Source organism: Haliotis rufescens, unplaced genomic scaffold (genome assembly GCF_023055435.1).
Source record: "Haliotis rufescens isolate VD_foot unplaced genomic scaffold, xgHalRufe1.0.p SCAF_14, whole genome shotgun sequence".
In the NCBI taxonomy this organism is placed as follows: Eukaryota; Metazoa; Mollusca; class Gastropoda; order Lepetellida; family Haliotidae; genus Haliotis; species Haliotis rufescens.
Window position 1 is genome coordinate 15,339,839 of NW_025963824.1, and position 72,089 is coordinate 15,411,927.

General features: G+C 42.0%; 3 protein-coding genes and 1 long non-coding RNA gene across 6 annotated transcripts in view; 3 read left to right on the plus strand and 1 right to left on the minus strand.

Moving 5' to 3' along the window:
* Nucleotides 1-1,253: 1,253 nt before the first annotated feature.
* LOC124117926 (probable methyltransferase-like protein 24) lies at nucleotides 1,254-55,756 on the minus strand. Of its 3 annotated transcripts, XM_048395057.1 has the most exons (10): nucleotides 55,597-55,756; nucleotides 24,039-24,185; nucleotides 18,522-18,646; nucleotides 15,443-15,499; nucleotides 15,198-15,275; nucleotides 5,682-5,749; nucleotides 4,533-4,661; nucleotides 3,911-3,985; nucleotides 3,104-3,239; nucleotides 1,254-2,367 (listed from the first exon to the last, which is right to left on the minus strand). In XM_048395057.1, the coding sequence occupies exons 3-10, from the start codon at nucleotides 18,594-18,596 to the stop codon at nucleotides 2,071-2,073; spliced, it is 915 nt and encodes a 304-aa protein (XP_048251014.1). In that variant the 5' UTR covers nucleotides 18,597-18,646; nucleotides 24,039-24,185; nucleotides 55,597-55,756; the 3' UTR covers nucleotides 1,254-2,070. The 3 variants fall into 3 exon arrangements, with proteins under 3 accessions (XP_048251014.1, XP_048251015.1, XP_046335894.2); XM_048395058.1 differs by lacking the exon at nucleotides 24,039-24,185; XM_046479938.2 differs by lacking the exon at nucleotides 55,597-55,756 and having other exon boundaries at nucleotides 24,039-24,754.
* LOC125379130 lies at nucleotides 35,325-36,112 on the plus strand. Its single transcript, XR_007220593.1, has 3 exons — nucleotides 35,325-35,419; nucleotides 35,760-35,820; nucleotides 36,064-36,112. It is a non-coding gene; the product is annotated as an uncharacterized LOC125379130 (long non-coding RNA).
* Nucleotides 48,803-50,427, plus strand: LOC125379201 (basic salivary proline-rich protein 1-like). Its single transcript, XM_048395427.1, has 2 exons — nucleotides 48,803-48,875; nucleotides 50,060-50,427. The coding sequence occupies exons 1-2, from the start codon at nucleotides 48,803-48,805 to the stop codon at nucleotides 50,425-50,427; spliced, it is 441 nt and encodes a 146-aa protein (XP_048251384.1).
* A 10,071-nt stretch (nucleotides 55,757-65,827) lies between the features above and the next one.
* The window catches only part of LOC125379202 (basic proline-rich protein-like), a 13,370-nt gene continuing 7,108 nt past the window's right edge, over nucleotides 65,828-72,089 (plus strand). The window contains exons 1-2 of the mRNA XM_048395428.1: nucleotides 65,828-65,900; nucleotides 67,085-67,419. Coding sequence (XP_048251385.1) covers nucleotides 65,828-65,900; nucleotides 67,085-67,419 — 408 coding nt within the window. The remainder of the gene's footprint in view (nucleotides 65,901-67,084; nucleotides 67,420-72,089) is intronic.

The following is a 72,089-nucleotide window of genomic DNA, read 5'->3' on the forward strand; positions in this document are numbered from 1 at the left end:
CAATACCTTCGAATTTAGCCGACAACCTCTTGTGACACTTATTTATCTCTCTCGAGATATCAAAATTAATCTTGGACCGACAGGAGATAGCTTTGATGAGTTGAAGTATGCAATAATTGAACAGATAAAGGCATCGGAAGCTAGATTAACTATAAATATTGCACCTGTTAAAGCTGAAATACAGACAATCAAGAACAAAGAAGAACAGGCAATCTTAAGGCATGATATTGATGCTGTGTCTGAATAGATGATATTGATGGTTATGAGACGTTGTTAAAGACGTTGTTTGGAGGAAAGAGTTGAAAGTCAGGAACGACCTAGTAGAAGAAACAATTTTATTCTTTATGATGTTTCTGAAGGAGATAGTGAATGCATGCATGCAGTGATACATGCAGGGGAAAGGTGTTAGATATTATTAACAGGGCTAGAAATAAGGAAAGTCAACGTCCCCAGCTAGTGTCAAGAGATATTGAACTTGCACACAGACTGTCTATAAGGGCTGATAATCCACGCCAAACATTGTAAAAACAGATTACGCGCTGGAAATCATAATAAAAGGTTTTTCTTCAATGTAGGACTAATTGCCGAGGACATTAAACGTGACATATAGAGAAGAGATAGTCCTGCACACGCCCAGAAAAGTAATATCAGACCAAACCATGGTGGAACAAGGAAGAACGCTAATCGAAAGCACGGGGAAGAAAACAGAATTGACTATCAGCCGCGATCACTCTGCCCCAGCACGAGAGAGAAAACAAACACAAGATACGGGGATGGCCAGGGCAAAGTTGATAGTAGGGTGTTTCATGCAGGTTCACCTACAAATTCCACCTTGTTGACTGGGTCTGTAAACTTTATTTTCTGGAACGTGTCTGGACCAAAATCCATTTTGAACGATTATGAATTTATAAACTTCTTTGATACAGTCAGACTAGCTAAAACATGGTTTATGCAAAGATGTGAGTTGTCATCTTCTGTTACCTATCATCTTTATTCATAAGGAAGAGAATATATGGATGTCAACTTCTTTATTATGAGGAACACAACGTTTCGGAGTATCTGCTTGCGCCTTCATCAGGTGCAAATGATGAATGAGTAAGCATATACTTTTAAACGCTTTGTATTCTCTTCCTTATGTGTATCACTTCTAAACGCCTTTCAAAGACCTGAGCTTTATTCATGTGGTTATGTATGAACAGAACAGAACACGTATATACCAGATCATTTCATAGATGCTTTTAATCAAAACTGGCACTTTTTCTTATAAGTATCCATTAAATTATCAACTTATTTCCTCTTTAAAAATAGTTTCTTTGGAGGGCAATACTTATTAAATGTAACAAAAAATCATTTCGAATTGCATTTGCAGATGTAGTTCACATGAACTCTTTATCGAGATGGGAAGATATGTGGGGATCGTAAGGGCACACAGAATGTGTCAGTTTTGTGATTTAAACACTGTAGAAAGTGAATGCTATTTCTAACTACTCTGTCCCTTGTATGCTGAACTGAGAAACAGTTCATTGATAAATATATTGAGTAATATATCCGTTATCGAATTTTACCGAAATGTGTTTTGTTAAACACATAAACTGAACAGAGAAGTCATCTGTGATTATATGACCTACAGGTTGATAACCTTGCTTGAAGGCGTATGGGATTGAATACGACCGCCTTTTCCCGAACACCTGGTATGATGATTTGTTGATAGTGAGTCATAAACACATCCTCATGATATAGTCGGAATCATACAATCGAGTCCGCTTTTACAGAGATTTCTTGTGGTATGGAAAGGGTTTTGAGGTTTTTATTTTTTGACATAGTACTGAACACATAGTAAATGTAGTTTTACAGCGACAGACATACATGTAGATTAAGGATGTCATGTTATACTGATCTGAAGGTATCGTCTCAGAGCAATACATGGAACAAAAGACGAGAGGGTTTAAATTTTGATTTTGTTTGTTTGTTGGTTGTTCACGCTGAACACGGCTATATGACGGCAATCCGGAAATTTTGAAGTGGCGGCAGACTTTGAAATGTTGTTTTAAAAATGATCAAATATGGCATTTACTGTATGTTGATATTCACATAATGAATCTCATAGCAACCTGTCCTTATGACAGGAAATAAATTATTTTTAAATCCACAATGATGATTTTTGTGAACATAAAACTTCCTAAATCCTTTATCATAGATGTCTTTCAAAATGTTCAGATTGCTGATGCAATCATTTCTTGTGGTACAATGTCCGTGGTACTCCACGAGAAACTGCCGGACTTTAGACAGTTCCCCTGATGAGATCATGTTGGGCAGCGCTGGCCATTCTGACTGTTCAACGTCCATCTTGAGAACATCAATGAATCTCTGGAAAACAAAAGAAGGATCTTATTGTATCACAAATTATCCTTACACATTTACTAACATTTTTGGTTTGAAATTATGTGAAATAGAGTTGAATGTCGTGTTCAAGGTTATTTCACTTATAGCGACATGCATGCACGTGTATGTGTGGCTGACGTATGCCTGTTTTATTGTGCTAGCCCACTGGGATACCATGCCACAGTTTAATGTAGATATTCCACACACATTATACTGACTCCGAGCCGATCCATCAATGTTTTACCCCTTCATGCCGAGCGCCAAGAAGGGTAACAACACGTGTCAACTTGTAACGTCATTTTGAATGACACGGCCAGGGGAGAACTGCAAATATGCAAAGAGTCCCCAGAGAGTCCATTTTCTCTGTCTTATCTCTGCTCTTCAGAAATTACTTTGGGATAACACGTTCATGTTAATATGTTGTTCAATTGTGTTTACTCAAGATAATTTCTTTACATCAATAACGGATTATGGCACACATAATATAAAACTTGGGGCGACTAAATGGGTCGGGTTGTAAATGCTTATTAGTGGATTGTCTGGCAACAAACAAATGAATGATAAGAATCTTCATCTTCCATTGGGGGTCATTTAAGTTAAACGTCCCCATTTCGCCCAACATTGACAAGAGTAGAGACATTAATAACAAAAAGTTCTAAATTAGTTTGTGGAGGTTTGTTATTAATGATGTAAAATGTCATAATATTTCCGTATCACTGACCCCTGTGTGGTTCAACATTTTCTTGAAACTGGTCAATGAATGAAGATCCCAGGAACCCTTCTTGTAGTCCTTTCCATCAATACCTAAACTTAAAAACCGCACCCGTGGTGATCTCTGGTAACTTTTCTGTTTCATACTGAAATATGATGCACGTGCCATTAATATATTACATCAGTAATCAGAGACATGGACATCAAATTCAATGGCAAAACTGTCCGTAAATGATCTATTCAAAAAGATAAACATGTTATCCCACGTCAGGTATTTTAGTTACAATGAATGTTGCCAACCGACCTCAATGGGTATATCATAAGTTGCCGCACCAAACTCCCCAAGGGATCGGTTGACAACGAATGTATCTTACCGACATTCATTCATAAAGGTTCCAAATATATGTTCGCAGTTTAACTGCGTTAACAAAACACTTGTACTGAATGAACAAAAGAACATAACGAATCGAGTTACTTCCCTTTACCCAATGCGTTCGGACAAACTTGGTTTATTTCAGACAGTCCTGTTATGAGTTCTTACCCCGTGGGGATTCCTGGTTAGAATTGGTCCTCAGCAACATATGCTGTTCTAAAGAGCCGACTTCATGATTCGGGTGATCAGGCTCGGTCATTTGGTTGATTGCATGTCATCGTACCCCCACGGCGGGTGACGTTGCTCAATATCAATCATTGGTTTCTCAAGGCTCAATTAATAAAAAGCCGCCGACATTGCTTGAATATGGCGGAGTGTGGTGTTAAACAACAAACAAACTGGTGAATAACGTATAAGTAGGTTTGAACAAGCGCCTGTACAAACCTCGGATCAAAGGAAAAGACGTCACACTCATAGTTTTTGGCCGTTTCATCGTCAAAAGAAAAATCGTTGTTGATTCTGTAGTAAAACAACAACAATATTACTTCGCTGTGAAAAGTTTTAGAATAAGTGTGTCTTATCATGTAACCAGTTAGGTACAATACGGCGTGGGTATACATGCACGGCAGTGCACAACAGTAAAAGTAATAGCTTTAAAGACAGATCATTTATTCCGATACTATACATCAATCAAAATGAAGGATGCATGCGTTATTGACCCTTTAAAGTACATAAAACACAATAATTCATTGACATACAATTACATTAACAACTGTTTGTTTTCAGACATGATTCGTTCACACAATCGATAATTTAGATGCCTCGACGCTGATTGGCTGATTATCATGTTTTCCTGGTGCGGTAACAGATCTGAATTTTGTGAGATTATCTTTAAAAGGTCCGTGTTGTATAACTAAACATTTTTTTACATTTGAAAAGGACACCATAGTGCCCTACATTCCGATTCAAAGTGTTTCGTTGGCTTCATACGTTGGACATGCCATTGTAATCAGTGTTTGTATCTGTATCTAAGACAACTATATATTCCAGTCAGGTGACAACTCACCCAAAGGAGTACACAATGCAAGGCTTTACTGGTCGGTATTCTGCGTCATCACATATCTCCCAGCCTCCGTCTCCGAGTTTGCCCATGCGCAGCTTTCGCTTGCACAACATATCTACGTTGTCAAGGTAACTGAATAACAAGCAGAGTTACACATCTTTACACACTGTAAAGTTCCAAATGGAATAGGTGGTCAGGCTCTGTGATCCTGGTTGATTATGTGCAATCGGACCCCGACGGCGTGGATCGTTGCTTGCAATATCAAGCCCTGGATTGTCCGGTCCAGATTATTTACAGGCCGACACAATATAACTGGAATATTGCTGGGCAAAGAACTATTGTATCAATTAGTGCCCAAGAATTTCGCAACCTTGACTTTTATTGAGCCTGATTAACACAAATTGCACCCATGAGCGAGATATAGACAAAGGCGTTATCATGATATTTGTTGAAGCCCTTATAAAATGATTGGGGCGGTCGGGTAGCCTAGTGGTTAAAGCGTTCGCTCGTCACGCCGAAGACCCGGGTTCGATTCCCGACATGGGTACAATGTGTGAAGCCCATTTCTGGTGTCCCCCGCCGTGACATTGCTGGAACATTGCTAAAAGTGGCGTAAAACCATGCTCACTCACTCACTCACTTATAAAATTATTGTTCTTATCAGCATCAACGTCATGATTTGCACCAACAATATATGTTAGACCACCGTTTGCACATTGAAGGACACACCTCTGTAAATAATTGTGGTGTTGCATTACAGTTGCCGTAACACTATCTCACAGACACTGGCATGGTACTGAGAAGCCAAAGAGGATTATCAGTACGAATCTGGGATTCGAACCCACTATCAACGGTTCTCCCTGATTAGGTTTCTGGGTTTGTCATATCCCTGCTCGTGGGTTTCACGAAATCGGTAAAACGTCTAAGACCTGCATCATGTCGGGCTTTCCTCCCACATCAAGCTGGTACGCCGTGATGTAACCTAAATACTGTTCAAAGAGGCAATACACCAAACTCACTCACTAATTCACTTTCATTGCAAGAATATTGTACTGATTTCTGTCCACAGGTGTCAAGAATATTACACAATTGTGTACGTTAACTCATGACAATATGTCCATTTCTGTTACTATATCCACCTAATACACCTACCTGTGGTACGTTTTGAATGCTTCACTGATGGACATTTTCTCTATTACATCTTTCTCCGGTAGGCGAACCTAAATCATGGAAATATATGTAATAATGTATGATACCAAATAATAATAGTTAAGACTCACATTCCACAAAGCTACTGAGGCGTTACGCCTATTGTAGGTTCTTCTTTAGGGACTGTAAGACTTCATTCCGGGTCAGAATATAGGTCCCCAAGAGCCTATGCTTGTCTCCCTGTGTGGACTGCGGGTCAAAATATAGGTCCCCAAGAACCTATATATGCTTGTCTCCCTGTGGGGACTGCGGGTCAAAATATAGGTCCCCAAGAACCTATGCTTGTCTCCCTGTGGGGACTGCGGGTCAGAATAAAGGCCCCCAAGAACCTATGCTTGTCTCCCTGTGGGGACTGCGGGTTAGAATATAGGTCCCAAAAATCCTATGCTTGTCTCCCTGTGGGGACTGCGGGTCAGAATATAGGTCCGCGGCAGCGTATAATTCTCTCCCTTTTAGTGTTTCGGGTAAGAAAGATGTACACTTTAACGTATGCTTGTCTAAAGGGTCGACTTAATGAATCGAGTAGTCAAGCTCAGTAACTTGTTTGATTGCATGTCATCATATGTGACATCATATCTCGCAATTGTGTGAGATGTCAATCACTGGAATGTCTGGCCCAGACTAGAATATTTACAGGCCGCCGTCATATTAATAGCTGAAATATGAAGCTTAGTGCAGCGTTAAAAAACTAGCAAACAGTACTGGTCTCAGTTAATCCGGACACTCCTCGTTACGAACAGTACAGCAAATATGGACAGTACTGTAACATTACTCACGTTGGGTTAAGGCCCTTTTTGCGGAAAACTTAATGGTGATCACTATCGGTTTTAGATATGGTGTAATGGTTTCACGATCGGGAACTCAACAGTAAAACGACACAGATATTTGAGGATGAAGAATTGTTTGGAATTAAGCCGTTGACTTTATTGTCTCTTGAGGATGTTATGGACCTATAATTTCCTTTGGAGTAGCAATGCCATAAAATAGTTTCAAGTAGCGACACACGCATTGTTGAAGACTATGCAGGTATTAACTGAAATGAAAGAGCTGAATGATCTAAAGGACTATCCGATGTGCATTTGTAGAAGTGTCTCGGCCGAAGTTCCATGGATGGCCTCCTCGACCAAGATGAAGGTGGACGAAAAGTTGAAGGTGTGAGGCCCCTGATTTCGTCACAAAGCATAGGTCGTCAGTGACGAAACTCAAAATCGAGGGTTGTCAACAATTGTATCTACGGACATCTAAGATGAAGCCTTTACCAGAACAGGTCAAGTTGACGCAATCGGTATCTGCAAATGCTCATCTACTTACAAAGCTTATGGATTAAGGTGATGCAGAAATTACAGAAATTAAAGAGTATTTGGAATATACAGCAGAGATAAGGGATCTTTGCCAGATCTTCTTTCTGCCATCGGTGATGCTGCTTGACAACTCACATCATCATCAGCAAGCACAAAAACAGTGATTATTTGAACCAGAGCATTGAGACTATTGAGATATTGGGACTAATTTTAAATATTACCAATCTGCTTCTGATCATGAGAATGCACAATTGGTTGAAGTTCAAATCATCACTTCAGAAATGAAGCTTGGGGTTAGGTAGCGGTGTATTAGAACCCTAGCTGCCTTGGTGCTATTACAAAAGGTTCAGGAATTTGAGACTGATTCGTGATTGTTTTGATCAACGCAAAAATACCAACATCACGAAATCGATGCTGCTGTTAAATTGTTGCCAAAGAGTTTTATGGCAAGGATAGACATTACAGTGACTGAGTGACTGGGTATGATTTTACGCAGCTTTTAGGAATATGCTAGCAATATCATGGTGGTGGACAGTAGAAATGGGCTTCACACACTGTACCCATGTGGGGATCGAATCTGGGTCTTCTGAGTGACGACCCAACGCTTTAACTACTGGAGTACTCAACCCGCCCTAGATAGACATTAGAAACCAGTTAGGAAGCAAATGGATTGAAACCGTGTTTCAAGAACGCTAATATTCCAACCTATATGGTGGATACAAGGTTTCCTTTGGGGACATCTAACAGACCAGATATATTCCACAGACTTTCTTCTTCGGTCAGAATAATGATGGAACACAGAGGTTTCATAGTGGTTGTGTATCCTGATGACTTTCCAGTGATTGGTGACACAAAATCTCAGTAGTTCAATGCATCATTGCTGATAAGACAGTGCGGCCTTGTCAAAAGCTTGGTTTTCTTGGCATTGAAATTGACAGAACAAGTGGTACAGCCTAAATCCCAGGCTTTGCAGGAGGTTAAAGGACAACTTAATTGGGTTGCATGGATGGTTCATGGTGGACGAGCCTTCTTTTTCAGACTGATTAATTTAATAAACACCCACAAAAGGCGCAGTCGTCATGTAAGACTCAATAAGAGTGAGTAGGCAGACATCATGAAGTCCTTTTAATTTCAAAGAAAAAATGGACATCAGATGCATGTCAAGAGGGTGGCGCAGCACGTTATGGAACGGACAGGATCTATCGCAACCGAAATTTGGATTTTCCAGAAGTTAACTGATCACATATCAATGTTAAAGAAATCTTTATCGTCCATCTGTCAGCTAAACGGTGGTGCAAGTATTCCAGGATATCAGAAGGTACTGAGACTTTCACACCTCGAATTTGGATTGCAGAACCCCTTGGATAACTTAGAAGAGAAATCAATTTAGAGAGATTATCAAGGCTCTGCATGTCCAAGTCCTTGCACAAGTCTACTATGCTTCCTGAATCAGCCAGTGGCGTAAGTTCCAGAAAGAAGACCTATCTGTTTATGAAAGATGTTATTTTCCACAGCAGGGAAAGTGACTACGGTGACCGTTCTGCACACATCTACAAAAGCCTGACAGTTTGGACAACGTGTGCTTCGTTTACCTCTGGCAGCTGTTTCAAACACCAGACTGTCCTGTGTCAGCCTTACATAGACCAGTGTTCTGCTGCTATACAGAAGGCAGCAGTCCCCTTGTTCTCCGATATGAATGCTGGTGGTTGGGCCAAGTGCTTAACATACAATGGTTTTGATTGGACCTTGAATTGTTACCAGTTCTTGTGTGGTTACAAGTCAAGTGATGACAGTTGTCCCTCTTTTCGGAGTGGAGGTTGCGTATTTGCTTTCGAAGTAGGGGAGTCTAACACTCTTATTAAGCTCAGAGGTAACTGGCGCTCATCGTCCTATGAACGCTATGTGTGCATCAGTGACAATAACTTGGCAAGACAACTTAATGAAGCAATTACATTTTGACTCTAATAATAACAAGAATTTTACTTAAGTTAAAAACTTGTTCTTCCACTTGGTGGTATTTGGGGTTTTGTTTGGAATTTGTTCTGTATTACCCCCAAATGATATTTGTTATTCTTTACATGTTGTTCATGTTTTGTATAGGTGTTATACATCACACTTTCTCCTCGACGATGTCACAGAGAAAGTACCGTCTGATTAACAAAGTTTCACTGTGTAGGAAGTACGAAAGACAACGCTTTGATCCCACGTGCGTGGGATGGCAAATGTCTTTATCGTTATAATGAAATATAATGTTTTGTTAATTTTTGTTAATTGAAAAATCGTTAACTTGGAAACGCTAACTCTAACAAACGTGTGCATGTGTGCAGGATGATATCCGGGGAAATATTAATCAAGTCGCCTTGATTGGGTAATCTCCTGGATTAACAAGGGTTGACTTCAGTCATAATCTGAAGATGTAAGATTCATCATTAATTAACTAAAATGTCATTGGAATAAACATGTAACGACTCACAAATTTAGTTTATGCAACGTTGGTTATGTTTTAGATATTTTGTATGTAGGACGGGCCTAGCGAGGTTGTACCAAAGCTACTTTATTTGACATTATCTCATAGTATCTAGCACAGCACTTGTGGAGATTACTCGTGGCGATTCAGGGTAAGAATATAGATCCCCAGCAACAGGAGCGTGTCGTGAGAGACAACTAAATAGGTTGGGTGGTCAGGCTCAGTGACTTGGCTGACTGAATGTCGATACATTCCGTGGATCGGTGTTCATGATGTTTGTCACTGGGCTGTCAAGTCGAAATATTGCTGAGTGCGGCGTTACACAACTAACAAACAAACAAATCAAGAACATTTCCCACTGTCCATTTCATTGGTTTCCAATGATTTTGTTGTTGTTTTGAAATGTTTTTAATCGTGTATTCTGGGCTTCTAAGTGTGCTGCCCCTGTCTGAAAATAATACAACCCTCGATCACTCATCGATCTGTGAATTCGTAATGAATAAACCTGATGTTGACATGAAGATGGCGATTATATAGAGAATGTTTACATGAAGATGACCATGTCATAAATGGAATGTATACTTAAGAATTGACCTTCACTTTGTGTGAGTTTATTGGAGTATGAACCTTCATAGAGTGAGGGCCAAACTATACAACTATACAATGTTTGGCCCTCACTCTATGAAGGTTCATACTCCAGTGAACTCACACAATGTGAAAGTCAATTCTTATAATTTTCTATCACAATTTTTACCTCAAAGGATGTAGACCAAGATCGTAACACAATTTTATTTAGTACGGGTGACGTCATGTTTACACTAGCAGCCATACAACAACCAGCTATATCGCGGAGTAAAATAGTTCCTCAAAAAGAGAGGTGACATGGGCGTATTGATGCACAACTTGCTCTTCAGAAACATCTTACGCAGCACATGTGTTCAAATCATATCCTCATTAGATGAGAAAGGTCTGTAAAGAACTACCTCAGTAAGTCAGTCACAATGACAGCGCGTCGTAATACATTTACATCAAGTACAAGACGTCAAAATGGCCGACACAATAAACGTGACGGGAGATATTTCCGAAGTTGGTAATGAATCTGTGGCGGTTACATTTGTTAGTCATCACTGATCAACTGGCCGATCATTGAAGGGTGATTAAAGATGCGTCAAACAGACACAAAGGTAAATACATGGATTGCTGGAGACGGTCAATGTCAGCCTAGGCACGGATCGAGTCGATACTACGATAGTTTAGATGTGCATTTCTTCCTTTGTTCATTAGGATTGGCCGTAGCGAGGATATTCGTGAACAATCATGCAGTCACGCTCTCCGCATTTCTCAATGTATACTGAAACGCTGAGACCAGGAATAAAGGTTCTAAATGATCAGAAAGAACGCTTATGCATGTTTTCGTGCTAGGGAATTCCGAGGGGTTTCCCGAGGAATGTGTAAGTAGTCCGTCAGTGTTTACGTCATTTCAAGAACACGGTCTCGTGAAAAACTATGAACGTCAAATTGTGTCGTTCATACACTTATGAACGTCAATTTCGAGGTCATGTGACCGACCTCTCGTCCAATGGAAAAGCCGTATATCGTGTAAACTTCAAATTAATAAATTATATGTAGATAGCGATATTATCTATAGAATGTTGACATTTAGGTGATTATATTATAAATAGACGGAATGACGTGAATAGTACCAGGCCAGTCTAGATGTGAATGGTATCAGGCTACTCTAGATGTGAATGGTATCAGGCTACTCTAGATGTGAATAGTGTAAGGCCAACCAAGATGTGAATGGTATCAGGCCACTCTAGATGTGAAAGGTATCAGACCACTCTAGATGTGAATGGTACAAGGCCACTCCAGATGTGAATTGTATCAGGCCACTCTAGATGTGAATGGTATCAGGCCGCTCTAGATGTGAATGGTATCAGGCCACTCCAGATGTGAATGGTACCAGGCTACTCTAGATGTGAAAGGTATCAGGCCTCTCTAGATGTGAATGGTACCAGGCCACTCTAGATGTGAATTGTATCAGGCCACTCTAGATGTGAATGGTATCAGGCCTCTCCAGATGTGATTGGTATCAGGCCACTCCAGATCTGAATGGTATCAGGCCACTCTAGATGTGAATGGTATCAGGCTAATCTACATGTGAATGGTATAAGGCCACTCTAGATGTGAATGGTATCAGGCCTCTCCAGATGTGAATGGTATCAGGCCACTCCAGATCTGAATGGTATCAGGCCACTATAGATGTGAATGGTATCAGGCTAATCTACATGTGAATGGTATAAAGCCAGTCTACATGTGAATTGTATCAGCCCATTCTAGATGTGAATGGTATCAGGCCACTCTAGATGTGAATGTTTCAAGGCCACTCCACATGTGAATGGCATCAGGCCGCTCTAGATGTGAATGGTATCAGGCCACTCTAGATGTGAATGGTACCAGGCTACTCTAGATGTGAAAGATATCAGGCCTCTCTAGATGTGAATGGTACCAGGCCACTCTAGATGTGAATGGCATCAGGCCACTCCAGATATGAATGGTATCAGGCCACTCTAGATGTGAATGGTATCAGGCCACTCCAGATGTGAATTGTATCAGGCCACTCTAGATGTGAATGGTATCAGCCCGCTCTAGATGTGAATGGTATCAGGCCACTCTAGATGTGAATGGTACCAGGCTACTCTAGATGTGAAAGGTATCAGGCCTCTCTAGATGTCAATGGTACCAGGCCACTCTAGATGTGAATGATATCAGGCCACTCTAGATGTGAATGGTATCAGGCCACTCGAGATCTGAATGGTATCAGGCCACTCCAGATCTGAATGGTATCAGGCCACTCTAGATGTGAATTGTATCAGGGTAATCTAGATGTGAATGGTATCAGGCCACTCTAGATGTGAATGGTATCAGGCTACTCTAGATGTGAATGGCATCAGGCCACTCCAGATGTGAATGGTATCAGGCCACTCTAGATGTGAATGGTATCAGGCTAATCTAGATGTGAATGGTATAAGGCCAGTCTAGATGTGAATTGTATCAGCCCACTCTAGATGTGAAAGGTATCAGGCCACTCTAGATGTGAATGGTACAAGGCCACTCCAGATGTGAATGGTATCAGGCCGCTCTAGATGTGAATGGTATCAGGCCACTCTAGATGTGAATGGCACCAGGCTACTCTAGATGTGAAAGATATCAGGCCTCTCTAGATGTGAATGGCACCAGGCCACTCTAGATGTGAATGGTATCAGGCCACTCTAGATGTGAATGGTATCAGGCCACACCAGATGTGAATAGTATCAGGCCACTCCAGATGTGAATGGTATCAGGCCACTCTAGATGTGAATGGTATCAGGCTAATCTACATGTGAATGGTATAAGGCAACTCTAGATGTGAATGGTATCAGGCTACTCTAGATGTAAATGGTATCAGGCCACTCCAGATGTGAATTGTATCAGCCCACTCTAGATGTGAATGGTATCAGGGTACTCTAGATGTGAATGGTATCAGGCCACTCCAGATATGAACTTATCAGGCTATTCTAGATGAGAATGGTATCAGGCTGTTCTAGATGTGAATGGTATCAGGCCTCTCTAGATGTGAAAGGTATCAGGCCACTCTAGATGTGAATGGTATCAGGCCACTCTAGATGTGAATGGTATCAGGCCACTCCAGATGTGAATGGTATCAGGCTATTCTAGATGTGAATGGTATCAGGCTATTTTAGATGTGAATGGTATCAGGCCACTCTAGATGTGAATGGTATCAGGACGCTCTAGATGTGAATGGTATCAGGCCACTCTAGATGTGAATGACACAGGCCACTCTAGATGTGAATGATATCAGTCCATTCTAGATATGAATGATACCAGGCCAGTCTAGATGTGAATGGTATCAGGCTAATCTAGATGTGAATGGTATAAGGCCACTCTAGATGTGAATGGTACCAGGCTACTCTAGATGTGAATGGTATCAGGCCACTCCAGATGTGAATGGTATCAGGCCGCTCTAAATGTGAATGGTATCAGGCTACTCTAGATGTAAATGGTATCAGGCCACTCCAGATGTGAATGGTATCAGGCCACTCTAGATGTGAATGGTATCAGGCTAATCTAGATGTGAATGGTATCAGGCCACTCTAGATGTGAATTGTATCAGCCCACTCTAGATGTGAATGGTATGAGGCTACTCTTGATGTGAATGGTATCAGGCCACTCCAGATATGAACTGCATCAGGCTATTCTAGATGCGAATGGTATCAGGCTGTTCTAGATGTGAATGGTATCAGGCCTCTCTAGGTGCGAAAGGTATCAGGCCACGCTAGATGTGAAAGGTATCAGGCCACTCTTGATGTGAATGGTATCTGGCCACTCTAGATGTGAATGATATCAGGCTACTCTAGATGTGAATGGTATCAGGCCACTCCAGATGTGAATGGTATCAGGCTATTCTAGATGTGAATGGTATCAGGCTATTCTAGATGTGAATGGTATCAGGCCACTCTAGATGTGAATGGTATCAGGACGCTCTAGATGTGAATGGTATCAGGCCACTCTAGATGTGAATGACACAGGCCACACTAGATGTGAAGGATATCAGTCCATTCCAGATATGAATAGTATCAGGCTATTCTAGATGTGAATGGTATCAGGCTATTCTAGATGTGAATGGTATCAGGCTATTCTAGATGTGAATGGTATCAGGCCACTCTAGATGTGAATGGTATCAGGCCTCTCTAGGTGCGAAAGGTATCAGGCCACTCTAGATGTGAATGGTATCAGGCTAATTTAGATGTGAATGGTATCAGGCCAGTCTAGATGTGAATGATATCAGGCCAGTCTAAATATGAATGGTATCAGGGTACTCTAGATGTGAATGACACAGGCCACTCCAGATATGAATGGTATCAGGACACTTTAGATGTGAATATTGTCAGGCCACTCTAGATGTGAATGGTATCAGGCCACTCTAGATGTGAATGGTGCCAGGGAGTCTCGATGTGAATGGTATCAGTAAAAGTAAAAGTAGGTTATTCCAAACATAAAAATAGAAATGAAACATTTAGAATAAATAAATAAATACAATGTGGTTATACAAGAGAGAAGTGGGTACGGTTGAGAAAATGGTATATGGCAAAGCATCTTTCTGTGCCGAGTTGCGTCCCTGTGGCAGGATCCAGTTTTTGCGGGCACGTAATCCAGGTTTGCCCTGATTATGGTCCTCACTATTTCTCCCTGCGCTAACCTCACACGTCATCACATCACTCACATGCATGATGTTCCAAGTTGCCTTAAACTAGATTAAATGACATACAAGTAAGTTGGTGATTTTTGTTTAACGCAGCTTTCAACTGTATTTCAGTTATGCCACAGGATGTTCGCGTTGGTGAAACCCATGAGCAAACTGGGATTCGAACCGAGGATCATAGTTTTTACTGGGACGCATAACGGACGCAATTCCGCACAGCCCGAAGCGTTTACTACATGGAACTCATGAACATGGCCATGGTGCTGACAAACCTAGAAACATCACCAGGACTATGCAGGATCAGAACCCAAGATCACAGGTTTTCGGCACTTCTAAAGGGGGACAACTCTGCACACTAAATTTGGGAGCCTTAGATTACTGGGCCACATGTGTCGCCTCATAAGAGATAATGAAAGGTGGTGCTTTACCTGTCCTTGCTGGCGAAGGTCCTTGAGTGGTCCATCCATGTTTTCTTCGGAATGCAACGCCCAATTTGATTTTCGGTACTGAAGTAGAGATTTTTCAACATTCTTTGAACGAATAATTGTTTTTTTAAACTATACGACTGCTCAGGACTTACAAGTGATTAATTCGATTTCATCGTTTATACTTTGAAAGCTACTGTTCCTAAGGTTACTTTTGTCTCATTTATGTCATGTAGTTGCCTGGTCACCTTGAGTTGGGCCGTGGTACTAGCATCTAGATGGGCCTTCTGTTCTGTGACTCGATACTGGAAAAAGAAAAGGCTCCAACTTTCAATTTCATTTTATGTTTAAGAATAAAAACATCACCATTAAATTTTATAATAGCTCAGTTCAACTTTACACATTAAAGTAGTAAAACGCCTAATATAAGCTTTAACTGATGTCTTTAGCATGGTGTGAAGTGTATTCAATATTGCATACCAGGGACCGTGCCATTAATATCAGTCAATCCTTATAAATCAACTTAGTGACATTTTCACTTGAAAAGAGGAACATCGGAAACAAATATCACAATGTGCTTAAAATCCCAATTGGCGAATGAATACATGTAAGTGACAGTGTAAACACCATTTTCAACACTGTCAATAAAGAGTCAAACATACCTACGGGAGACACCCCTAATTAACTTCAACCAATCAGAAGCCCGTAAAACAACTGGTAGTGGGCAGGTAAACAGACGATGACCTTATTGACGTGAGATTGAGATTGTCGATTTCACAAAAAGATAAAAACAGCGATTGAGCAAAATCTTTTCTGTACTTTATCTAGAATACTTTGAAGTGTTCCTGTGTTCTTCGAGACAGAATAAACACATGTGCATGACGACACGGAATATAGTAATGACCGCCATTGTGGCACATCAATTTTTGGTAACATATATCGCGCCATGCGGCGCATCAATTACTGGTAACAAATATGTCTCCGCGTTGTGCATCAGTAAGTCCTTCTTCATCTGTCAGCGGCGTTTGAAACAATAAACCATGCATGGTTATTATTTCGTTTGGAAAATGACAATGGTCTGAGCAGCACTGTCCTGGCGTGGTTTTCCTCGTAACTGACAGGTAGGACACACTCAGTTCGGATAAACAAGACTGTCGAACAGCGAACGTCTCACATGTGGTGTGCCTCAAGGGTCTGTGCTGGGACTGATCTTGTTCACCATGGACATTCGGTAGGGCATTTGATATCAGAAGAGCATGTGGCTCATCGCTTTGATGCAGAGGATTCACAATTAGTTGATAGTTTCAGTCCCCTCCTCGACAATCAGATTTCATCTTTGAACAAGATGGAAAGTTGTCCAAACAATGTCAAATCCTGGATGACTGCCAACATGCTTAAGCTGAATGACGATAAAGCAGAAGCAATCGTAATCGCTCCGCCCGAGAGACAGCATAAATCTCATCAAACCAACCTGACAATTGGACAATCCTTGATTCCTTTTTCCTCACTTGTCAAAACCCTTGGTGTATTTATTGACTCCAATCAAATGACCAACTTCTCCTGTATGTTCCAAAATACAGACCAAAGTCCTTCGGTGCTCGATCCTTCTCTCATGCTGGTGGAACTCCCTTCCTTTCAGCCTCAAAAGTGCAACTAGTATCACTGTGTTTCAGTCTGGACTCAACACATACCTTTTTGAACGCTACAACTGAATGTGTATATTTTTACTATTCTATTGTCCCCTCTCTGTTGTACATATGTACATATACTGAATTTTGCGCATTGAGCATGTCCCTCACTGATGTGGATTTTGTCCTATATCATTAGAAACGGACTCGACAAGGAGAATCTGTTTTTTTAGTGTGGATCCTCCATTGGCAATAAGTTCAAAGTCATCCATGTAAAGGAGGTGAGTAAGGGGTCTTGAGGATATGTGCTGAGGAGCTCCAGGATGATAACCTTCCTCTTTGCTAAGCAAAATGCTTAAAGGATTTAATGACAAACAGAAAAGCAAAGGACTGAAAGAATCGTTGGCAATATTCCTCTTCTAATAGAAATGGGTTCCGAATCGTAATCACCACCTGCCCCTGCAAATACATCTCAAGTTGAGTTGACCAGCAATTCAATAAAGACTCTGAATAAAACAAGCAGTCGCTCGGTGAGGTCAATACATTCCAGTGCTTCAAAATCGATTCGTGAGGTACAGTATTATTATTATCATTATTATTTACATATTTGCCATGTTTTTCCTCAATCTTGTCAATCACATTAGTGTCAAAGGGGACAGAAAATTCAATGATATAAATGATTTCATTTGATTTATCAAAAAGGACAAGATCAGGTTTGTTGGCCTGGATAGGTCTGAGGCTGTAAATGGGCCTATTCCAAAGGATTTTGTATTTATCATTTTCCATGACGCCCTCTAATATTATCATTATTATCTGTAACATATCGCTCCAGACAAATGCAATATAAATTGCTGTCTAATGGAACTGCCACTTTGGCGAGATGTTATCATGAACATTTTATCCTTATTATGGATGAAGCTACGCACTGCTGATTTGTTGAAACGAATAAACACACACAAACACACACACCGTAATAGTGCAGAGTGAGTTGAAGTTACGGCGTCCCAGAGTGTTCAGAGCTATAGATATAATGATAAATCCCATCCCTTCTTAACTCTTTTTTCTGTTCCCACAACTGAAAGAAAACCTCACCAGCTCAATGACACAATATAAGCGGCGAACAGTTTGCCGTGCCTAAAAAGGCAGCTACAAAGATAAAACCATTTCCGTGTCACCGAAACTTGCATACTAAAAATTCGTAAATGGGATTTACAATTCGGATATGACCTTACCTGCAGAATTTTACCAACACAAAGACTATAATAACAATAGCCTCCTGTGAAAGCAGTAAAACTGCTGTTGCGTCGTGGATTCATAGCTATGTTTTCATCTTATTAATATTTGGGGGACGGGTGGCCCAGTCATCCACAGGGCCGCAATTCGCTGTGCAGAGTTCCGTACCGTAGGTCTCTCAGAAATCCATGGTCGTAGGTTTGAATGTCGTGTCTTGAAGCAGACTAACCCTATTGAAGTACACTTGTATGGGGAAGAATATCTAAATCATTTGCTCACATTCTGTTCTCATAACAAAAGTAGCATTGTTTGACTAATGTATGGGTTATACACACATATTGTTTCCCGAATTATGTGCAAACATTTTTGTATTTTATGTGCACCACCCTCACAACCGTTTTTTTATAAGACTGTGCACCCTTCTTCTTTTCAAACCAGTTATGAAATGGATTGGAGAGCAACTCACCTGAGTGATGATAAGAAAAAGGGCGCCACAGCCAAACCCAAACATGAATCCGATAGGTGCGATTTTCAACTTCATTCTCCCCTCACAACGAGACGTCTCTGTGCTGCCACCAGGCGATTATCCAACTGTGGTCAGGATATCAGAGTTTACAGAAATCGAAATGACGTCATATGTATAACAACATCACGACTTTGCATTGTATCCACCAGGAAGTAGACCACGTTAGCAGTACCACGTGCAAATGAATATACATTGTAGTCAAAACCCGATTCTACTAATTCGAAGTCGTTTGAGCCTACGAGTCCTGTTAATTCGAATCAAGCGAGCGATGATATTTGAAATGAAAAGTATATGTTTCAAATAGGAAATGGTCAATATAATATTGTGAATGTTGTGTGCTAGAAAGCACTCATATGTCGTTATCTATCAGACCAGCAAAACATACGTGTAGGAGTGTGTATACAGATCCGATATAGGAGTGTACAAACAGATCCGATATAGGAGTGTATATGAAGATCTGATATAGGATTGTGTATACAGATCCGATATAGGAGTGTATATGCAGATCTGATATTGGAGTGTATAGACAGATCCGATATAGGAGTGTACATTCAGATCCGATATTTGTGTGTATATACGGATCCGATATGGGATTTAAATCTTTATGTAAACAAATACAGAATCATTTTAAGCAGAGCATTACAAAGGCATTAGTTAATGCTGCGAATGATAGCAACTGTACAACAGATTTGAGACTTGTTTAACTTTATATTACCGCAAGCTCGCAGGACTCTAGCTTCGCACCCGCAACTTGGGTAGATTCTTTTAAGGAATTACTTAATCCAGTGTCAATAGGGGATGAGAATTTCTCTACTGAAGTCAGTGAGTTTCTTCAACATCGTAATGATAGCTTTTATTGATTTCGAAAAGCATTTGATATGGTTGATAGATTGCAAAATGGTATTCATGGCAAGTTTTAATGTATTATTCAGAGTATGGGTAATCATGTTAAAGCAACTGTAACATACGATTATGGCAAGAAAATTACTGAGTATTTTGATAGTTCATGTGTGGAAGTTCATGTGGGGTAAGATAATACGTTTTCTGTTTTCTGTAGTTAAAAGTATAAATATATTAACACTGTAAACGTATTCACTTGAAAGTCATATACCACCTTCGAACTTTGCGAGCGAGTTGAATAGTCTATGTCCATTGGAACGAAATATTGTACGAGTGTATACCTTTTTTATTTGGTGAAATACACGTACGTTAGGTAAATATGACTATAAAACGAATTCCTTTTTAATTCCTTTCATTCAAAATGTCTTTGGAAATGAAATCATGCTTGAAATATAGAGCAGACTTGATGGGAGATGCAACGGTAGCCAGCTGTGACTGTACATGTGGACACACACTGCACCGATTACAACACACATGTGGACACACACTGCACCGATTACAACATACATGTGGACACACACTGCACCGATTACAACATACATGTGGACACACACTGCACCGATTACAACATACATGTGGACACACACTGCACCGATTACAACATACATGTGGACACACACTGCACCGATTACAACACACATGTGGACACACACTGCACCGATTACAACATACATGTGGACACACACTGCACCGATTACAACATACATGTGGACACACACTGCACCGATTACAACATACATGTGGACACACACTGCACCGATTACAACATACATGTGGACACACACTGCACCGATTACAACATACATGTGGACACACACTGCACCGATTACAACACACATGTGGACACACACTGCACCGATTACAACACACATGTGGACACACACTGCACCGATTACAACACACATGTGGACACACACTGCACCGATTACAACATACATGTGAGATCTTTGTACAAGGAGATATATACAGGAAATAATAAGAAGCAATTCCCTGTGTAGCAAGTACATGTTTACAGTTCCGCTTTCTGAGACACACTGATGTAAGTATCTACTACAACTAACAATAAATCTATATAATGAAATTAAAATAATAACTCTCTGCTGAAATGTGTGGTCCAATCATTCGATTGGGTAAGAATCGTACAATGTATGACTGGACGACTCAAATATTCATAACCGATACAGAGAAAACAGCCAGATTTTAGTCACAGCGCTATCACATGACAATTGAAAATTTTAATTAGCAGATAAATTAGAGTAAGTGACTACATGTACGTGTTTCCTATTGTATGTGTACTGTTATATGTATCTATGTAAATATTGTTGGTGAGGCGAGACTCAAATAAACAATCTGTCTGTCTGTTTGTAAATTAGGCCGACTCCGTAATTAGATACGACTTTCTCTTAGGCGTGTGACATTGTGTATTCAAGAGTAAACTGACCTAATTATAACAAGAAGATGTTTAACTGAAGGTATTAGACAATCCGTATATACAGAGAGACAGTATCAATGAATTGCGATTTCTAACATCATGTACGCGTATTCGTGTCCACAATCATTAATTAAATTATTAAAAAAATATTTACAAGAGCAGGTATTGTAGACTCACCTGTGTGAAAAACTTGCATTGTCGTGTAAAGGCAAAGATGAACGAATGGTGTTTGAATATTACAAAGGATGTAAGCGTGAAAATTGTAGTTTTACGTGTGCAGGATATCTGCTTGAGAAAGAATGTGTCTGATTGGAATGAACTGTACATGTTATGTTAGCCTGGCGAAAGAACCGGTGGTAATAATTTATGGGTGTGGAAGTTTTGTAAGTACGTATATGCCTCGTTCTTACCGCTCTGCCTTCGCCAAATTTAGATCAGGTACTGCTCCTCAAAAGTTGAAAACAGGCAGATATCCGTGTATGAATGTGAATGAACGAGTGTGTTTTCAATGTAAGGAAAGTATTGAGGATGAATGTCATGTATTGCTGTATCGCTATCCCAACTTCCTAGAGTTATGTAATACTGATACACTATAGATATAAAAAAATATTTTTTTATTGCCAGTGATCGGTTCCATATTTTATATACCCCTTTTACATTAATATATTTTTCATGTATATATTGTGATATATTTTAAGTCTCTCGTAGCCCTTAACGTGTGGCTCGCTTATATGTACTGTTATATGTATCTATGTAAATATTTGTGTGAGGTGAGACTCAAATAAACACTGTCTGTCTGTCTGTCTGTCTGTAAATAAGGCCGACTCTGTAATTTGATACAACTTTCTGTTGTCTCTTGCGAGTGACATTGTGTATTCAAGAGTAAACTGACCTAGTTATAAGAAGAAGAGATCTTACTGAAGGTATTAGTCAGTCCGCATGTACAGAGAGACAGTACTAATGAATTGCGATTTCTAACATCATGTACGCGTATTCGAGTAAAAGATCGTTAACAAAATTAAAAATAACTATATTCAATATCTACTCTTAAGGATCATGTTTCTGTATGTTCTAACAGCTACAGGGCATATACGGATAAGACATTATACATCGCACTAGTGAGAAAATGGGAATTATCATAAGAAGGCTTTTCTGTTTTTCTGAACTGTTCCCAATTTCAAATCAAAAGTGACAATGCATCTACAAGCTGCATTCGTGTCCCAATTTTCACTCAATTCTTCATCAATCGGAGGAATATCATATCACCAATTTTCGAGCATCCCTGCAACCAAATATAATATTGTCGATATATGTGGTATACACCTTCAATGTAAAGTTCTACATGTGAAAACTCAAAACCCCAGTATACTTCTCGGAGTTTGTTATCACCTGTGTCTGTGACTCGGTTGCAAATGATAGTGTATAACTTCTCCAGCACAATGAACATGGATGGAAATCAAATGTTCATATAAGGAAGGTGATGACAACTGAATCACAAAACTACTCGGGATATAATAAATGGGGGGATTGCTAAATATTAGATCTTTCACTAGAGTGTAATAACCACATGTATACCTTGTTTACACAATATTTACACACACATTTAACTTTATCATAAATATTTTCTCTTGAGAGGTGAACACATTTTACACATAAATGTAAATCGTGTTGTCACACTGCCACATTTGCCACACTGAATTGATCATTCTGAACATAATATGGTTATACACCGGTTATCAAATAGTACATGTAATGCACTTCATATTGTTATCAAGGGTAGCTGTCTGGCCACACTAATCAGGACGCCCCTCCATACATGTACATTGTATGTGGTTTTTAACCAAGTACATGTACATTGTATGTGGTTTTTAACCAAGTACATGTACATTGTATGTGGTTTTTAACCAAGTACATGTACATTGTATGTGGTTTTTAACCAAGTACGTGTACATTGTATGTTGTTTTTAACCAAGTACGTGTACATTGTATGTTGTTTTTAACCAAGTACGTGTACATTGTATGTGGTTTTTAACCAAGTACGTGTACATTGTATGTGGTTTTTAACCAAGTACATGTACATTGTATGTGGTTTTTAACCAAGTACATGTACATTGTATGTGGTTTTTAACCAAGTACGTGTACATTGTATGTGGTTTTTAACCAAGTACGTGTACATTGTATGTGGTTTTTAACCAAGTACGTGTACATTGTATGTGGTTTTTAACCAACTACGTGTACATTGTATGTGGTTTTTAACCAAGTACGTGTACATTGTATGTGGCTTTTAACCAAGTACGTGTACATTGTATGTGTTTTTTAACCAAGTACATGTACATTGTATGTGGTTTTTAACCAAGTACATGTACATTGTATGTGGTTTTTAACCAAGTACATGTACATTGTATGTGGTTTTTAACCAAGTACATGTGCACAAGTGGATCATAAATCAAATATTCATGGCAATAAAAATATTTAATGACAGCATTATTATAGCAGGAATATTTTACAAACAGGTGTTTACATGCATTTATCAAACATTACATGTACCTCAATCCATTCACAGTATAGCATCACAGTATACATTGTATATGTATAGAGACTATTGTCATGCGTTGACGGCGTGAAGTCCCATATAACTCCTAATTAGTGCCATAAAGCAATAAAAACGGTTTCGCAGAAATCCGCGGTTTGCAAATCATTCACGAATTATTGGCAACTTATCCGCGGAATATTCGCGGATTATTCGCAATTTTGCTGGAGAACACTATAACTGACTTTTGCGACGTAGTGTTTGAGTGTACATACAGGCCTGATAAACAACACAAAAATTAATTATATCCGAGGTTTTACGAATAAGTGACACTCATAGAGGAAAATTGTTTTTGTTTAATTTCCTTTCCGTTTTGGTCATCTTTAAACACACACACACACACACACACACACACACACACACCTGTCCCTAGTTCACAAAACTGTTGTTCTCTTCTCAGTACGTATATTGATTTAATTATATTGTTCTGATATATGAAGCTGATTAAAATTAGTTTTGAGTATTCCTTTTAAACCACAATTTACGTGTTAAACAAACCAAAGTCCAAATTAATCAAGTACGATAGCGAACATACCTTCAGCGTGGAAGAAGACAGCTTAATTCCTTGTCGAAGTTATGTATCCAGGCCAGACCGGCAAAGCTACAGTGTGGCTCAGCGATTGCGTGGTCACCGAACATGCAAGATGAAAATCAATGTGCGGCGTTGCATTGGGCTTTCAAGCTATTGCCAAAAAAACAATTACAGGTGACATTGTTAACAGTTCATACTTCATAGTTACATAGTTCTTAACAATCAGTGGGCACATCGTGGTATTTGAAGATAAAAATGATAACTTCATACGTCATACTTATATTTGCACAGTAATTGAGTTTATGCTTTCATTGGCAGCTTCAAGATATTGAATGAGATATATTGTCTATGATTAATATCAATGAGAGAACAACAGGAACTACATAGTCGCCTTTTATGGCAAGCATGGGTTGCTGAAGACCTATTCTCCCCCGGATCTTCACAGGTTGTGGTCGATATGTGGAGGCACTGACATGTAGTGGTGATGGTTGTCTGTAGGTGGAGACACTGACATGGTGTGGTGATGATGGTCTGTAGGTGTAGACACTGACATGTAGTGGTGATGGTTGTCTGTAGGTTGAGACACTGACATAGTGTGGTCATGATGGTCTGTAGGTGTAGACACTGACATGGTGTGGTGATCGTGGTCTGTAGGTGTAGACACTGACAAGGTGTGGTGATGATGGTCTGTAGGTGTAGACACTGACATGTAGTGGTGATGGTTGTCTGTAGGTGGAGACACTGACATGGTGTGGTGATGATGGTCTGTAGGTGTAGACACTGACATGTAGTAGTAATGGTGGTCTGTAGGTGGAGACACTGACATGGTGTGGTGGTGGTGGTCTGTAGGTGGAGACACTGACATGTAGTAGTGATGGTGGTCTTTTAGTGGAGACACTGACTGTAGTAGTGATGGTGGTCTGTAGGTGGAGACACGACATGTAGTAGTGATGGTGGTCTTTTAGTGGAGACACTGACATGGTGTAGTGATGGTGGTCTCTAGGTGGAGACACGACATGTAGTAGTGATGGTGGTCTGTAGGTGGAGACACTGACATGGTGTGGTGATGATGCTCTGTAGGTGGAGACACTGACTGTAGTAGTGATAATGGTCTGTAGGTGGAGACACTGACATATAGTAGTGTTGGTGATCTGTAGGTGGAGACACTGACTGTAGTAGTGATGGTGCTCTGTAGGTGGAGACACTGACTGTAGTAGTGATGATGGTATGTAGGTGGAGACACTGACTGTAGTTGTGATGATGGTCTGTAGGTGGAGACGCTGCCATGTAGTAGTGATGGCGGTCTGTAGGTGGAGACACTGACATGTAGTAGTGATGGTGGTCTGTAGGTGGAGACACTGACATGTAGTAGTGATGGTGGTCTGTAGGTGGAGACACTGACAAATAGCAGTGATGGTGGTCTGTAGGTGGAAATACTGACATGAAGTAGTGATGATGACCTGTAGGTAAAGACACTGACATATAGTAGTGATGGTGGTCTGTAGGTGGAGACACTGACATGTAGTAGTGATGGTGATCTGTAGGTGGAGACACTGACATGTAGTAGTGATGGTGATCTGTACGTGGAGACACTGACATGTATTAGTGATGGTGGTCTGTAGATGGAGACACTGACATGTAATAGTGATTGCGGTCTGTAGGTGGAGACACACTGACATGTAGTAGTGATGGCGGTCTGTAGGTGGAGACACTGACATGTAGTAGTGATGGCGTTCTGTAGGTGGAGACACTGACATGTAATTGTGATGGAGGTCTGTAGGTGCAGACACTGACATAGTGTGGTGATTGTGGTCTGTAGGTGCAGACACTGAGAAAGTGTGGTGATGGTGGTCTGTAGGTGGAGACACTGACATAGTGTGGTGACGGTGGTCTGTAGGTGGAGACACTGATTGTAGTAGTGATGGTTGTCTGTAGCCGGAGACACTGACATGTAGTGGTGATGGTTGTCTGTAGGTGGATACACTCACATCTAGTAGTGATGGTGGTCTGAAGGTGCAGACACTAACATAGTGTGGTGACGGTGGTCTCTAGGTGCAGACACTAACATAGTGTGGTGATGGTGGTCTGTAGGTGGAGTCACTGACATGTAGTAGTGATGGCGGTCTGTAGGTGGAGACACTGACATGAAGTAGTGATGGCGGTCTGTAGGTCGAGACACTGACATGTAGTAGTGATGGCGTTCTGTAGGTGGAGACACTGACATGTAATTGTGATGGGGGTCTGTAGGTGCAGACACTGACATAGTGTGGTGATTGTGGTCTGTAGGTGCAGACACTGACAAAGTGTGGTGATGGTGGTCTGTAGGTGGAGACACTGACATAGTGTGGTGACGGTGGTCTGTAGGTGGAGACACTGAGTGTAGTAGTGATGGTTGTCTGTAGGTGGAGACACTGACATGTAGTGGTGATGGTTGTCTGTAGGTGGATACACTCACATCTAGTAGTGATGGTGGTCTGAAGGTGCAGACACTAACATAGTGTGGTGACGGTGGTCTCTAGGTGCAGACACTAACATAGTGTGGTGATGGTGGTCTGTAGGTGGAGTCACTGACATGTAGTAGTGATCGTGGTCTGTAGGTGGAGACATTGAGTGTAGTAGTGATGGTGGTCTGTAGGTGGTTTCACTGACATGTAGTAGTGATGGTTGTCTGTAGGTGGACACACTGAGTGTAGTAGTGATGGTGGTCTGTAGGTGGAGACGCTGCCATGTAGCAGTGATGGCGGTCTGTAGGTGGAGACACTGACATGTAGTAGTGATGGCGGTCTGTAGGTGGAGACACTGACATGTAGTAGTGATGGCGTTCTGTAGGTGGAGACACTGACATGTAATTGTGATGGTGGTCTGTAGGTGCAGACACTGACAAAGTGTGGTGATGGTGGTCTGTAGGTGGAGACACTGACATAGTGTGGTGACGGTGGTCTGTAGGTGGAGACACTGAGTGTAGTAGTGATGGTTGTCTGTAGGTGGAGATACTGACATGTAGTGGTGATGGCGTTCTGTAGGTGGAGACACTGACATGTAATAGTGATGGTGGTCTGTAGGTGCAGACACTGACATAGTGTGGTGATTGTGGTCTGTAGGTCCAGACACTGACAAAGTGTGGTGATGGTGGTCTGTAGGTGGAGACACTGACATAGTGTGGTGACGGTGGTCTGTCGGTGGAGACACTGAGTGTAGTAGTGATGGTTGTCTGTAGGTGGAGACACTGACATGTAGTGGTGATGGTTGTCAGTAAGTGGAGACACTGACATGTAGTAGTGATGGTTGTCTGTAGGTGGAGACACTGACATGTAGTAGTGATGGTAGTCTGTAGGTGGAGACACTGACATGTAGTAGTGATGGTTGTCTGTAGGTGGAGACACTGACATGTAGTGGTGATGGCGTTCTGTAGGTGCAGACACTGACTTAGTGTGGTGATTGTGGTCTGTAGGTGCAGACACTGACAAAGTGTGGTGACGGTGGTCTGTAGGTGGAGACACTGACAAAGTGTGGTGATGGTGGTCTGTAGGTGGAGACACTGACATAGTGTGGTGACGGTGGTCTGTAGGTCGAGACACTGAGTGTAGTAGTGATGGTTGTCTGTAGGTGGAGACACTGACATGTAGTGGTGATGGCGTTCTGTAGGTGGAGACACTGACATGTAATTGTGATGGTGGTCTGTAGGTGCAGACACTGACATAGTGTGGTGATTGTGGTCTGTAGGTGCAGACACTGACAAAGTGTGGTGATGGTGGTCTGTAGGTGGAGACACTGACATGTAGTGGTGATGGTTGTCTGTAGGTGGAGACACTGACATGTAGTGGTGATGGTTGTCTGTAGGTGGATACACTCAAATCTAGTAGTGATGGTGGTCTGTAGGTGCAGACACTAACATAGTGTGGTGACGGTGGTCTGTAGGTGCAGACACTGACAAAGTGTGGTGATGGTGGTCTGTAGGTGGAGACACTGACATAGTGTGGTGACGGTGGTCTGTAGGTCGAGACACTGAGTGTAGTAGTGATAGTTGTCTGTAGGTGGAGACACTGACATGTAGTGGTGATGGCGTTCTGTAGGTGGAGACACTGACATGTAATTGTGATGGTGGTCTGTAGGTGCAGACACTGACATAGTGTTGTGATTGTGGTCTGTAGGTGCAGACACTGACAAAGTGTGGTGATGCTGGTCTGTGGGTGCAGACACTGACAAAGTGTGGTGATGGTGGTCTGTAGGTGGAGACACTGACATAGTGTGGTGACGGTGCTCTGTAGGTGGAGACACTGAGTGTAGTAGTGATGGTTGTCTATAGGTGGAGACACTGACATGTAGTGGTGATGGCGTTCTGTAGGTGGAGACACTGACATGTAATTGTGATGGTGGTCTGTAGGTGCAGACACTGACATAGTGTGGTGACTGTGGTCTGTAGGTGCAGACACTGACAAAGTGTGGTGACGGTGGTCTGTAGGTGGAGACACTGACATAGTGTGGTGACGGTGGTCTGTAGGTGGAGACACTGAGTGTAGTAGTGATGGTTGTCTGTAGGTGGAGACACTGACATGTAGTGGTGATGGTTGTCAGTAGGTGGAGACACTAACATGTAGTAGTGATGGTTGTCTGTAGGTGGAGACACTGACATGTAGTAGTGATGGTAGTCTGTAGGTGGAGACACTGACATGTAGTAGTGATGGTTGTCTGTAGGTGGAGACACTGACATGTAGTGGTGATGGCGTTCTGTAGGTGCAGACACTGACTTAGTGTGGTGATTGTGGTCTGTAGGTGGAGACACTGACAAAGTGTGGTGACGGTGGTCTGTAGGTGGAGACACTGACAAAGTGTGGTGATGTTGGTCTGTAGGTGGAGACACTGACATAGTGTGGTGACGGTGGTCTGTAGGTCGAGACACTGAGTGTAGTAGTGATGGTTGTCTGTAGGTGGAGACACTGACATGTAGTGGTGATGGCGTTCTGTAGGTGGAGACACTGACATGTAATTGTGATGGTGGTCTGTAGGTGCAGACACTGACATAGTGTGGTGATTGTGGTCTGTAGGTGCAGACACTGACAAAGTGTGGTGATGGTGGTCTGTAGGTGGAGACACTGACATAGTGTGGTGACGGTGGTCTGTCGGTGGAGACACTGAGTGTAGTAGTGATGGTTGTCTGTAGGTGGAGACACTGACATGTAGTGGTGATGGTTGTCTGTAGGTGGATACACTCAAATCTAGTAGTGATGGTGGTCTGTAGGTGCAGACACAAACATAGTGTGGTGACGGTGGTCTGTAGGTGCAGACACTGACAAAGTGTGGTGATGGTGGTCTGTAGGTGGAGACACTGACATAGTGTGGTGACGGTGGTCTGTAGGTCGAGACACTGAGTGTAGTAGTGATAGTTGTCTGTAGGTGGAGACACTGACATGTAGTGGTGATGGCGTTCTGTAGGTGGAGACACTGACATGTAATTGTGATGGTGGTCTGTAGGTGCAGACACTGACATAGTGTTGTGATTGTGGTCTGTAGGTGCAGACACTGACAAAGTGTGGTGATGCTGGTCTGTGGGTGCAGACACTGACAAAGTGTGGTGATGGTGGTCTGTAGGTGGATACACTGACATAGTGTGGTGACGGTGGTCTGTAGGTGGAGACACTGAGTGTAGTAGTGATGGTTGTCTGTAGGTGGAGACACTGACATGTAGTGGTGATGGCGTTCTGTAGGTGGAGACACTGACATGTAGTGGTGATGGTTGTCAGTAGGTGGAGACACTAACATGTAGTAGTGATGGTTGTCTGTAGGTGGAGACACTGACATGTAGTAGTGATGGTAGTCTGTAGGTGGAGACACTGACATGTAGTAGTGATGGTTGTCTGTAGGTGGAGACACTGACATGTAGTGGTGATGGCGTTCTGTAGGTGCAGACACTGACTTAGTGTGGTGATTGTGGTCTGTAGGTGGAGACACTGACAAAGTGTGGTGATGGTGGTCTGTAGGTGGAGACACTGACATAGTGTGGTGATGGTGGTCTGTAGGTGGAGACACTGAGTGTAGTAGTGATGGTTGTCTGTAGGTGGAGACACTGACATGTAGTGGTGATGGTTGTCTGTAGGTGGATACACTCACATCTAGTAGTGATGGTGGTCTGTAGGTGCAGGCACTAACATAGTGTTGTGACGGTGGTCTCTAGGTGCAGACACTAACATAGTGTGGTGATGGTGGTCTGTAGGTGGAGTCACTGACATGTAGTAGTGATCGTGGTCTGTAGGTGGAGACATTGAGTGTAGTAGTGATGGTGGTCTGTAGGTGGTTTCACTGACATGTAGTAGTGATGGTTGTCTGTAGGTGGACACACTGAGTGTATTAGTGATGGTGGTCTGTAGGTGGAGACACTGACTGTACTAGTGATGATGGTCTGTAGGTGGAGACGCTGCCATGTAGTAGTGATGGCGGTCTGTAGGTGGAGACACTGACATGTAGTAGTGATGGCGGTCTGTAGGTGGAGACACTGACATGTAGTAGTGATGGCGTTCTGTAGGTGGAGACACTGACATGTAATTGTGATGGTGGTCTGTAGGTGCAGACACTGACATAGTGTGGTGATTGTGGTCTGTAGGTGCAGACACTGACAAAGTGTGGTGATGGTGGTCTGTAGGTGGAGACACTGACATAGTGTGGTGACGGTGGTCTGTAGGTGGAGACACTGAGTGTCGTAGTGATTGTTGTCTGTAGGTGGAGACACTGACATGTAGTGGTGATGGTTGTCTGTAGGTGGATACACTAACATAGTGTGGTGACGGTGGTCTCTAGGTGCAGAAACTAACATAGTGTGGTGATGGTGGTCTGTAGGTGGAGTCACTGACATGTAGTAGTGATCGTGGTCTGTAGGTGGAGACATTGAGTGTAGGAGTGATGGTGGTCTGTAGGTGGAGACACAGACATGTAGTAGTGATGATGGTCTGCAGGTGTAAACACAGACATGTAGTAGTGATGATGATCTGAAAGGTGGAGAAACTGACTTGTTGTGGAGATGGTGGTCTGTAGTCGGAAACACTGACATGTAGTAGTGATGGTGGTCTGCAGGTGGAGACACTCACATGGAGTATTGATGGTGGTCTGTAGTTGGACACCCTGCCTTGTAGTAGTGATGGCGGTCTGTAGGAGGAGTCACTGACATGTTGTAGTGATGGTGATCTGTAGGTGGAGACACTGATATGTTGTAGTGATTGTGATCTGTAGTTGGAGACACTGACATGTAGTAGTGATGGTAATCTGTAGGTGAAGACAATGACATGTTGTAGTGATTGTGGTCTGTAGGTGGAGACACAGACATGTTGAAGTGATGGTGATCTGTAGTTGGAGACACTGACATGTTGTAGTGATGGTGGTCTGTAGGCGGAGACACTCACATGTTGTAGTGATGGTGATCTGCAGGTGGAGACAATGACATGTTGTAGTGATTGTGGTCTGTAGGTGGAGACACTGACATGTAGTGGTGATGGTTGTCTGTAGGTGGATACACTCACATCTAGTAGTGATGGTGGTCTGTAGGTGCAGACACTAACATAGTGTGGTGACGGTGGTCTCTAGGTGCAGACACTTACATAGTGTGGTGATGGTGATCTGTAGGTGGAGTCACTGACATGAAGTAGTGATCGTGGCCTGTAGGTGGAGACATTGAGTGTAGTAGTGATGGTGGTCTGTAGGTGGTTTCACTGACATGTAGTAGTGATGGTGGACAGCAGGTGGAGACACAGACATGTAATAGTGATGATGGTCTGCAGGTGTAAACACAGACATGTAGTAGTGATGATGATCTGAAAGGTGGAGAAACTGACTTGTTGTGGAGATGGTGGTCTGTAGGTGGAAACACTGACATGTATTAGTGATGGTGGTCTGTAGGTGGAAACACTGACATGTAGTAGTGATGGTGGTCTGCAGGTGGAGACACTGACATGGTGTGGTGATGGTGGTCTGTAGTTGGAGACAGGCGTAGCCGTCTATCGAATTCATCCCATAGATGCTCTACCGGGTTCAAATACGGGGATCTGGAGGACCAGGTGAGAACATAAATGTTGTTGTTGTGTAGACAGGCTCTTGCGGTCGAGCGTTGTTCTGCTGGAATACACTGTTGCCGTTGGCTGCAAATGGGAGGACGTGTGGTAGGAGAATTACGTTGATGTATCGTTGAGCCGTAACAATATCACGTCATCACGCTACTTCCACCACACCTGTCCACTTCCTGCACGCTGTTTCCGGCGTAATGTTTTCCCCGACGTCTGTAGACCCTTCTTCCATCCCCTCGACGGAGAAAAATATTGAATCGTCGCTGAACCAGACATCTCTCCATCTCAGTTGAAACCATACCCTGTGCTGACGACATTAATACAGTCGTTGTTCACGATGTTGACTCAATATGACGCGTCGAACAGGACCTCGCAGACCTGCTGCTCTTAAACTGTTTCGTACGGCCTGGTCGGAGATTCTGCGCAGTCCGGGCATGTTGGATGCGGTTAAGGTGGCTGTGGTCGTCCTTTTACGTAGGTGGCGTAGTCGGATGAGGCTATCTTGGGCGGGGATGGTTGGTTACTCTTGGTCGTCCCGACCTTGGCCGATCACGTGTTGACCCATGCTGTTGAAACCGATACCATAGACTTGTGATGGTGCTGGGCGCTACATTGAAAACCCTGGCTACAGCTGATCTGGATTCCCCTTCCTGCAAGCGGCCTATGACGTTGTTTCTTTGCCCTTCTCTTAATCTTGGCATGTTGTTGAACTGTCACCGTTCGATTGACGAAGATGCCAGGCAATCAGAAACCCTGCACTTTAATACCGTTCATAGTGCTGCTGCACGTGCAGTACGTGCAGCTCCATGGCCCTTTTGTTAATGCACTGGGTGCGTTTTTTCGAATCGTACCTGTTTTCCGACCAATGGTTTGTCGTTGTTGTGATCATGTTGATCCGGGAAATCTGTCCCTGACGCTATAAGTCATTGAACCTCTTTATTTTGAGACTCTTGGTCCTCTAATTTTGCTTTTATGGCCAAACATTCCCGTATTGCGTTTCTTTGCTTAAAAAGTATACTACTGTCGCTATAATACCAAGAACTACCTGTTCCCATTTGAAATAAGCCTCTTTGAAATAAGTATTCCAACTTATAAATCATCAGATTCTAGATCCATTAAGTTAACGTTTCTAGACAGTCCTATTGATTATTTTGTCTTCTGCTCAATACTTTGGGTGTTATTCGCATGAACTGGCTGTGGACAGAAAATCTAAATAGTCTCAAATATCAATTCTATTGAATTTCTGTTCTAAACATGTCACTTGCAAGATCAACATTGATATAGATGTATATGACGTATTTTACGCGAACAATTTTTTTATTGATATAAACGTCACCGCCATTTGCCTTTTACGCCCAATAGAATCTGAATTAATAAACCTTCAGGTTGTAGATCCATAAAGCTTAGTCCTATTGAATTTGTTGTCCATGATAATCCTTTTGCTCAATGCGTGTCATAATTATCACCGCCATTTGCCTTTTACGTCCAACGGAATCTGTTTCGGCGATAATCGAGACTGGTTATTCTCTGGCGTTGACGTTCTTTTGTTACAGCTACATGCAGCTATTAAAAAAGTTAGTTGGTTCAGGACGTTGTGAACAGGACTTCAGTTATATCATGATGTGTCAACATAATGTCGGATGAGAGCCCTAACTGACACAGGCCGTAGTGTACGCTTTGTTGTTGTACGGGTTTTGTTACAACCAGGTAATTATAATCGGGACAAATCAGGGATTCGAACCCACGACCATTGGAATCTCTGCATAACGATTTGGAGCGCCTCAGACGAGTGAACCGTTCATGCACCCTCAACCGATGGAACAAAGTATGTAAGAAATAAAGATAAACGCATGATGTACATTGCTAGTTGTTCTGTATTATCAACCATAGAAAGCTAAAATACCACAATACCATTCCATATTCTCCAACATACTTCAATACTATTCCACATTCTCAAACATACTGCAATATCATCAATATTCTCAAAAACCATGATTATACTACTGTCGACATAATACCATGTACTAACTGTTCCGATTTGAAATAAGCCTCTCTGAAATAGGTTGATAAAACTTCAGGTTCTAGTACCCATAAAGCTTACGTTTATTGATAGTCCTTTTGTTGCTTTTGTCAATAATTAATCTCTTGCTCAATATTTTGTGTGCTGCAGGTACCAGGTGTGCACCTATAATCTGACAATAAAGTAAACCTACAGGTTCTAGATCCATAAATCTTACGTTTATTGATTTTCCTATTGTTGTTTTTGTCAATAATAAATCTCCTGCTCAATACTTTGCGTGTGTCCCGCATGAACCAGCTGTGCACATATAATCTAACAATAAATTTAACATACAGGTTCTAGATCCAGACAGACAGACAGACAGACAGATAGACAGACGGACGGACGGACGGACGAAAAGACAGACAGACAAACAGACGGACGGACGGACGGGCGGGCGGATGAACAGACAGACAGACTTTATTTTTGTACTTTAGGCCCTAGGCCCATAATACAATCAAGATGGATAAAATAATTACATTGTTTGGAATAATATATGATGTTAACTAAGAGCTAGGTTGCACCTGATTTATTTCAGACAGACAGACTTTACTTTTGTACTTTAGGCCCTAGGCCAATAATACAATCAAAATGGATAAAATAATTACATTGTTTGGAATTGTTTGTTGAGGGTTTTATTATAAAGTACACAGGTAGTTGTAACAACGGGACATGACTCAGACTTTGTGTATGTAAATTACATAGCATTTTCAAGCTCAAGTCATAAGTTTGCTAAATGCTACTTGGAGAATGAAGAGCATGAAAGAAGCATGACCAAAGGACTACTAACGTGCGCATGCGCTTGACCTTATGATATTACGCATGCGCACGGACAGCGTCTAAAACGCGAGAACACGAGAACGCGAGATCGCGAGAAAATGAAATGTCGCATTCTCGCGTTCGCGCGATTTCGTGTTTTTGTGGCCTAATTTGACAAGTCGAGATTGCGAGATTGCGAGATTTTGCATCATGTCCAAATGTCGCATTCTCGCGTTGTCGACTTTTGACAAAAAGTGCTATGTACCAAAAACACGAGAATGAGAGATCGCGAGAATGCGAGATTTTGGCCAAATCTCGCGTTCTCGCGATCTCGCATTCTCGTGTTTTGGGCATTTTTACCTCGTTTCCAAAGGTCGAGATCGCGAGAATGCGAGATCGCGAGAATGTCCCTTACAGTATTCCATAGTTTTACAAGGATTCTGTGTTTGAACAGTTTTTCAGTGCGACGAATGAGAATGCAGTCTACAAGTGAACGAGCGATCACAACAACAACAAAGGTGAGTGGCATGACGTATCTCTTTCTTTTTTTTTAAATTTAATTTTCTGATCGCAATCCGAATTGCAGTTTGTCGGTTTGTCGTTGGTCCTTATATTTCGCTCAATTTGAATAAAATTTATTTCCATATTCATGTTTGTTTTCTTGTTTTACACATCTTAATTTAAATTTTAGTAACTGTAATAATTATTTATTTATTAATTGATGTAATAAAGAACTGATTTAATTTATTATGCAATTCTTAATAGCAGTGTATTGTAAATATGTTATCACAACTTGTATATTTGCAGAACTTGAATTTACGATCTTTCCGTCCTTTTACAATCTTTCCCTCCTTTCAGATCAATCTGTGATATCTTCTCTGTGATGTCATTCTTATAGTAGCTGTGGTTCAATGTTCAGGTAATGTGATAAATTACTATTTAAAACTTGAATACTTAATTTTTGTTTCAAATCCTGAAAAAGAACAAAATAAATCAAATATTTGTGTTTTTACCTGTGTTAACGAGTTTACATGCGTTAACATGTTTACCTGTGTTAACGAGTTTACCTAAGAGGCTGTAAGTGTATCATAAGTAATATGTGACATCAGTATAGAAAACAAAGTCAGTACCAAGAGTTGTAAACTTGTTTATTTGTTTACAGATGTGCATGAAGAGAATTTACCTGTAACACCTTGGATTACCTGTGCCGTCCAAGATGACAAGACCACTGTGTTATGTTTACCTTGTATCTGTGATTTATTTTTGTGATTTTTAATACAGTTTGAGCCAAAATTCATTGTCTGTTTTCATTTTTTCAGTGTTTTCAAGTTATATTTCACTTGTAAACACCTGTAATTAGAAAATAACAAAGGTTAGAGACAATAACAACAAAGAATATTACAGTATACTTAATCCTCTTTACAATGGTATATGATAAATGTATATTAAAAGCAAGTTTCTGGTAGAAAAAGTGCATCAAAAATGATAGTGTGATTTTCCAATAATACTGCCAGGGAGGCCAGTGTGCAGGCCTTGTCAGTGTCAGGGACTGCAGGGTTTCAAGGGACATAACTCTGGGGCAGCCAGGGATCAAAGAGTTAAAGTAGGTTTCCCTCTTTTACCCCCTTTTTCTTTAAAAATAACTTATTACCTATATATTATATTAAAAACATCAGCTTAACTGATCTTATATTACATTACTAGCGCTATACCCTTTATCACCTCCTCATAGTATTATAGACTGGGCCTCGCAACAGCTATCTTCTACCACTAAGCTTCTTCTCCCATTAAACCCTCTTTACTATCTTCTTTTCTACCCTTACCCCCTCTAATTTACAGTTTTTTGGGCCAGCCGATTACTCTTTATTCCCAATTATTATTTTTTTATTTAACCCGTCTGCCCCCGACTGTGAAATAGCCAACGGCTGAAGCGGTCGTAAAATCACTAAAATCTCTCTCTACAGTCGTGATTACATATGAAACAAACATTGAAGAGCTAACGAGTCCAGCTCAAATAGCAGGAAAAATGGGATAATCCTTGGTGACGTTATTGCCCACAGTCCTCTATGTGAAGGAATGATTCATGCAAATACGGCAAAATGGTAGAGAAATGGGTTGAAGACGACAGTCTCATAACTCTGAACAACGGCAGTCACACACGTTATGACTAAGTCCACAATATGTGGAGTTCAATTGATCTCACAATTGTCACAACAACCTCTCCTCACATTGCCAATGGCAAGTCCATGATGGCACTTGGGGTAGCGATAACCTTTCTATACTCACCTACATAGGTAGCCCACCACAGTTAGAGGAACAACCCAATCCTCAGCCCACATGGGACAATGCAAAGGCTGATTGGCCTAAATTCAGGAAGGAATGTACATCATTCAAATCCTTAGAAATTGAAATGGATAATCCTGATCTTTTTTTGCCAAAATCTCACCTCAGCAATTATAACCACAGCTGAAAATTCAATTTGAAAAAAAACCCAGAAAACTGGCAAAACTCCGGTACCATGGTTGAACAGGGAAATAGCAAAAGCTAAGGGATAAATCAGCCGTCGCCCTAGACCGAGCAGCCAGGACAAAAGTAAGACAGCTCATAGATGATTCTAAAAAAAGAGTCATGGCAGACCTTCCGCAAATCTCTAAACGAAAAAAACAAATGCTAAAACAGTCTGGAGCAAAATACACGCAATCAGGAGTAAGCGTTAACCCACAAAAATTCCCAAGTCAGCCAACGCACATACAGTGAAAGAAAAGGCCAACATTCTAGACGAGCACTTCTCATCTGTCACCAGCAACACAAATTGCAGCGAAGAATTCAAACAGAAAAAAATTACTTATGCTTAAGGTATCAAAACAGCCGCGAAGCAAGCATCTTGTATACAATATACCATTTACTGTGACAGAGTTTGAGGATGCGATTCAACATTGAAAAGGCACAGCATCTGGTCTTGACACAACCAGTTACGATATATTGAAAAACCTACCTGATCAAACCAAAAGCTTACTCACTGAGTTGTATAACACGATATGGTCCAAAGCACAAGTTCCAAAAGCATGGAAACATGCTGCAGTTCTCTCGCTGCTAAAGCAAGGGAAAGACGAAGCCCTACCAAACTCTTATCGACCGATCTCAGTCACCTCAAAAATGTGCAAAGCCATGAAGGCCATGGTTATAAAAAAGGCTCATGCATCACCCTGAAACTGGCAGCCACATCAAGTCTGACCAAAGTGGCTTCAGGAAGGGACACTCATATCTAGATCATATTCTAAGACTGAAAAATGAAATAAAAAAAGCTGAATTAAACAGAAAACACCTAGCCACGGTATTTCTGGACTTCAGCAAAGCCTTCGACATGGTATGGCATGACGGACCCCTCGCAAAACTAGCAAAAAATGAAGTAGAAGGGAACATGGCAAACCTCATGGACAACTTCCTGCAAGACAGGTCACTATCAATTTAAATAGGGAACAATCAATCTGATCCTATGGCACGCCACTAGGCAGCATTATAAGCCCAATCCTGTTCAACATCATGATCAATGATCTTTTTGATCATGTCAACTCTCCTACTCAAACTCCAAAATTCGCTGATGACGGAACAACATGGGTAAAGCACAGTGATATTTCACAAATCCGAAAAAAGACAATGGTGCAATACATGGGGGTTTACCCTTACAAGTGAAAAAACTGTTGGAGTTCTATTCAAACGAATCGGGGGACACTCAGCTGGACCTCTAAAAATTACTTATCAGATCAGCCTTTCACTCAGCATCAAACACTGTCTTGACAGAATACAAAGCCCTAATGCTTGCCACAGGTGCAGCAACGGGCACTTCATTAGAAGCACACCCAAAGGAAATGGGAGAACTCGCATTGAAACTAAGAATAGAGCAGGCAATACTATCGTTCTGTGGACGAACATCAACCCTTTGGTTAAAACGATATGGCAAGGCAAAAACACCCGAAATGAAGCCCTAGCTCGGAAAAAATCCCTTACTAAAGCCATCTCGGATATTATTCGAGAACTCATCCAAAGTCACAATTGTGATGACATTCAGCCACCAGAAAGTCATTACAAAGAGTAACACCCACCCTGGTCTTTAAAAACTCCCAAAGTTGACACTGCTTTAACATCAGAAGTCACTAAAAATGAAAACCCAACCCTTCTACGATCAGTAGCTATCACTAAAATTCAAATTACCTGGGACAGCTGGGCCAATATATACACTGATGGATCCAAGAATCCTATCAACAACAATGCTGTTATGGGATCCATATCCACAGCTCCAAACCCCAAGCTCATTCGGTTCGCCTGCCTGATGGTCAGTCAGGAAACACTGCTTAATTGGAGGTAATTCATCATGCACTCAAACTCATACCGGAACTTCCAGAAGCAAAGGCAGTCGTCCTATCAGACTCGCTAAGTGCACTTCAAAGCCATCAGCGACAGGAACTCAAACTCCAGGGCAAACACAGTCAATAATATTCTATTCGAATATACAAAACTATTGGACCAAAGGCAACATGTGGAGCTGTGTTAGATCCGCTCTCACATAAATATTCATGGAAATGAAAAAGCAGACAAACTGGCGAAGCTAGCCCTAGACAAAGCGGAGATACAGTCTATTCCCTTTAGTAAACTAGAGATAAAAAGCAAAATCAAGGGTTCTATAGCCCAAAGATGGCACGCCCAGTGGGGGGCAAGTAAGATCCGGATATGGCTATACAAAATTCAACCCAAGATCAAACAAAAGCCAAACTCATACTCAAATGAAAGGAAAATTGAAATTACCATCTCGCGCCGTAGACTAGGTCACAAAAAGCACCATGACAAGGTTTGTTCATCTTGCAATCAGGCTGAATCCATTGCTTACTTGTTACTGGAATGTCAAGACCATGCCCCAGCCCGGGCTTGGTTAAAACAAGAACTGCAGTTAGATGCGCTATATGTCATCGATCTCCTAAAGCCAAGAGATGCAATAGCGAAGGCCAAACTAACTCTATTTCTGAGAAATGGACAGCTACTCGAATGTATATAAACAGAGCAGCCAAAGATAAAAAACGAAAATTTATCAATATACGAAAATAGAAATCATATTAATACGAAAACAGAAATTATGTGAATACCAAACTCACATTAGATATGTGTACCCTACTCACTCACAGGAGTCCCAAAGAGGGACAGGTCAGCCGAAATTGCTTAGGCAGAAGGCGACCTCTTAAACACTTACTTACAACAGTCGTGATGTTAAAGATGTTTTAACCACCCGGGCCAAGTCGATCCGACGGGTAGAATGAAAAGCAGGATGCAAGAGGATGTACTGCTCGTAAAAATCCCAAGTACAGTACAGAAACTGAAGTAGTTTGTGCAGGTTTACCTGTCTAGGGTGTTCTGTATGCTTACAAATCATCACGTCATACTGTATTTAAATATTTTTTTCTTATTCTAATACTGCTAATGTTTGTCAATGGCCAGTGATAGTATGTTTTTTTATGGAATAGTATTTTTCATACCAATATTGACTTTATGTTGTGACTTTATTTCATATTTGTGAGGGACACTATCATGGCTTACAAAAGTATACTGGAAGCATTTGAGGACAGATATGGTAACGGAAGTTAAAAAGACAATATTTTGGTTTTGTTAATTAGCCTCAACAAATGCATAAGTTATTGATGAAATGGTAGGCTACTGACTACCACTAAAAGCTTGGGACAGCTAATTAAGGGCAAATGGTTGATTCATTATGCAGCACTTATGCTAAAATGTTTTTCTACTTAAATTCAGTGTAATTGAAAACTCAAATTAGCGTAGTGTAAGACGATGCTTGAACTTGGAAACCAAACAGTAATGGTATCAACTCAAGTGTGGGTGAAGGAAGGTGTTTTTCTTGCAAAAAAACATTGACATGTGCATATGTTAAAAACGAAAACCTAGGTGGTACCTCAGATTTAAGTACATCTACTATTTTAGTAACAGTTCCACGATTGATCTAATGTTCAATATTGAAACGCACTTCAAATGAACATATACACTCTTCAAAAATAGAAACGCACAGGTAGATGTTTAGTAAATTTATTGTACCTAATAAAGTCGATATGTTGAATTTAATATCATAGATACAAATATGAAATTTTGGAGCTCGATAGTCACATGTTGTCGTTGTACAAAGGCATTGAAAACTGTTACATAAGGCCACAAGGTTGCGCTGAACTCAGTATCTCGTGTGACTGCCCCGGGCAGAAATCACGGCTCTGCATCTCCTCTGCACTGACTGGATAAGTGTACGAATTCCATCCTGCAGAATTCTGCGCCGTTCTGCTTGTTATGCGTTGGCCAGTTGTGGGAGAGGCTGCGGTTTGTTCTGACGTTGACGTCAATCGAGTTCATTCTAGAGGTGTTCGATTGGGTTGCGATCTGGAGATCTCGACGGCCAGGGCAAGCCGTTCTTTTTGGCATTATGAAGGCAGTCTACTGTGACACGAGCGTTGTCCTGTTGAAACAGCTCCCTCTGGTGGCCAATGGTTGGAAGAAGGTGAGATTGAAGAATTTGATTCATGTAGTGATTTGCAGTCAAATTTCCCTGAACCACAACCAAGTCAGATCTCGTGGTGTAGGATATGGCCCCCCACACCATGACACTACCGCCACCGAAATTGTCGAGTTCACCTACACAATGTGGGGCAACACGCTCATTTCGACGATGATAAACACGTTGTCTTCCATCTCGCCGGTGAAGAACAAATCGTTATTCATTGCTAAACCACACTCGTCTCCAGTTTCTAAAATTCCAAGAGTGTAAGGTATGGCAATAATGCAAGCGTCGCTCTCGTTGGATATGTTACCAAACAGGGACGATAACTGGTCTTCTGGGTCGGAGACAGCCTTGCGAACATGGTTCCTGTCAGGCGGGTCCGATATCCTCCTCAAACCAGGAATGAGTCCTGCAGTCTCCGTAGCTGTGGCATTGCAATGGCGTAGGTGGAACAGCAGAATGTAGCGATCATGCGCAGGGGAGGTAACTCTTGGTCGGCCCGTTCTCGGACGGTCTGCAGTGGAATTGAACTGTGTGTATCAGTCGCAAATGGCGCTATTGTGGACGTTAAAGTTGCGTGCAACAGAAGACTGCGAGTGGAGACACTGACATGTAGTAGTGATGGTGGTCTGTAGGTGGAGACACTTACATGTGGTAGTTATGATGGTCTGTAGATGGAGACACTGACATGGTGTGGTGATGGTAGTCTGTAGGTGGAGACACTGACATGTAGTAGTGATGGTGGTCTGTAGGTGGAGACACTTACATGTGGTAGTTATGGTGGTCTGTAGGTGGAGACACTGACATGTAGTAGTGATGGTGGTCTGTAGGTGGAGACACTGACATGTAGTAGTGATGGTGGTCTGTAGGTTGAGACACTGACATGTAGTAGTGATGGTGGTCTGTAGGTTGAGACACTGACATATAGTAGTGATGGTGGTCTGTATGTGGAGACACTGACATGTAGTAGTGATGGTGGTCTGTAGATGGAGACACTGACATGGTGTGGTGATGGTGGGCTGCAGGTGGAGACACTGACATGTAGTAGTGATGGTGGTCTGTAGGTGGAGACACTGACATGTAGTAGTGATGGTGGTCTGTAGGTGGAGACACTGACATGTAGTAGTGATGGTGGTCTGTAGGAGGAGACACTGACATGGTGTAGTGATGGCAGTCTGTAGGTGGAGACACTGACAGGTGGTACTGATGGTGGTCTCTAGCTGGAGACACTGACATGTAGTAGTGATGGTGGTCTGTAGGTGGAGACACTGACATGTAGTAGTGATGGTGGTCTGTAGGTGGAGACACTGACATGTAGTAGTGATGGTGGTCTGTAGGTGGAGACACTGACATGTAGTAGTGATGGTGGTCTGTAGGTGGAGACACTGACATGTAGTAGTGATGGTGGTCTGTAGGTGGAGACACTGAAATGTAGTAGCGATGGTGGTCTGTAGGTGGAGACACAGACATGGTGTGGTGATGGTGGTCTGTAGGTGGAAACACTGACATGTAGTAGTGATGGTGGTCTGTAGGTGGAGACACTGACATGTAGTAGTGATGGTGGTCTGTAGGTGGAGACACTGACATGTAGTAGTCACTGTGGTCTGTAGGTGGAGACACTGACATGTAGTAGTGATGGTGGTCTGTAGGTGGAGACACTAACATATAGTAGTGATGGTGGTCTGTAGGTGGAGACACTGACATGTAGTAGTGATGGTGGTCTGTAGGTGGAGACACTGACATGTAGTAGTTATGGTGGTCTGTAGGTGGAGACACTGACATGTAGTAGTGACGGTGGCCTGTAGGTGGAGACACTGACATGTGGTATTGATGGTGGTCTGTAGATGGAGACACTGACATGGTGTGGTGATGGTGGTCTGTAGGTGGAGACACTGACATGTAGTTGTGATCACAGTCTGTAGGTGGAGACACTGACATGTAGTAGTGATGGTGGTCTGTAGGTGGAGACACTGACATGTAGTAGTGATGGTGGTCTCTAGGTTGAGACACTGACATGTAGTAGTGATGGTGATCTGTATGTGGAGACACTGACATGTTGTAGTGGTGGTGGTCTGTAGATGGAGACACTGACATGGTGTGGTGATGGTAGTCTGCAGGTGGAGACACTGACATGTAGTAGTGATGGTGGTATGTAGGTGGAGACACTGACATGTAGTAGTGATGGTGGTCTGTAGGTGGAGACACAGACATGTAGTGGTGATGGTAGTCTGTAGGTGGAGACACTGACAGGTGGTACTGATGGTGGTCTGTAGCTGAAGACACTGACATGTAGTAGTGATGGTGGTCTGTAGGTGGAGACACTGACATGTAGTAGTGATGGTGGTCTGTAGGTGGAGACACTGACATGTGGTAGTGATGGTGGTCTGTAGTTCGAGACACTGACATGTAGTAGTGATGGTTGCCTGTAGGTGGAGACACTGATATGTAGTAGTGATGGTGGTCTGTAGGTGGAGACACTGACATATGGTGGTGATGGTGGTCTGTAGGTGGAGACACTGACATGTAGTGGTGATGGTGGTCTGTAGGTGGAGACACTGACTTGGTCTTGTGATGGTTGTCTGTAGGTGGAGACACTGACATGTAGTGGTGATGGTGGTCTGTAGGTGGAGACACTGACATGTGGTAGTGATGGTGGTCTGTAGTTCGAGACACTGACATGTAGTAGTGATGGTTGCCTGTAGGTGGAGACACTGATATGTAGTAGTGATGGTGGTCTGTAGGTGGAGACACTGACATATGGTGGTGATGGTGGTCTGTAGGTGGAGACACTGACATGTAGTGGTGATGGTGGTCTGTAGGTGGAGACACTGACATGGTGTGGTGATGGTGGTCTGTAGGTGGAGACACTGACATGTAGTGGTGATGGTGGTCTGTAGGTGGAGACACTGACTTGGTGTTGTGATGGTGGTCTGTAGGTGGAGACACTGACGTGTAGTAGTGATGGTGGTCTGTAGGTGGAGACACTGACATGTGGTAGTGATGGTGGTCTGTAGTTCGAGACACTGACATGTAGTAGTGATGGTTGCCTGTAGGTGGAGACACTGATATGTAGTAGTGATGGTGGTCTGTAGGTGGAGACACTGACATATGGTGGTGATGGTGGTCTGTAGGTGGAGACACTGACATGTAGTGGTGATGGTGGTCTGTAGGTGGAGACACTGACATGGTGTGGTGATGGTGGTCTGTAGGTGGAGACACTGACATGTAGTGGTGATGGTGGTCTGTAGGTGGAGACACTGACTTGGTGTTGTGATGGTGGTCTGTAGGTGGAGACACTGACGTGTAGTAGTGATGGTGGTCTGTAGGTGGAGACACTGACTTGGTGTTGTGACGGTGGTCTGTAGGTGGAGACACTGACATTTAGTGGTGATGGTTGTCTGTAGGTGGAGACACTGACATCTAGTGGTGATGGTGGTCTGTAGGTGGAAACACTGATATGGTGTTGTGATGGTAGTCTGTAGGTGGAGACACTGACAGGTGGTAGTGATGGTGGTCTGTATGTGCTGACACTGACCTGATGTTGTGATGGTTGTCTGTAGGTGGAGACACTGACATGGTGTTGTGATGGTGGTCTGTAGGTGGAGGCACTGACATGTAGTAGTGATGGTGGTCTGTAGGTGGAGACACTGACATGTAGTAGTGATGGTGGTCTGTAGGTGGAGACACTGACATGTAGTGGTGATGGTGGTCTGTAGGTGGAGACACTGACTTGGTGTTGTGATGGTGGTCTGTAGGTGGAGACACTGACATGTAGTGGTGATGGTGGTCTGTAGGTGGAGACACTGACTTGGTGTTGTGACGGTGGTCTATAGGTGGAAACACTGACATGTAGTGGTGATGGTTGTCTGTAGGTGGAGAAACTGACATCTAGTGGTGATGGTGGTCTGTAGGTGGAAACACTGATATGGTGTTGTGATGGTAGTCTGTAGGTGGAGACACTGACAGGTGGTAGTGATTGTGGTCTGTATGTGCTGACACTGACCTGATGTTGTGATGGTTGTCTGTAGGTGGAGACACTGACATGGTGTTGTGATGGTGGTCTGTAGGTGGAGACACTGACATGGTGTGGTGATGGTGGTCTGTAGGTGGAGACACTGACATGTAGTGGTGATGGTGGTCTGTAGGTGGAGACACTGACTTGGTGTTGTGATGGTTGTCTGTAGGTGGAGACAGGCGTAGCCGTCTATCCAATTCATCCTATAGATGCTCTATCGGGTTGAAATCTGGGTTTCTGGAGGGCCAGGGGAGAACACCAACGTTGTTGTTGTGTAGACAGGCTCTTGCGGTCCAGCGTTGTTCTGCTGGAATACACCATTGCCGTTGGCTGCAAATGGGAGGACGTGTGGTAGGAGAATTACGTTGATGTATCGTTGAGCCGTAACATTATCACGTCATCACGCTACTTCCACCACACCTGTCCACTTCCTGCATGATGTTTCTGGCGTAATGTTCTCCCCGACGTCTGTAGACCTGTGTTCTTCCATCCTCTCGACGGAGAAGAAATATTCATTCGTCGCTGAACCAGACATCTCTCCATCGCAGTTGAAGCCATACCCTGGGCTGACGACACCAATGTAGTCGTTGTTCACGATGTCGACTCAATATGACGCGTCGAACAGGACCTCGTAGACCTGCTGCTCTTAAACTGTTTCGTACGGTCTGGTAGGAGATTCTGCGCAGTCCGGGCATGTTAGATGCGGTTAAGGTGGCTGTAGTCGTCCTTTTACGTAGGTGGCGTAGTCGGATGAGGCTATCTTGGGCGAGGATGGTTGGTTACTCTTGGTCGTCCCGACCTTGGTCGATCACGTGTTATCCCATGCTGTTGACACCGATACCATAGACTTGTGATGGTGCTGGGCGCTACATTGAAAACCCTGGCTACAGCTGATCTGGATTCCTCTTCCTGCAAGCGGCCTTAACGTTGTTTCTGTGCCCTTCTCTTAATCTTGGCATGTTGTTGAACTGTCACCGTTCGATTGACGAAGATGCCAGGCAATCAGAAACCCTGTACTTTTATACCGTTCATAGTGCTGCTGCACGTGCAGTACGTGCAGCTCCATGGCCCTTTTGTTAATGCACTGGGTGCGTTTTTCCGAATCGTACCTGTTTTCCGACCAATGGTTTGTCGTTGTTGTGATCATGTTGCTCCGGGAAATCTGTCCCTGACACTATAAGTCATTGAACCTCTTTATTTTGATACTCTTGGTCCTCTAATTTTGCTTTTATGGCCAAACATTTCGGTATTGCATTTCTTTCTTTGAAGAGTATACTACTGTCGCTATAATACCAAGAACTACCTGTTCCCATCTGAAATAAGCCTCTCTGAAATAAGAATTTTAATTTATAAAGCATCAGATTCTAGATCCATTATGTTAACGTTTCTAGATAGTCCTATTGATTGTTTTGTCAAAAATAATATTTCTCCTCAATACTTTGGGTGTTTCCCGTATGCACTGGCTGTGCACAGAAATTCTCACAATGAATTAAGGTTTCTCTAAAAAGTACTGTATCATTTTATACTAATTTGATTTACGTATATTATGTTATCAAATAGTCTCAAATCTAAATTCTATTGATTTTCTGTTTCAAACATGTCACTTGCTTCATGGTTCTGGTCTGTACCGTACACACTTTACTTGATCCAAGATCACCATTAATGCAGATGTCCCGCATGTACGGGTGTATGTGACCTAGTTTTCGCAAACAGCTTGCGTCATCAATGCTTTTGAGTCATACATTGATATAATCGTCACCGGCATTTGCCTTTTACGCCCCATGGAATCTGAATTAATAAACCTTTAGGTTCTTGATCCACAAAACTTAGTCGTATTGAGTTTTTTTTCATGATAATCCTTTTGCTCAATACGTGTCATAATTGTCACCGCCATTTGCCTTTGACGTCCAACGGAATCTGTTTCGGCGATAATCGAGACTGGTTTTTCTCTGGCGTTGCCGTTATTTTGTTACAGCTACATGCAGCTTTTAAAAAAGTTAGTTGGTTCAGGACGTTGTGAACAGGACTTCAGTTATACCATGACGTGTCAATATAATGTCGGATGAGAGCCCTAACTGACACAGGCCGTAGTGTACGCTTTGTTGTTGTACGGGTTTTGTTACAACCAGGTAATTATAATCGGGACAAATCAGGGATTCGAACCCACGTGCATTGGAATCTCTGCATAACGATTTGCAGCGCCTTACACGAGTGAACCGTCCATGCACACTCAACCGATGGAACAATTAAAGTATGTAAGAAATAAAGACAAACGCATGATATACATTGCTAGTCGTTCTGTATTATCAACCATGAAAAGGTAAAGTACAACAATACCATTCCATATGCTCCAACACACTACAATACTATTCCACATTCTCCAACATACTGCAATATCATGCATATTCTCCAGCATCAAAAACCATGATTATTCTACTGTCGACATAATACCATGTACTAACTGTTCCGATTTGAAATAAGCCTCTCTGAAATAGGTATTTTAATTGATAAACCTTCAGGTCCTAGTACCCATAAAGCTTACGTTTATTGCTAGTCGTATTGATGTTTTTGTCATTAATAATTCTCTTGTTCAATACTTTGGGTGTGTCCCGCATGAACCAGCTGTGCACATATGATCTAACAATGAATTTAACCGAAAGGTTCTAGATCCATAAAGAGAGACAGACAGACAGACAGACAGACAGTCAGACAGACGGACGGACGGGAGGACGAATGAACAGACAGACAGACAGACTTTATTTTTGTACTTTAGGCCCTAGGCCCATAATACAATCAAGATGGATAAAATAATTACATTGTTTGGAATAATGTATGATGTTAACTGAGAGCTAGGTTGCCCCTAATTTATTATCTGCTGTATGATCGAGCTAATAGATCCATCTATAGAGAGAGCTGTATATCATTGATCGTGTTGCATAATGTTATGATACCAGACTACAATGTGATTACTCCTTGTACAGTTAAACAAATACTGTAAATCTCATTATGCATTTATCATTGATGTAGACTGAGACTTGAAAACATAACTATGTCAGTTAGATGGCATTTATAGTGTTTAGAGAATAAGTAGTAATATTATGATTGTAATGGTGATGTTTTAGCATTCTCCGTAATGTAATCATAAAATTTGCAGAATGTCTTCTTCATCTTTTGCACCATGTGTACTTATTGTCTGGAATATTATTTGACTCTGACTTGTTTAATTTCTGTGACTGTAGGTGCATAGCCATAGAGGCTTCACACTGACTGTTTTGCACCATTCTGATACAATAGATGCTCCCTTGAGTATTTGTTTTTACTGCACGCGAGTGAGCCGCGATGGTCAGAGAGTTTGAGAAGTGCGGAAATTTAACTATTGAGATGTGTTACATGGCCGAGATCCACTCTTCAGGTACAGAAAACATAAATATGAGACAATATTAAGATTTATAGGCATTTCATAAGCTGTTGTCAGTCAATTTCTTACATTTATTGGAAAGTTGAATTATTTAGCCACCTGCCATACTGTATCCTATTTTCGTTGTAGAGGTGCGCGTTATCGCAGGAAAATCTTCATATATAGCAAGTTTTATGTCATAAAACCTGTGTTATTGAGATTATTAATTGTGTTAGACACTATCTACTGCCAACATGGTCAGTGTTAATGCTTTATTTTTATATTAGTGTGTAAACATAACATTATCAAAGTTGCATGTAGCAAGGGAGCAGCCATTGTATTACAGTGTAAGGTATCATGCTATTGCTGTGTTGCAATTATATTATAAAAGAGTACTTCAGCATGTTTAATTACATGTATTGTCATGACAGTGAATGAAGGATACATTTAATTACATTGCATCATTCTGTAATTTTCAGAACCCTTGAAAAGTAAATTCCGTGTTAGAAGAAATCTCGGCTTTGTGATCTCTGTATGATTCTTTCTAATAATTCCTACCATAATGTACAAACTGAATAAATAAATGAGTATCTGAAAAAGAAACCAAAAAAAGCCTTGTAACATGAATTAGGACAACGATGTTGAGTGCAAATAGTGATGCTACCAAGACACTTGGATATTCTTATAGTTATCACGTTTATACAATCATGTGACCTGTAATGGGTGGCGAGTACTAAGATCTGATTTTAATGAAATTGTGAATTTATTGAATAGTGTCATTCCATGCCAAAGCCTTTCGCAAATATACAGCAACAGTCAACTGTCATAACAATTTACAAAGGGTTCTGGGAACATTTCTTAGCGCAGGGAAATCAAGCAGTAGTCTGAAATTATCAGTAACATAATCTTATATTGATAATTTCTTCATATCTAACCAGGATAATGTATTAAGATTTTCTTATTAATGTTGGTTTTCATTTTGCTTTGAAAAATACAGCAGCATACGAAAGTCGTGGATTGTAGACAGGAACTTATTTGATTTGACAAGTTTTCACTTGGAAGTCGTTGGTATTGATGCTGTACTACTGTGACCATCGCAAAGCAAAATATTTCAGGCAAATGTCAACAAAACGGACAAATATTCAAATCACGAATATAATTATTCGTAACATAATTTGGTTCTGAACATCACCCCCAAGTGCCAGCCCCCCGGGGCACCATCACCCCCAAGCGCCAGCCCCCTGGGACACCATCACCCCCAAGCCCCAGCCCCCTGGGGCACCATCACCCCCAAGCGCCAGTCCCCTGGGACACCATCACCCCCAAGCGCCAGCCCCCTGGGGCACCATCACCCCCAAGCGCCAGCCCCCCGGGGCACCATCACCCCCAAGCGCCAGCCCCCTGGGACACCATCACCCCCAAGCGCCAGCCCCCTGGGACACCATCACCCCAAAGTGCCACCCCCCTGGGGCACCATCACCCCAAAACGCCACCCCCCTGGGGCACCATCACCCCAAAGCGAACAAAATCTCAACTCAACCCCAAATCATCAACTACAAAAACATAAACAACCGCACACCTATCCCGGGCAGGACAACCACACAAACACTCTTTCTCACATTCAAAACAACAAAACTACCTTCACACATTCTTTTTGGCACATTCACATACAAAGTAAATCAAGTCAGAAAAAAACCACACAATCCTTCATATGCCACTCATTCGACCACCCTACATCCACATGCAGACAACCGCCCATGTGTCAGAAATGCGGCTCGCATAGACACGAAGCTGCGGAGTGCACATGGGCCCCATACTGCATTCACTGCAAATCTGAAGGACACTCGGCAACACAAAACACCTGCCCCACAAAACAAAGATACATACTTAAACTCAACAAACACATAACAAAGACACATACTTAAACTCAACAAACACATAACAAAGACAAATACTTAAACTCAACAAACACAAAACACAGACACATACTTAAACTCAACAAACACATAAAAAAGACACATACTTAAACTCAACAAACACATAACAAAGACACATACTTAAACTCAACAAACACATAACAAAGACACATACTTAAACTCAACAAACACATAACAAAAGAACACCTACCCAAACCGGCAACTATCTGTACATACAATTCTATCCCCGAATACGACTAGCTCAGTACCACCTCCGACTCGACATCCAGCTCCCTACCTGACCCCATTCCATCCCACCCACCCCACCCCATCCCCCCAAAACGAAACGCAAACAACTTGTCTCTACTCCCAACCCAACCTCCACAACCCCCTTCCAGCCGACCCCCCAACCCCTCCCCCTCCCTACCTTCATCCACCCCCCTCCCCACACAACCCCGTCCCAATCCCTCTATTAGGCATAACCCTCAAACTATACCAAAAGGGGCCCTGCTACCAACCCCGGACCCTCCCCCTCCCCTGCCTGACCCTGCCCTTACTAACCCAAACCCAGTCGCCATAGCCCCTAGTGTCACACACACCTAAACTTCCAGACAGCCCTTAAGGCACTCAAATAAAGCTCCTCCACCCATCTTATTCTAAATCAAGCCCCTAAACACCATCCTATCCAGTTTAAATCTCCCCTCCATTCTAAAATCCGACAATGGTGTTTATTCAGTGGAATTGCAATGGAATCACCTCCAACGGGCATGCACTTAAGTTACTCATTGCCCCTAACAAAATTAGACCTTGCAATAAATTGATAAATTGCAGTCCAAGAAAACCAAAATATCACCCAAAAGAGCCTTCAAAATCCCAGGCTATATTTTCATTCGGCAAGACAGACCGCGACCCACAAATCTCCCCGGACCCCCACATGGAGGCCTCGGTTTCTTCATCAAAGACCATCTACACTATGAAACATCAAATATTCCACCCCCTAATCTCGAATGCCTGGCAATCACAACACCTATTAATCAAACTAATATTACCATCATAAATGTATATCACACCAAAACGAAACCCTTTACAGCTGAAGACCTGGAAATCTTATCAAAATTCATCAACCAAAATACCCTCTTCTTAGGTGATTTCAACGCTCACAACCCACTGTGGGGCACTAAAAAATATACCGACAAACATGGCAAATTAATTAACGACTGGATTGATACCAATGGCCTCATCTGACTATATAACAATCAACCAACTAGGATCCACAACTAACCTTCACCCAACCCTTTCCTGGGAGGTACATTCAGACACCTGGGGCAGTGAATTTCTGTATCATCCACTAGAGAAATTCCAAATCCATCCTCCCCTCTTTCTACCCCACCCACCCACAACTCCAACCCCCTTTAGACCAAATCCCCCAGCAAACAAATTTCAATTTTAAAAAGGCTGATTGGCAATCTTTCACTAGACTATGCAATCAAACAAATACACAAGATATCCATAAAACAGACATCGACATATTCAACTCAAATTTAACCAACACCATCCACAAAATAGCTACTAAACTCATACCCACAACAACACACTCCCCGACACATACACATGTCCCTTGGTTGAGCTCAGAAAATCAAGGAAACAAAGGCAAAAAGCATTAAATAAAGCCAAACTCCCTTTGGCCAGACATTCTGCTAAACAGCTCATTAGAACAGCCAAAAGAAAACATTGGGAAACCTTCACTAGCACCTTGAAAATGGGGAAACAATACCAAAATTCTATGGAAAAAACTAAAGGCAATTAATGGAAACCAAAAAACTTTTATAACACCCACTATTCCTAATCTACATACAGACAAAGAAAAGGCTAATTGACTACATGTACGTGTTTCCTATTGTATGTACTGTTATATATATCTATGTAAATATTGTTTGTGAGGTGAGACTCAAATGAACAATCTGTCTGTATGATTGTAAATTAGGCCGACTCTGTAAATAGATACGACTTTTTCTTAGGCGAGTGACATTGTGTATTCAAGAGTAAACTGCCCTTATTATAAAAAGAAGATATTTTACTGAAGATATTAGTCAATCCGCATATACAGAGAGACAATATCAATGAATTGCGATTTCTAACATCATGTACGCGTATTCGTGTCCACAATCATAAACTAAATTATAAAAAGAATATTTACAATATATGTGTCTGTATGTTCTAATAGCTACAGGGCATATACGGATAAGACATTAGACAACGCACTAGTGAGAAAATGGGAATTATCATAAGAAGGCTGTTCTGTTTTTCTGAACTGTTCCCAATTTCAAATCAAAAGTGACAATGCATCTACAAGCTGCATTCGTGTCCCAATATTCACTAAATTCTGCATCAATCGGAGGAATATCATATCATTAATTTGCGAGCACCCCCGCAACCAAATATAATATTGTCGATATATATGGTATACACCTTCAATGTAAAGTTCTACATGTGAAAACTCAAAACCCAAGTATTCTTCTCGGAGTTTGTTATCACCTGTGTCTGTGACTCGGTTACAAATGATGGTGTATAACTTCTCCAGCGCAATGAACATGGATGGAAATCAAATGTTCATATAAGGAAGGTGATGACAACTGAATCTCAAAACTACTCGGAATAATGGGGGGATTGCTAAATATTAGATCTTTCACTAGAGTGTAATAACCACATGTATACCTTTTTTACACGATATTTACACACGCATTTAACTTTATTAAATATATTTGAACACAGTTTACACATTATAAATGTACATCGTGTTGCCACACTGCCACATTTGCCACACTGAATTGATCATTCTGAACACAATATGGTTATAGCCTGCAACCTCGGGGTATCGCGGTACTTGTCATGTACGCTAAACGGAACAAAATGCACTCACTAACCTTTATGATTATTCGTGATCTGTATATCAGATATCATTCATGTTATCTAACAATGCATATTTTACTGATAAAAGTTCATTATTTACATTAGTAGCTCCGAGTAAAAGCCGGGCCTCGCGCTCTGTTTGACAAGGGAGAGAACTCCATCGTATCGCGGTACAGAGAAAAGTTGTGTATGGAGGTCCGAATTGGACAAAAAGAGGACATAATTCTACCAACCACTTGGTATGATCATGCCAGACATCAGTGATTTGTCCAGACAAGTGCAAAGACAGCACAAGTAAAATTCTAAATGTATTATCAGCAATAGGTATTCAATGCATTTTTAACCGAAAAGTAAGAGAAAAATATTTTTATAAGTCAACAACAAAATATCAGAAATTATATTTTAAGATTGTCTAAAATAAAATGGATGACAATAATTTGTCACAAAATGGAATTTTTTTAAAAGTCAACAATAAATATATTAAAAGCACTCCTAGTATGCCCAAAGTATGTATTTATCTTTTGATTACTAGTGAAGAACGTATTTCTAAGTTTGGTATTATGGCCCTTATGATCTCCCAATAGATTCTGGGCACTGAGCGGGAAAAAATGTGCGGACTACGTAACTTCCGTTACCTCATTAGTCGCCATGAATATGCAGATGATCTAGTTCAGGTCGATAGAGAAAGTTTACTTGGAGAACTGCGGGTTATATCGTTGGCCATTGATAGATGGGGCAAGGCAATATTACAACAGATGCCAGAAATATGTATCAACGGATTAATAACTCCTTACTTACAGCAGACGGAACATTCCGAGGAAATTGAAATTGTTTACGAAATGTGCAGTTCCTGGTTACTGATTTGCATTAATAGACAGCCGCTAACAGGCGTGTCCCGCGTGAACTATCGGAAATCACAAATGCCGCGATACGATGGGGTCCGAGTATACACCGGTTATCAAATACTACATGTAATGCACTTCATATTGTTATCAAGGGTAGCTGTCTGGCCACGCTAATCAGGACGCCCCTCCATACATGTACATTGTATGTGGTTTTTAACCAAGTACATGTACATTGTATGTGTTTTTTAACCAAGTACATGTGCACACATCAACTGTGATATGACCAGTGTCAACGCGGTATTTATCTAACCACTACATCAGTATATGCTGACATATGAAGACAAGAGACACGATTTAAGTGGATCATCAATCAAATATTCATGACAATAAAAATATTTAATGACAGCATTATTATAGCAGGAATATTTTACAAACTGGTGTTTACATGCATTTATCAAACATTACATGTACCTCAATCCAATCACAGTGTAGCATCATAGTATACATTGTACATGTATGGAGACTATTGCTATGTGTTGACGGCGTGAAGTCCCATATAATTCCTAATTAGTGCCTTTAAGCAATAAAAACGGTTTCGCAGAAATTCGCGGTTTGCAAATCATTCACGAATTATTGGCAACTTATCCGCGGAATATTCGCGGATTATTCGCAATTTTGCTGGAGAACACGATAACTGACTTTTGCGACGTAGTGTTGAAGTGTACATACAGACCTGATAAACAACACACAAATTAATTATATCCGAGGTTTTACGAATAAGTGACACTCATAGAGGAAAATTGTTTTTGTTTAATTTCCTTTCCGTTTTGATCATCTTTAAACACACACACACACACACACACACACACACACACACACACACACACACACAACTGTCCCTAGTTCACAAAACTGCTGTTCTCTTCTCAGTACGTGTATTGATTTAATTATATTGTTCTGATATATGAAGCTGATTAAAATTAGTTTTGAGTATTCCTTTTAAACCACAATTTAAGTGTTAAACAAACCAAAGTCGAAATTAATCAAGTACGATAGAGAACATACCTTCAGCGTGTCGAAGTTATGTATCAAGGCCAGACCGGCAAAGCTACATTGTGGCTCAGCGATTGTTTGGTCACTGAACATGCAAGATGAAAATCAATGTGCGGCGTTGCATTGGGCTTTCAAGCTGTTGCCAAAAAAGCAATTACAGGTGACATTGTTACAAGTTCATAGTTACATAGTTATATTGTCTATGATTAATATCAATGAGAGAACAACGGTAACTATATAGTCGCCTTTTATGGCAAGCATGCGTTGCTAAACACTTATTCTTTCCCGGATTTTCACAGGTTCTGGTCGATATGTGGAGACACTGACATGTAGAAGTGATGGTGGTCTGCAGGTGTAAATACAGACATGTAGTAGTGATGATGGTCTATAGGTGGAGAAACTGACATGTAGTAGTGATGGTGATCTGTAGATGGAGTCACTGACTGTAGTAGTGATGGTGGTCTGTAGGTGGAGACACTGACATGTAGTAGTGATGGTGGTCTGTAGGTGGAGACACTGAAATGTAGTAGCGATGGTGGTCTGTAGGTGGAGACACAGACATGGTGTGGTGATGGTGGTCTGTAGGTGGAAACACTGACATGTAGTAGTGATGGTGGTCTGTAGGTGGAGACACTGACATGGTGTGGTAATGGTGGTCTGTAGGTGTAAACACAGACATGTAGTAGTGATGGTGGTCTGTAGGTGGAGACACTGACATATAGCAGTGATGGTCGTCTGTAGGTGGAGACAGTGACATGTAGTAGTGATGGTGGTCTGTAGGTGGAGACACAGACATGTAGTAGTGATGATGGTCTATAGGTGGAGCCACATACATGTAGTAGTGATGGTGATCTGTAGGTGGAGTCGCTGACATGTAGTAGTGATGGTAGTCTGTAGGTGGAAACACTGACATGTTGTTGTGATGGTGGTCTGTAGGTGGAGACACTGACAGCAGTAGTGATGGTGGTCTGCAGCTGGAGACACTGACATGTAGTCATAATGATGGGCTGTAGGTGGAGACACTGACATGTAGTAGTGATGGTGGTCTGCAGGTGTAAACACAGACATTTAGTAGTGATGGTGGTTTTGAAGGTGTAAACACAGACATGTAATGGTGATGGTGGTCTGTAGGTGGAGACACTGACATGTAGAAGTGATGGTGGTCTGCAGGTGTAAATACAGACATGTAGTAGTGATGGTGGTCTGTAGGTGGAGACACTGACATGTAGTAGTGATGGTGATCTGTAGGTGGAGACACTGACATGGTGTAGTGATGGTGGTCTGTAGGTGGAGACACTGACATGTTGTTGTGATGGTGATCTGTAGGTGGAGACACTGACATGGTGTAGTGATGGTGGTATGTAGGTGGAGACACTGACATGTAGTAGTGATGATGGTCTGTAGGTGTAGACACTGACATGTAGTAGTGATGGTGGTCTGTAGGTGGAGACACTGACATGTAGTAGTGATGGTGATCTGTAGGTGGAGACACTGACATGTAGTAGTGATGGTGGTCTGTAGGTGGAGACACTGACATGTAGTAGTGATAGTGGTCTGTAGGTGGAGACAGTGACATGTAGTAGTGATGGTGGTCTGTAGGTGGAGTCGCTGACTGTAGTAGTGATGGTGGTCTTCAGGTGGAGACACTGACATGTAGTTGTGATGGTGGTCTGCAGGTGTAAACACAGACATGTAGTACTGATGTTGGTCTGTAGGTTGAGACACTGACATGTAGTAGTGATGGTGGTCTGTAGGTGGAGACACTGACATGTAATGGTGATGGTGGTGTAAAGGTGGAGACACAGACATGTAGAAGTGATGGTGATCTGTAGGTGGAGTCGCTGACTGTAGTAGTGATGGTGGTCTGTAGGTGGAGACACTGACATGTAGTAGTGATGGTGGTCTGTAGGTGGAGACACTGACAGCAGTAGTGATGGTGGTCTGCAGCTTGAGACACTGACATGTAGTCATGATGATGGTCTGTAGGTGGAGACACTGACATGTAGTAGTGATGGTGGTATGTAGGTGTAAACACAGACATTTAGTAGTGATGGTGGTTTTGCGCGTGTAAACACAGACATGTAATGGTGACGGTGGTCTGTACTTGGAGACACTGATATGTAATGGTGATGGTGGTTTTGCAGGTGTAAACACAGACATTTAGTAGTGATGGTGGTTTTGCAGGTGTAAACACAGACATGTAGTAGTGATGGTGGTCTGAAGGTGGAGACACTGACATGTAATGGTGATGGTGGTCTGTGGGTGTAGACACTGACATGTAGTAGTGATGGGGGACTGTCGGTGAAGACACTGACATGTAGCAGTGATGGTGGTCTGTAGGTGGAGACACTGACATGTAGCAGTGATGGTGGTCTGTAGGTGGAGACACTGAAATGTAGTAGCGATGGTGGTCTGTAGGTGGAGACACAGACATGGTGTGGTGATGGTGGTCTGTAGGTGGAAACACTGACATGTAGTAGTGATGGTGGTCTGTAGGTGGAGACACTGACATGGTGTGGTAATGGTGGTCTGTAGGTGTAAACACAGACATGTAGTAGTGATGGTGGTCTGTAGGTGGAGACACTGACATATAGCAGTGATGGTCGTCTGTAGGTGCAAATAATGACATGAAGTAGTGATGATGACCTGTAGGTGGAGACACTGACATATAGTAGTGATGGTGGTCTGTAGGTGGAGACACTGACATGTAGTAGTGATGGTGATCTATAGGTGGAGACACTGACATGTAGTAGTGATGGTGATCTGTATGTGGAGACACTGACATGTAGTAGTGATGGTGGTCTGTAGGTGGAGACACTGACATATAGCAGTGATGGCGGTCTGTAGGTGGAGACACTGACATGTAGTAGTGATGGTGGTCTGTAGGTGGAGACACTGACATGTAGTAGTGATGGTGATCTGTAGGTGGAGACACTGACATGGTGTAGTGATGGTGGTCTGTATGTGGAGACACTAACATGTAGTAGTGATGGTGATCTGTAGGTGGAAACACAGACATGTAGTAGTGATGGTGATCTGTAGGTGGAGTCGCTGACATGTAGTAGTGATGGTGGTCTGTAGGTGGAGACACTGACAGCAGTAGTAATGGTGGTCTGCAGCTGGAGACACTGACATGTAGTCATAATGATGGCCTGTAGGTGGAGACACTGACATGTAGTAGTGATGGTGGTCTGCAGGTGTAAACACAGACATTTAGAAGTGATGGTGGTTTCGCAGGTGTAAACACAGACATGTAATGGTGATGGTGGTCTGTAGGTGGAGACACTGACATGTAGAAGTGATGGTGGTCTGCAGGTGTAAATACAGACATGTAGTAGTGATGATGGTCTATACGTGGAGAAACTGACATGTAGTAGTGATATTGATCTGTAGATGGAGTCACTGACTGAAGTAGTGATGGTGGTCTGTAGGTGGAGACACTGACATGTAGTAGTGATGGTGATCTGTAGGTAGAGACACTGACATGGTGTAGTGATGGTGGTCTGTATGTGGAGACACTAACATGTAGTAGTGATGGTGATCTGTAGGTGGAGACACAGACATGTAGTAGTGATGGTGATCTGTAGGTGGAGTCGCTGACATGTAGTAGTGATGGTGGTCTGTAGGTGGAAACACTGACATGTTGTAGTGATGGTGGTCTGTAGGTGGAGACACTTACATATAGCAGTGATTGTCGTCTGTAGGTGCAAATAATGACATGAAGTAGTGATGATGACCTGTAGGTGGAGACACTGACATATAGTAGTGATGGTGGTCTGTAGGTGGAGACACTGACATGTAGTAGTGATCAGGATCTGTAGGTAGAGACACTGATATGTAGTAGTGATGGTGATCTGTATGTGGAGACACTGACATGTAGTAGTGATGGTGGTCTGTAGGTGGAGACACTGACATATAGCAGTGATGGCGGTCTGTAGGTGGAGACACTGACATGTAGTAGTGATGGTGGGCTGTAGGTGGAGACACTGACATGTAGTAGTGATGGTGATCTGTAGGTGGAGACACTGACATGGTGTAGTGATGGTGGTCTGTATGTGGAGACACTAACATGTAGTAGTGATGGTGATCTGTAGGTGGAGACACTCACATGTTGTTGTGATGGTGATCTGTAGGTGGAGACACAGACATGTAGTAGTGATGATGGTCTATAGGTGGAGCCACATACATGTAGTAGTGATGGTGATCTGTAGGTGGAGTCGCTGACATGTAGTAGTGATGGTAGTCTGTAGGTGGAAACACTGACATGTTGTTGTGATGGTGGTCTGTAGGTGTAGACACTGACAGCAGTAGTGATGGTGGTCTGCAGCTGGAGACACTGACATGTAGTCATAATGATGGGCTGTAGGTGGAGACACTGACATGTAGTAGTGATGGTGGTCTGCAGGTGTAAACACAGACATTTAGTAGTGATGGTGGTTTTGCAGGTGTAAACACAGACATGTAATGGTGATGGTGGTCTGTAGGTGGAGACACTGACATGTAGAAGTGATGGTGGTCTGCAGGTGTAAATACAGACATGTAGTAGTGATGGTGGTCTGTAGGTGGAGACACTGACATGTAGTAGTGATGGTGATCTGTAGGTGGAGACACTGACATGGTGTAGTGATGGTGGTCTGTAGGTGGAGACACTGACATGTTGTTGTGATGGTGATCTGTAGGTGGAGACACTGACATGGTGTAGTGATGGTGGTATGTAGGTGGAGACACTGACATGTAGTAGTGATGATGGTCTGTAGGTGTAGACACTGACATGTAGTAGTGATGGTGGTCTGTAGGTGGAGACACTGACATGTAGTAGTGATGGTGATCTGTAGGTGGAGACACTGACATGTAGTAGTGATGGTGGTCTGTAGGTGGAGACACTGACATGTAGTAGTGATAGTGGTCTGTAGGTGGAGACAGTGACATGTAGTAGTGATGGTGGTCTGTAGGTGGAGTCGCTGACTGTAGTAGTGATGGTGGTCTTCAGGTGGAGACACTGACATGTAGTTGTGATGGTGGTCTGCAGGTGTAAACACAGACATGTAGTACTGATGTTGGTCTGTAGGTTGAGACACTGACATGTAGTAGTGATGGTGGTCTGTAGGTGGAGACACTGACATGTAGTAGTGATGGTGGTGTGCAGGTGTAAACACAGACATGTAGTAGTGATGTTGATCTGTAGGTGGAGACACTGACATGTAATGGTGATGGTGGTCTGTAGGTGGAGACACTGACATGTAGTAGTGATGGTGATCTCTAGGTGGAGTCGCTGACTGTAGTAGTGATGGTGGTCTGCAGGTGTAAACACAGACATGTAATGGTGATGGCGGTCTGTAGGTGGAGACACTGACAAGTAATGGTGATGGTGGTCTGTAGGTGGAGACACTGACAAGTAATGGTGATCGTGGTCTGTAGGTGGAGACACTGACATGTAGTAGTGGTGATGGTCTATAGGTGGAGACACAGACATGTAGAAGTGATGGTGATCTGTAGGTGGAGTCGCTGACTGTAGTAGTGATGGTGGTCTGCAGGTGCAAACACAGACATGTAGTAGTGGTGATGGTCTATAGGTGGAGACACAGACATGTAGAAGTGATGGTGATCTGTAGGTGGAGTCGCTGACTGTAGTAGTGATGGTGGTCTGTAGGTGGAGACACTGACATGTAGTAGTGATGGTGGTCTGTAGGTGGAGACACTGACAGCAGTGGTGATGGTGGTCTGCAGCTTAAGACACTGACATGTAGTCATGATGATGGTCTGTAGGTGGAGACACTGACATGTAGTAGTGATGGTGGTATGTAGGTGTAAACACAGACATTTAGTAGTGATGGTGGTTTTGCGCGTGTAAACACAGACATGTAATGGTGACGGTGGTCTGTACTTGGAGACACTGATATGTAATGGTGATGGTGGTTTTGCAGGTGTAAACACAGACATTTAGTAGTGATGGTGGTTTTGCAGGTGTAAACACAGACATGTAGTAGTGATGGTGGTCTGAAGGTGGAGACACTGACATGTAATGGTGATGGTGGTCTGTGGGTGTAGACACTGACATGTAGTAGTGATGGGGGACTGTCGGTGAAGACACTGACATGTAGCAGTGATGGTGGTCTGTAGGTGGAGACACTGACATGTAGCAGTGATGGTGGTCTGTAGGTGGAGACACTGACATGAAGTAGTGATGGGGGACTGTCGGTGAAGACATTGACATGTAGCAGTGATGGTGGTCTGTAGGTGGAGACACTGACATGTAGCAGTGATGGTGGTCTGTAGGTGGAGACACTGACATGTAGTAGTGATGGTGGTCTGTAGGTGGAGACACTGACATGTAGAAGTGATGGTGGTCTGCAAGTGTAAACACAGACATGTAGTAGTGATGATGGTCTATAGGTGGAGAAACTGAAATGTAGTAGTGATGGTGATCTGTAGATGGAGTCACTGACTGTAGTAGTGATGGTGGTCTGTAGGTGGAGACACTGACATGTAGTAGCGATGGTGGTCCGTAGGTGGAGACACTGACATGGTGTGGTGATGGTGGTCTGTAGGTGTAAACACAGACATGTAATGGTGACGGTGGTCTGTGGGCGGAGACACGGACATGTAATGGTGATGGTGGTCTGTAGATGGAGTCACTGACTGTAGTAGTGATTGTGGTCTGTAGGTGGAGACACTGACATGGTGTTGTGATGGTGGTCTGTAGGTGGAAACACTGACATGTAGTAGTGATGGTGGTCTGTAGGTGGAGACACTGACATGTAGTAGCGATGGTGGTCTGTAGGTGGAGACACTGACATGGTGTGGTGATGGTGGTCTGTAGGTGTAAACACAGACATGTAGTAGTGATGGTGGTCTGTAGGTGGAGACACTGACATGTAGTAGTGATGGTGGTTTGTAGGTGGAGACACTGACATGGTGTGGTGATGGTGGTCTGTAGGTGGAAACACTGACATGTAGTAGTGATGGTGGTCTGTAGGTGGAGACACTGACATGGTGTGGTGATGGTGGTCTGTAGGTGGAGACACTGACATGTAGTAGTGATGGTGGTATGTATGTGGAGTTAGGCCAGGCCGTCTATCCAATTCATTCCACAGATGCTCTACCGGTTCAAATCCGTGGATCTGGAGGGCCAGGGTAGAACATCAACGTTGTTGTTGTGTAGACAGGCTCTTGCGGTCCAGCGTTGTTCTGCTGCAATACACCATTGCCGTTGGCTGCAAATGGGAGGACGTGTGGTAGGAGAATTACGTTGATGTATCGTTGAGCCGTAACATTATCACGTCATCACGCTACTTCCACCACACCTGTCCACTTCCTGCATGATGTTTCTGGCGTAATGTTCTCCCCGACGTCTGTAGACCTGTGTTCTTCCATCCTCTCGACGGAGAAGAAATATTCATTCGTCGCTGAACCAGACATCTCTCCATCGCAGTTGAAGCCATACCCTGGGCTGACGACACCAATGTAGTCGTTGTTCACGATGTCGACTCAATATGACGCGTCGAACAGGACCTCGTAGACCTGCTGCTCTTAAACTGTTTCGTACGGTCTGGTCGGAGATTCTGCGCAGTCCGGGCATGTTAGATGCGGTTAAGGTGGCTGTAGTCGTCCTTTTACGTAGGTGGCGTAGTCGGATGAGGCTATCTTGGGCGAGGATGGTTGGTTACTCTTGGTCGTCCCGACCTTGGTCGATCACGTGTTGACCCATGCTGTTGAAACCGATACCATAGACTTGTGATGGTGCTGGGCGCTACATTTAAAAAAAACCTGGCTACAGCTGATCTGGATTCCCCTTCCTGCAAGCGGCCTATGACGTTGTTTCTTTGCCCTTTTGTTAATCTTTGCATGTTGTTGAACTGTCACCGTTCGATTGACGAAGATGCCAGGCAATCAGAAACCCTGCACTTTCAAACCGTTCATAGTGCTGCTGCACGTGCAGTACGTGCAGCTCCATGGCCCTTTTGTTAATGCACTGGGTGCGTTTTTTCGAATCGTACCTGTTTTCTGACCAATGGTTTGTCCTTGGTTGTGATCATGTTGCTCCGGGAAATCTGTCCCTGACACTATAAGTCATTGAACCTCTTTATTTTGATACTCTTGGTCCTCTAATTTTGCTTTTATGGCCAAACATTTCGGTATTGCATTTCTTTCTTTGAAGAGTATACTACTGTCGCTATTATATCAAGAACTACCTGTTCCCATCTGAAATAAGCCTCTCTGAAATAAGAATTTTAATTTATAAAGCATCAGATTCTAGATCCATTATGTTAACGTTTCTAGATAGTCCTATTGATTGTTTTGTCAAAAATAATATTTCTCCTCAATACTTTGGGTGTTTCCCGTATGCACTGGCTGTGCACAGAAATTCTCACAATGAATTAAGGTTTCTCTAAAAAGTACTGTATCATTTTATACTAATTTGATTTACGTATATTATGTTATCAAATAGTCTCAAATCTAAATTCTATTGATTTTCTGTTTCAAACATGTCACTTGCTTCATGGTTCTGGTCTGTACCGTACACACTTTACTTGATCCAAGATCACCATTAATACAGATGTCCCGCATGTACGGGTGTATGTGACCTAGTTTTCGCAAACAACTTGCGTCATCAATGCTTTTGAGTCATACATTGATATAATCGTCACCGGCATTTGCCTTTTACGCCCCATGGAATCTGAATTAATAAACCTTTAGGTTCTTGATCCACAAAACTTAGTCGTATTGAGTTTTTTTTCATGATAATCCTTTTGCTCAATACGTGTCATAATTGTCACCGCCATTTGCCTTTGACGTCCAACGGAATCTGTTTCGGCGATAATCGAGACTGGTTTTTCTCTGGCGTTGCCGTTATTTTGTTACAGCTACATGCAGCTTTTAAAAAAGTTAGTTGGTTCAGGACGTTGTGATCAGGACTTCAGTTATACCATGACGTGTCAATATAATGTCGGATGAGAGCACTAACTGACACAGGCCGTAGTGTACGCTTTGTTGTTGTACGGGTTTTGTTACAACCAGGTAATTATAATCGGGACAAATCAGGGATTCGAACCCACGTGCATTGGAATCTCTGCATAACGATTTGCAGCGCCTTACACGAGTGAACCGTCCATGCACACTCAACCGATGGAACAATTAAAGTATGTAAGAAATAAAGACAAACGCATGATATACATTGCTAGTCGTTCTGTATTATCAACCATGGAAAGCTAAAGTACAACAATACCATTCCATATGCTCCAACACACTACAATACTATTCCACATTCTCAAACATACTGCAATATCATGCATATTCTCCAGCATCAAAAACCATGATTATTCTACTGTCGACATAATACCATGTACTAACTGTTCCGATTTGAAATAAGCCTCTCTGAAATAGGTATTGTAATTGATAAACCTTCAGGTCCTAGTACCCATAAAGCTTACGTTTATTGCTAGTCCTATTGATGTTTTTGTCATTAATAATTCTCTTGTTCAATACTTTGGGTGTGCCCCGCATGAACCAGCTGTGCACATATGATCTAACAATGAATTTAACCTACAGGCTCTAGATCCATAAAGACAAACAGACAGTCAGACAGACAGTCAGACAGACAGTCAGACAGACAGACAGACAGACGGACGGGCGGATGGATGAACAGACAGACAGACAGACTTTTTTTTGTACTTTAGGCCCTAGGCCCATAATACAATCAAGATGGATAAAATAATTACATTGTTTGGAAAAATATATGATGTTAACTGAGAGCTAGGTTGCACCTAATTTATTATCTGCTGTATGATCGAGCTAATAGATCCATCTATAGAGAGAGCTGTATTTCATTGATCGTGTTGCATAATGTAATGATACCAGACTACAATGTGGTTACTCCTTGTATAGTTATACAAATACTGTAAATCTCATTATGCATTTATCATTGATGTAGACTGAGACTTGAAAACATAACTATGTCAGTTAGATGGCATTTATAGTGTTTAGAGAATAAGTAGTAATATTATGATCGTAATGGTGATGTTTTAGCATTCTCCGTAATGTAATCATAAAATTTGCAGAATGTCTTTTTCATCTTTTGCACCATGTGTACTTATTGTCTGGAATATGATTTGACTCTAACTTGTTTAATTTCTGTGACTGTAGGTGCATAGCCATAGAGGCTTCACACTGACTGTTTTGCACCATTCTGATACAATAGATGCCCCCTTGAGTAATTGTTTTTACTGCACGCGAGTATGTCGCGATGGTCAGAGAGTTTGAGAAGTGTGGAAATTCAACTATTGAGATGTGTGTCATGGCCGAGATCCACTCTTCAGGTACAGAAAACATGAATATGAGATAATATTCAAGATTTATAGGCATTTCATAAGCTGTTGTCAGTCAATTTCTTACATTTATTGGAAAGTTGAATTTTTAGCCACCTGCCATACTGTATCCTATTTTCGTTGTAGAGGTGCGCGTTATCGCAGGAAAATCTTCATATATAGCAAGTTTTATGTCATAAAACCTGTGTTATTGAGATTATTAATTGTGTTAGACACTATCTACTGCCAACATGGTCAGTGTTAATGCTTTATTTTTATATTTGTGTGTAAACATAACATTATCAAAGTTGCATGTAGCAAGGGAGCAGCCATTGTATTACAGTGTAAGGTATCATGCTATTGCTGTGTTGCAATTATATTATAAAAGAGTACTTCAGCATGTTTAATTACATGTATTGTCATGACAGTGAATGAAGGATACATTCAATTACATTGCATCATTCTGTAATTTTCAGAACCCTTGAAAAGTAAATTCCGTGTTAGAAGAAATCTCGGCTTTGTGATCTCTGTATGATTCTTTCTAATAATTCCTACCATAATGTACAAACTGAATAAATAAATGAGTATGTGAAAAAGAAACCAAAAATAGCCTTGTAACATGAATTAGGACAACGATGTTGAGTGCAAATAGTGATGCTACCAAGACACTTGGATATTCTTATAGTTATCACGTTTATACAATCATGTGACCTGTAATGGGTGGCGAGTACTAAGATCTGATTTTAATGAAATTGTGAATTTATTGAATAGTGTCATTCCATGCCAAAGCCTTTCGCAAATATACAGCAACAGTCAACTGTCATAACAATTTACAAAGGGTTCTGGGAACATTTCTTAGCGCAGGGAAATCAAGCAGTAGTCTGAAATTATCAGTAACATAATCTTATATTGATAATTTCTTCATATCTAACCAGGATAATATATTAAGATTTTCTTATTAATGTTGGTTTTCATTTTGCTTTGAAAAATACAGCAGCATACGAAAGTCGTGGATTGTAGAGAGGAACTTATTTGATTTGACAAGTTTTCACTTGGAAGTCGTTGGTATTGATGCTGTACTACTGTGACCATCGCAAAGCAAAATATTTCAGGCAAATGTCAACAAAACGGACAAATATTCAAATCACGAATATAATTATTCGTAACATAATTTGGTTCTGAACATCACCCCCAAGTGCCAGCCCCCCGGGGCACCATCACCCCCAAGCGCCAGCCCCCTGGGACACAATCACCCCCAAGCCCCAGCCCCCCGGGGCACCATCACCCCCAAGCGCCAGTCCCCTGGGACACCATCACCCCCAAGCGCCAGCCCCCTGGGACACCATCACCCCCAAGCCCCAGCCCCCTGGGGCACCATCACCCCCAAGCGCAAGTCCCCTGGGACACCATCACCCCCAAGCGCCAGCCCCCTGGGGCACCATCACCCCCAAGCGCCAGCCCCCCGGGGCACCATCACCCCAAAGCGCCACCCCCCTGGGGCACCATCACCCCAAAGCGCCACCCCCCTGGGGCACCATCACCCCAAAGCGAACAAAATCTCAACTCAACCCCAAATCATCAACTACAAAAACATAAACAACCGCACACCTATCCCGGGCAGGACAACCACACAAACACTCTTTCTCACATTCAAAACAACAAAACTACCTCCACACATTCTTTTTGGCACATTCACATACAAAGTAAATCAAGTCAGAAAAAAACCACACAATCCTTCATATGCCACTCATTCGACCACCCTACATCCACATGCAGACAACCGCCCATGTGTCAGAAATGCGGCTCGCATAGACACGAAGCTGCGGAGTGCACATGGGCCCCATACTGCATTCACTGCAAATCTGAAGGACACTCGGTAACACAAAACACCTGCCCCACAAAACAAATACACATACACCAACGGGCATGAACTTAAGGCAATCATTGCCCTTAACAGAATTAGACCTTGAAATAAATTAATAAATTGCAGTCCAGGAAATATCTCCCAAAAGAGCCTTCAAAATCCCAGGCTATATTTTCATTCGGCAAGACATATTCAACTCAAATTTAACCAACACCATCCACAAAATAGCTACTAAACTCATACCCACAACAACACACTCCCCGACACATACACATGTCCCTTGGTTGAGCTCAGAAAATCAAGGAAACAAAGGCAAAAAGCATTATATAAAGCCAAACTCCCTTTGGCCAGACATTCTGCTAAACAGCTCATTAGAACAGCCAAAAGAAAACATTGGGAAACCTTCACTAGCACCTTGAAAATGGGGAAACAATACCAAAATTCTATGGAAAAAACTAAAGGCAATTAATGGAAACCAAAAAACTTTTATAACACCCACTATTCCTAATCTACATACAGACAAAGAAAAGGCTAATTGACTACATGTACGTGTTTCCTATTGTATGTACTGTTATATATATCTATGTAAATATTGTTTGTGAGGTGAGACTCAAATGATCAATCTGTCTGTATGATTGTAAATTAGGCCGACTCTGTAATTAGATACGACTTTTTCTTAGGCGAGTGACATTGTGTATTCAAGAGTAAACTGCCCTTATTATAAAAAGAAGATATTTTACTGAAGGTATTAGTCAATCCGCATATACAGAGAGACAATCTCAATGAATTGCGATTTCTAACATCATGTACGCGTATTCGTGTCCACAATCATAAACTAAATTATAAAAAGAATATTTACAATATATGTGTCTGTATGTTCTAATAGCTACAGGGCATATTCGGATAAGACATTAGACAACGCACTAGTGAGAAAATGGGAATTATCATAAGAAGGCTGTTCTGTTTTTCTGAACTGTTCCCAATTTCAAATCAAAAGTGACAATGCATCTACAAGCTGCATTCGTGTCCCAATATTCACTAAATTCTGCATCAATCGGAGGAATATCATATCATTAATTTGCGAGCACCCCCGCAACCAAATATAATATTGTCGATATATATGGTATACACCTTCAATGTAAAGTTCTACATGTGAAAACTCAAAACCCAAGTATTCTTCTCGGAGTTTGTTATCACCTGTGTCTGTGACTCGGTTACAAATGATGGTGTATAACTTCTCCAGCGCAATGAACATGGATGGAAATCAAATGTTCATATAAGGAAGGTGATGACAACTGAATCTCAAAACTACTCGGAATTATGGGGGGATTGCTAAATATTAGATCTTTCACTAGAGTGTAATAACCACATGTATACCTTTTTTACACGATATTTACACACGCATTTAACTTTATTGAATATATTTGAACACAGTTTACACATTATAAATGTACATCGTGTTGCCACACTGCCACATTTGCCACACTGAATTGATCATTCTGAACACAATATGGTTATAGCCTGCAACCTCGGGGTATCGCGGTACTTGTCATGTACGCTAAACGGAACAAAATGCACTCACTAACCTTTATGATTATTCGTGATCTGTATATCAGATATCATTCATGTTATCTAACAATGCATATTTTACTGATAAAAGTTCATTATTTACATTAGTAGCTCCGAGTAAAAGCCGGGCCTCGCGCTCTGTTTGACAAGGGAGAGAACTCCATCGTATCGCGGTACAGAGAAAAGTTGTGTATGGAGGTCCGAATTGGACAAAAAGAGGACATAATTCTACCAACCACTTGGTATGATCATGCCAGACATCAGTGATTTGTCCAGACAAGTGCAAAGACAGCACAAGTAAAATTCTAAATGTATTATCAGCAATAGGTATTCAATGCATTTTTACCGAAAAGTAAGAGAAAAATATTTTTATAAGTAAACAACAAAATATCAGAAATTATATTTTAAGATTGTCTAAAATAAAATGGATGACAATAATTTGTCACAAAATGGAATTTTTTTAAAAGTCAACAATAAATATATTAAAAGCACTCCTAGTATGCCCAAAGTATGTATTTATCTTTTGATTACTAGTGAAGAACGTATTTCTAAGTTTGGTATTATGGCCCTTATGATCTCCCAATAGATTCTGGGCACTGAGCGGGAAAAAATGTGCGGACTACGTAACTTCCGTTACCTCATTAGTCGCCATGAATATGCAGATGATCTAGTTCAGGTCGATAGAGAAAGTTTACTTGGAGAACTGCGGGTTATATCGTTGGCCATTGATAGATGGGGCAAGGCAATATTACAACAGATGCCAGAAACATGTATCAACGGATTAATAACTCCTTACTTACAGCAGACGGAACATTCCGAGGAAATTGAAATTGTTTACGAAATGTGCAGTTCCTCGTTACTGATTTGCATTAATAGACAGCCGCTAAGAGGCGTGTCCCGCGTGAACTATCGGAAATCACAAATGCCGCGATACGATGGGGTCCGAGTATACACCGGTTATCAAATACTACATGTAATGCACTTCATATTGTTATCAAGGGTAACTGTCTGGCCACGCTAATCAGGACGCCCCTCCATACATGTACATTGTATGTGGTTTTTAACCAAGTACATGTACATTGTATGTAGTTTTTAACCAAGTATATGTACATTGTATGTGTTTTTTAACCAAGTACATGTGCACACATCAACTGTGATATGACCAGTGTCAACGTGGTATTTATCTAACCACTACATCAGTAAATGCTGACATATGAAGACAAGAGACACGATTTAAGAGGATCATCAATCAAATATTCATGACAATAAAAATATTTAATGACAGCATTATTATAGCAGGAATATTTTACAAACCGGTGTTTACATGCATTTATCAAACATTACATGTACCTCAATCCAATCACAGTGTAGCATCATAGTATACATTGTACATGTATGGAGACTATTGCTATGTGTTGACGGCGTGAAGTCCCATATAATTCCTAATTAGTGCCTTTAAGCAATAAAAACGGTTTCGCAGAAATTCGCGGTTTGCAAATCATTCACGAATTATTGGCAACTTATCCGCGGAATATTAGCGGATTATTCGCAATTTTGCTGGAGAACACGATAACTGACTTTTGCGACGTAGTGTTGAAGTGTACATACAGACCTGATAAACAACACACAAATTAATTATATCCGAGGTTTTACGAATAAGTGACACACATAGAGGAAAATTGTTTTTGTTTAATTTCCTTTCCGTTTTGATCATCTTTAAACACACACACACACACACACACACACACACACACACACACACACACACACACACACACACACACACACACACACACCTGTCCCTAGTTCACAAAACTGCTGTTCTCTTCTCAGTACGTGTATTGATTTAATTATATTGTTCTGATATATGAAGCTGATTAAAATTAGTTTTGAGTATTCCTTTTAAACCACAATTTAAGTGTTAAACAAACCAAAGTCGAAATTAATCAAGTACGATAGAGAACATACCTTCAGCGTGTCGAAGTTATGTATCAAGGCCAGACCAGCAAAGCTACAGTGTGGCTCAGCGATTGTTTGGTCACTGAACATGCAAGATGAAAATCAATGTGCGGCGTTGCATTGGGCTTTCAAGCTGTTGCCAAAAAAAGCAATTACAGGTGACATTGTTACAAGTTCATAGTTACATAGTTATATTGTCTATGATTAATATCAATGAGAGAACAACGGTAACTATATAGTCGCCTTTTATGGCAAGCATGCGTTGCTAAAAACACTTATTCTCTCCCGGATTTTCACAGGTTCTGGTCGATATGTGGAGACACTGACATGTAATAGTGAAGGTGGTCTGTAGGTGAAGACACTGACATGTAGTAGTGATGGTGGTCTGTATGTGGAGACACGGACATGTAGTAGTGATGGTGATCTGTAGATGGAGTCACTGACTGAAGTAGTGATGGTGGTCTGTAGGTGGAGACACTGACATGTAGTAGTGATGGTGATCTGTATGTGGAGACACTGACATGTAGTAGTGATGGTGGTCTGTAGGTGGAGACACTGACATATAGCAGTGATGGCGGTCTGTAGGTGAAGACACTGACATGTAGTAGTGATGGTGGTCTGTATGTGGAGACACGGACATGTAGTAGTGATGGTGATCTGTAGATGGAGTCACTGACTGAAGTAGTGATGGTGGTCTGTAGGTGGAGACACTGACATGTAGTAGTGATGGTGGTCTGTAGGTGGAGACACTGAAATGTAGTAGCGATGGTGGTCTGTAGGTGGAGACACTGATATGGTGTGGTGATGGT

Coding starts and splice junctions, on each gene's coding strand:
- LOC124117926 (XM_048395058.1), bottom strand. CDS start 18,596: ATGAAGTTGAAAATCGCACCTATCGGATTCATGTTTGGGTTTGGCTGT. Junction 15,500..18,521: donor TTTTTCTTATCATCACTCAG/GTGAGTTGCTCT, acceptor TTCTTTTTCCAG/TATCGAGTCACAGAACAGAA. Junction 2,368..3,103: donor AAATGTTGAACCACACAGGG/GTCAGTGATACG, acceptor TTTGTTTTCCAG/AGATTCATTGATGTTCTCAA.
- LOC125379201 (XM_048395427.1), top strand. CDS start 48,803: ATGGTCAGAGAGTTTGAGAAGTGCGGAAATTTAACTATTGAGATGTGT. Junction 48,876..50,059: donor GGCCGAGATCCACTCTTCAG/GTACAGAAAACA, acceptor ATCACCCCCAAG/TGCCAGCCCCCCGGGGCACC.